This window comes from Pteronotus mesoamericanus, unplaced genomic scaffold (assembly GCF_021234165.1).
Source record: "Pteronotus mesoamericanus isolate MK-2021 breed Mesoamerican mustached bat unplaced genomic scaffold, CSHL_Meso_final contig_169, whole genome shotgun sequence".
NCBI lineage: Eukaryota > Metazoa > Chordata > Mammalia > Chiroptera > Mormoopidae > Pteronotus > Pteronotus mesoamericanus.
Window position 1 is genome coordinate 21,924,147 of NW_026555068.1, and position 71,620 is coordinate 21,995,766.

The 71,620-nt window shown below is 44.5% G+C and overlaps 2 protein-coding genes across 2 annotated transcripts; one reads left to right on the forward strand and one right to left on the reverse strand.

Annotated features, from left to right (window-relative positions):
• Positions 1-782: 782 nt before the first annotated feature.
• On the reverse strand, positions 783-35,326 carry TRAPPC11 (trafficking protein particle complex subunit 11). The gene is made up of 30 exons (XM_054566190.1): positions 35,175-35,326; positions 33,053-33,277; positions 30,903-31,072; positions 30,180-30,250; positions 29,289-29,403; positions 28,433-28,532; positions 27,912-27,985; positions 26,018-26,114; positions 24,187-24,320; positions 23,393-23,540; positions 21,227-21,320; positions 20,415-20,494; positions 20,233-20,311; positions 20,096-20,150; positions 19,609-19,754; positions 19,120-19,181; positions 18,638-18,770; positions 17,953-18,083; positions 15,083-15,238; positions 13,460-13,647; positions 13,195-13,343; positions 12,900-13,021; positions 12,299-12,418; positions 10,941-11,006; positions 10,675-10,831; positions 7,927-8,038; positions 7,100-7,191; positions 6,040-6,173; positions 4,664-4,831; positions 783-1,710 (listed from the first exon to the last, which is right to left on the reverse strand). Exons 2-30 carry the CDS (start codon positions 33,254-33,256, stop codon positions 1,666-1,668), a joined length of 3,402 nt encoding a protein of 1,133 aa, XP_054422165.1. The 5' UTR covers positions 33,257-33,277; positions 35,175-35,326; the 3' UTR covers positions 783-1,665.
• Positions 35,327-35,510: 184 nt separating this feature from the next.
• RWDD4 (RWD domain containing 4) lies at positions 35,511-46,374 on the forward strand. Its single transcript, XM_054565844.1, has 6 exons — positions 35,511-35,794; positions 37,870-37,950; positions 42,225-42,334; positions 42,425-42,572; positions 44,012-44,129; positions 46,268-46,374. The coding sequence occupies exons 1-6, from the start codon at positions 35,771-35,773 to the stop codon at positions 46,372-46,374; spliced, it is 588 nt and encodes a 195-aa protein (XP_054421819.1). The 5' UTR covers positions 35,511-35,770.
• Positions 46,375-71,620: the final 25,246 nt, after the last annotated feature.

Genomic DNA, 71,620 nt, shown 5'->3' on the forward strand with positions numbered 1-71,620 from the left:
CTTCTGTTCTCAGGTGTAAACGGGGGGAAAGGGAAGGTTTCTCGTCAATCTGATCTTTGCACTGTATGCATGCAGTTCTCCAGCTGCGGTGTCAGAGAACGGCACCGTCGGCTAAAACAAAAGGAAGGTGGTCCTGGAGCTCCTTGTCAGGAAACGTCCCAAACCAGCCCCCAGCAGGATGAAGCGCACACCTGTACTCAGTATCCTGCATGCGTTCACCCATCTCTGGTCACTAATGTCGCGGTAACTGCTTCTGACAACTGCAGTCATTGCCCTTTATTCACGTCGCCACTCGAAAACACAGACCGCCTCGCAGTACTCTTTACACCAGGAGCCAGGACCCTTTAGGTGGCTTTTCTGGGGTTTTAGGTCAAGACGGGAGCTTCTGAAAGGCGTCTGCTGGGACTGCACGAACCTCCCCGTGAGAAGTATGAACTTCCTTTTCCGCTTGCTGTGTTTTTCCTCAACAGTACTCTCTCTCTCACTGCAATGCCGATGAGGGAATTACAATTCGGGATTCTTAACAACTAATATCAACTCAGAGACTTTTAATATTCTGAGTGGGGACAGAACACGAGCCATGGAAGAAACGACTGAATTAAAACCAAAGACAAGACTCTTTCCTCCTAGGAAGGTGAAAAAATTCAGTCCTCCGCTCTCCACCACACCTCATACGTGTGTTCTTAGTGAAAGCGGTTTCACGGAATTGAAATCAAACAGGCTGAAAATAAATAAAAGATGTCTACAGGCACATCTGAATGAGAACGTGTTTATTTACATCCATATTTCTTTTTTACAACTCCTACACTCTTAAATAATAAAAATTTCCAGAAAATCAAGTGTTTTAAATTAAGATATTTAAACAAAGAAAATTTTCACAATATGACTTTTGTTTACATGAGTTTTCAAGAGTCTTAAATGGTTTTCAAACTGCACAACCGTAAGGACAAGGTTTTATTTAGAACTTGATTCTTTTTCAAAACCTTTCATTTAGGAAATTAGGCTGATAGGCCCTGGCAGTTCTACAGAGAAGGACCTGGATACGACACAGATCCAAACCTGCTCAGTACACAGCTCAGACTCTGGCTGGGAGCTGGACCCGCTGGTAATCACGTTTTGATGGTAAGCAAAGGCATGATTTAGGCGACTCAGACCGCTTCGACTACAACTTTCTGGAAGCTCTCTGGATCAGTCACACAACTGCTCTAAGTTCTTGGGTCCGAGTCAGGAGCACATGCCAAATTCATGACATTGGACGACCTCCAGTTTAGCCAGCTCGGGAGGGGACGCCGGGGGACTCAGGACGCTGCGGGGGCAGGCTCCAGTGCACTCCCCTCTCCCCGCCCGGCGCTCAATTTTCCTCTGAGATCACACATGCAAATCACTTACTTTTAAAAGAATGTACGATTCATAAAATGACTTCCAGCAATAACAGTGGTCTGCCAGCCTTTCGTGTGACACTGACAGACGTCAAATATCAGTGAAGCTGTAAGACAGGCTTTCGTAGTATTTTATGCACAAGTTCCTCTGAATAGTTGGCATAACAACCATTAAAAAATAGAACCGATTAACTTTTACCATGATCACAGCCACAGTTCAGCATGAAAATCTTCTAGAACGCGCAGCCCAACTGCTCTGCAGGCGTGGCCCGGGGCGTCCGGAATGTCACGCGGCGGCGATCGAGGCGTCGTCCCTGAGCCGACCCTGAGGCTTTAAAGTGGGAAAGCAAAGTGGTTCACAAAAGAACCTTGACCCCATGAGCTCTGTTCACTGCATAGGTTTTGAGATTCTTAGGACTATTCACAGTAATAGGACAAACATGTGCAAATATTGAAACAAAGCATATCTGCCTTTCTCCCCCAGCCGCCTCTGCACTAGAGCCTGCGGACGGCCCCTGTGCAGCTCGGTCCCTGTCGCCGCTCTCCCTGCAGACACCTCCACCTGCCCAGCCTGCCTCAGTCGCTGCCCCTCTCCCGGCCTGGTGCTGTCCAGCTACTGCCGAGGGCCGGTGAAAGGGAACCGGGGCACCGTCCCCACCTAGGTGGTACAGCAGTGCTCCCTCGCCCTCGCTCCCTCCTGCTCGGGCCGCCTGTGTCTCAAGCTGACGGACCAGTTCCCGGAGACTGGAGGTCTCCCAACACTCCGGCCTGAGAACGAGGGATTCCCTGTGAACGCGGGGCCGCCTGACAACCACCATGGCAACGGGCCCGGCAACAGGTTAAGACCAACGTTTCCCCTGCTCAAGGCCACTGACTGAAGGGATGCAAAACATCCCATCAGATGAGCACAGGCTAGGAATGAGTAAAAGGCGCCCTAACCGTCTTTAGGTGTAAAGTCTCCGACACGTGAGTAACACCCCAGAGTCAAGCAGCTAAGAAGAGAATTCCTGCAAAGGATTTCACTGTCACACAGCTGTCCATCGGTGGGCCTTGTGGGGCGGGCCCGAGCGGTGGGGTCCAGGGCGGAAAAGGAGCAGCGTCTCGACGTGCGTCGCCACCCAGAGCGCTCTGCTGGGCTCCGAGCCGAATGGCGGCGCAGGTGCCTGCGGGGAAGGGAGTGCCCGCGGGCCGCTGGGCTGCGGCGTGGTTGTGTGTGCCTGCACGTCCACACACATGCTCACAAGCATGCAAAGTAAGTAAATGGAGGATGCTCAGTTTTAGAAATGGAATAGCAGCTCAATCTGGTTAAATCCTCCCAAACACAGCTTTACAAACCGGCCAAAGAGGACTACATCGTGAAAACTGAAACCTTTTCAAAGGAAGAGCCCGGCCCCAGCCCTGCTCTGGGGCAGCCGTGCCCCAGAGACTGTGACCCCAGAAACGCTCCATATCGGCGCTGCCCAGTGGGGCGACCCAAGTCCACGGAGCTGCTCAGTACCTGAGGCGTGGCCAGTGCCAACAAGGGACCGACTTCTAAATCACATTACATTTTAATTAATGAATTCCATTCAGATCTCTGTAGGTGCACACGGCTAGTGGCTGCCCCACTGCAACGGCACAGCCTCGAGGTCAGCGACGCCTCAGGACACAGGAAGAGGGTGCCACTCGCACACTGGCCTTCGTGCGACAGCTAAAACAATGCCATGTCTCCCCAGCCGATGAAGGAGCAGGTTCTGAGGAATCCAGTCCGTTGTCCTGGCAGCAGTTAATGACCAGACGGAGGTGCTCATATTTTGAGAAAAGGTCATGGAGTTAGAAAAGGAAATGTTAATTATGTTAAAACGTGTGAATGTTTATTTTTCTGGAACCTTCCCTCGTAGATTTAAACACAGCCCGGAAGAGGTTTCCTTTAAAAGAAGAGCCTAAGCCAGAGCTGGCACGAGCCGGGCCGCGCCAGAGCCGCAGGGAAGGAGAGAGAGGCGCTGACAGAACCGTCCCCAGTCCTCGCCCCACATCACCAGCTTGGTGGCCCGGTCCGCACGCGCATGCACGCGTCCGCACTGACGAGGGCCGCGCTCCCGGGTCAGAAACAGTGCAAGGCAAGGCGCTTGGGCAGCTGGAAGGACGAGGACAGGGCCGCGCCCCCGCGCTCCCCGCACCAGGCAGGGCTCCTCCCCACGGCGCCCAGACAGGGCAGCGGCAGCGCGGAGCAGCAGTGGGACGTGGCTCAGAGCGCGGGCAGGCGGGATGGCTAAACAGCCACCGCCGTGTAGCACAGAGGGCTCATGGGAAATCTCTGCAACTCCCTCTCAATGTGGCTGTGAATCTAAAGCAGTTTAAAGCCACTGTTTAAACACAAGAGATCTAAAATAATGAGTCTGGCTTTTTTTCTTTTTTTAAACAATTTAAAGTTTGGAGTAAGATAGGAACTTGGAAGGGTTAATAAAATGATTTTTCTGCAGATACAAAAAAGTGTCTAAGTCTAGAAAGAGAAAAGCTAGAAGGATTATGAGAGACATATTAACAGAGACTAATTTATAACATTAAATCCCAGATAATATAAACGAGGGACAGTTTGCCCAAACGCGACAGACACAAAAAAGCAAACAGTCTGCAATGTGACTTGCCATTCCAAAACGGGGTATTACCTGAAAAGAAAGAAAGGGCACGCAGGAGTCACACGTGCTCATGAATGTCTGAGCTACCAGATGTGCACGGGAACCAGAACCGCGTGGAAGGACAGCCTGGGCTCGAGGTGCTGCCAGGCGTGATGTGGAGAAGCCTGAGAAACAGCTGCCTGCGGCCAGTTCACTCACACACACAACGACCATGGGCATATCCCTCACTACACATCCCCAGAAAAGGTCTCAGAGGAAAAATCGAAACATTTAACCGGAGTATAGTTTCCGCTACATGATCATTTTCAGAAAAGACCCAAATCCAGTGTCACACAGTTAAATGGAGAGAATTATGAAAGTTCAGGATTAAGAATTACTTACACACTAACTATAATTTAAAAACATATTTCACCAAAGCCAAAGAAAAAACATGTTTAAGGATACTATAAAGACAGATCATTACCTATGGGAACAAAAGTCTGTGGAATTAGACTGTACGAAACAGCAGTAACTTTATAGGAATGAATAGCAATATTGCCAAATTTTTACAATAGAAGTCAAAAGTATAATTGTTAATCTCAAATTATTGTTTACTGATATTTACATTTAAAAAAATCTTTTGTTTTCAAGCAGGAAATTTAGAAGCAGGAAATTTCTAAGCCTTACCTTTACAAAAATACTGGTAGGTATAAACCGCCTGAGCAGCTGGTTGGTGAAGTTAGGAAACCTAAGCAGGTTGATGCTGAGAGACGGCAGCTGCTGGTATCCGGCCATGAGTGGATAGAAATTGTATAACATTTCCTGTTCGGTGCCGGGTAGGATACGTAATCGAATCTAAATCATAAAAAGTTACAGATCATCAAATACACAGACTTGCAGTATCTATCTTGTTACCCCCAGATAATGTCCAAGTTACTGGACACCCATGTCTTTCTGGTGAAACATTCTCCCGCCTATTCCGTCTCCCACAGGTTCCAAAATGGAGGCCTGAGTTAGTGAGAGGCCAAGAGCACACAGATAATACATGTGTGAGAGATGTGTGCATGATTTCTGTCCTACCAACATACAAAAGGCAACTTGTACCAGCCTACAAATGAGAACGCTGGAAGGATCAACGTATTCTGTGTAGTAAGTAGATCAGGTAGATTTCATCATCACAAAATGTTACAGGATAATTTGTAGAAAGGTATCTTTGTAAACGTTATGTACCCATAAGACAAACTAGTTGTTTCTTATGTTTTCTTTTAGGGATTTTACCTTCATGGGAAGGTAAGTAATTCAGGGCGGGGAAAAGATGTTTGGAAATTCTTAACAACAATTTTGAAAAGAATACAAACTGGTAAGATGCTGGTATCCTACGTTATCTAATTATTTTTAAGTTAATACATGAAAAAGATCAAGATGCTCAAGAAAAGCTTACTCACTTGCAAATGAGTGCATACAGGTACATGACGTACCAAAGATAATATGTGCATGTGTGTACCAACAGATTAGAGCTAATATTATATTTGCTACGTAAGTTTAAATTAGTGTATGAACTTAGAATACACTTTGTGTATAGTTCTTTTTTGCATTTAACAACACACAAAGCACTCGGTATGTGCACAGCACAAATGACCCATCAGGGTACATACTTCTAGGCGTCACGACATGTTTGTTCCTCTAATTATGTCCTCATTAATAAAAAGTACTGGCTGACCACAACATCTCTGACAAATTTCACTGAGAGTTCAGAGGAGAATAGGCTTCTAATATAGGTAGTCATACTTCCAGGCCTCAAATTAAAAGCCAAAAAGACACACACACACAAACTCATTAGTAATAAAAGGGAAATCTAAGATTTTCAGGAAAAAGAACCTACATGTGTGATCTCAGTGCGAAAAGGTCTGCCTGCATATTCCACCTCTGTAATGAGTTGTACTTAATCCACAGAAGTGACTAAACATTCACAATCACCAAGACAAGAGGGACCGCAGACGGCCTCCCGGCTCCAAGCCGCACTGCCGGGTCTGCACATGCACCCAGTGAGACGCAGCCCCCACCTGCTTGAGACCGGAGAACATGAAGGCATCGCTGGGCTCCACGGAAACCTCCACGTCCTGAACTAAGTCAGTCTTGTTCTGCAGGTGATACTTGACAGGTAACGATTCCCTGACACGTCCAAATGACGGCAGGTCTGCGGAGAAAAGGACACAGTTCTCTTGGTTAAAAGAATAGCTCACCCTTTACAGGTTCTTTTTGTAAACAAATCTCATTCTACAAGATATGGGCTTATTTAATGATATTACTGCACTCTTGCTAAATAGGACATTTTTCTGGTTGCACGTTAGCCATGGGACTATGATAAAATAGGTTAAGAAGAATCTGAATCCCCTTCTAAAACTGACTTAGGGCGTTGGCTATCAGGAGCTGAATTATAGTTTAGGAGTAATTTTTAAAACCTACGAAAGGTTTCCCTGAGTATCAACCATGGTTCATAAAGGAATGATAAGACATTATGTGCCTCTTGATGGGAGCACAAGTACTCTTGCCCCAAACCTAAACCCGAATCTGACCATGCCTACAGACCTAACCACCAATTTATAGGGACAAAGAAACACTTCATCCAGACTGCAGCAGGCTCCACGGGAAAACGAGCGAGGAGGGCAGGGCTGACGGTCATGGGCGGAGGGGGCGACGGGGAGGGGAGGGGCCTGCCTACCGCTTTCAAAAATACCCGCCGCCACGCAGACGCCTTAGGACAAACGACAGAACATTCAGAACTAACTAGGAAAATGTCAGCACTGGAATGTGATAAATATTAAGACAATTTTCCTAATTTTTGAAGTCATGATAATGGTGTTACGAGCACGTTTAGAAACATAACCACTGCTCTCAAAGATACCCACGGGAGTGTTCACAGGTGCAATTATGCGTGGAAGTGCTTCGCGATAACGGGAGCAGGGGGTGTGCGGAGAAGCGCAGATAAAACAAGACCGGTCACAGTCTACTTCTGTCAATGTCGGGCGTTTCATATTAATAATAATAAAGGTTTTGTAAAGCCTTAGAAGCTAAACATTCTTCCCGGATCCCTTCCTTCAGATCAACCGCGAGTGCCGTTACCTGCGTTCACATGCAGAGGAATGTTCTCCACGATCACGTGTGGCAGGGTGATGACAGTGCTGACGACAGGAACGTCGTCCCCGGCGGAGGCCCTGCGGCGGGAGAGGGCGTCTTTCACACCCACAGGTTAAGGGGAGGTTGCTAGGTCAGGGACAGGAAGCTGCATGTTCCCCCACCGGTTTCACAGGAAACACACCTCACCCATTGCCTAAAACAACTTTGATGGGAGCACTGTGAAGCAGTAAGAGCTTTTAGGATCCGCTTTTGTTTTGAACACGTGCAATTAGCAGCGGTGAAACCCGAGGCTGCCGTCCGGGCCACAGCATTCAGCAGGGAAACACTCTCAGTGGAGGGGGAGGGAGGGATGCGGGGATTTAAACGGTGACACACACACTGTCACCCCGAGGACAGTCACGGAGGAGCCCCTGACGGCTCCCGGGCCGCACTACGCGGAGGCGACGGGTGCACAGCAAGCTGGCCGACGCCCTCGCAGTGTGACCACCTGCCGGCGCCTTGGGACTCGACGCAGACAGTCCTGACTGCAGGCAAGGGCCGCTTCTCGTAGGCGCATAATGCTCCCATCGCCACAGTTAGTTTGCCTCAAATTTCATCAGCATATACGTCAGGAATCGTGACAAAATGCAAATCAAAGTTTAATTATCCTAGTTAATCTTTTGTGTATTTGACGAGTGGTCAGTGATAGCACGTGACCTCTATCCCCTCTCCAGGACTGCCAGAAGCTCTCAATTATTAAATGGCAGTGACAAATAAGAAAGGCAATAGTATAGCACAGAGGTGACAAGCAGATAACGCTGAGAGAATTTTACCTCTTCCAGGAGACAACATAATGCCCAGTTGCTACTCCACCTTCGACATTCCCAGAGGACGGGCACCGAAGGCAGAAGCACTCGCTCGCGCTCTCGCCGGTCTGCAAGACAACTACAAGCGAGAGCCTCACCACCTCCCGCTCGGACGCGTCCGAGAGGGACGTCGACAGCGGAGCCGCACGCCGGGAAAAGGACACCGTGTCCCACGGCGGCGCCAGAGGCCCGGTGCCAGAGGCTCGGCCCCTGAGGCGGGGAGATGCTCCGTGACTTCTTCGAGGTCACAGGGCCCCGAGCCAGGGCTTTCTCTAACCTAGCGATGCTCCACTATAATAAAAGTGGGCGAGGCACCCGCACGCCTCTGACAGGCTCCTGCGAGGACCACTCAAAGGGGGTTCTAGAGTCCGAGTCGTGCCTTTTGGTCTTTGTTTTAATTTCTCCAAATTATTTCATGTCTCCAAAGAAAACATTTCACAATAGAAAAAACAAAAACAATGTAATTTTAGTTACCCCTTGAGGTACTCAAAGTGTTATTCCAGAAAACTACTTTCTCTGAATCCTTGTTGGTGTCACCACATGGAAATACATCATATATTGCCTCATTACTGCCTCATGTAGCTACTTCCCTCTCTCTTGTGCAAGGATGCACACCCCTTGCCAGTTTGATAGTAAATCTGATAGCTGGACAAACACTCCTCTAAACCCAGCCCGCTCTGCCCTTCGGCACGTCCCAGCCTGCAGCATCGGCCCCACGTTTAAAGGCGAGCTGGCAACAGTGCCTATGTAGTGCCAGCTTCTGCAAAGCTCTGAGCAAAGCCTCATAATAACAACAAAGTCTCTAAACGTTAAGTAACTGCTTTCATGGTTTTCCAATGGAGAAGACTGTGATAAATTAATGGTTACAATTATGGGTAGGTACTAGAAATGAAAAAGGAAAAAGAAAATTGGGTTAAACTTTACTTGAATTAATTATTTGTAAGTAATTTTTAAGGACTAGGAAATGACAATGTAATGCAGTAAGTAAAACCCTCATCTGTTCAAACCTCCAAGAACAGCTTTTCTAAAAACCTGGAGTGTTCATACTGAATTCCCCCAAAGTCCTCCCTAATTCTAAGAAGTTAACCCACCCGACCTCTAACTTTAACTGACATCAGGGTTACTGAGGGGCCTGGGAGAGCTGTGGTGTTTAATGTACCACACACGGTTCACCGTGCGTGAAGCGCTGGTGTCCCTGGAGGTGGCAGACAGGGCGACGCTGCCCCTCCCCAGAGACTCATATTGCATTCCCAGAACGTCTAACTGTTACCTCACGTGGCAAAAAGGACTTCACAGGTGTAAGGCAGGATCTTAAAATAGGTAGATGATACCGGATTAGCTAGTTGGGCCCAATGTAGCCTCGAGGGTTGTAAGGAAGAGACGGAGGAGAGGAGGAGATGGTGACCAACAGAAGCGGAGGTCACAGAAGGAGATGCAAGGATGCCACACAGCCGGCCAAGGACACAGCGGGGAGGGGCCACGAGCCGAGGACACCCAGTGGCCCCGGACGCTGCAGGGACGTCGGGAAGGGCTTCCCTGGAGCCTATGGAAACGTAGCCCTGCCAGCCCCTTGATCCAAGGACTGTCGACCGCAAGAATTTTAAGATAATAAAACCTGGCTTTTATTATCTTAAAAACTGGACAGTAATCATTACTTTAATAAACACTGATTAACAAGCATGAGGCTGGCAGAACAGAGAGGAGGCGGAAGTCACAGCGCCGGCTCTCGAGGGGCACATGGTGTAGCGGGGCGCCTGTCTGTGCCGACGCAGCGAGGGCGGGTGGGGAGTGCCCGTGAGAGCGGCGCGTCCTGGCACCCTGGGCGGGAGGGGGACGGGGGCTCGGCTCTGCTGGGGAGGAGAGGGTCCGAGCAGCATGATGGGCCCTGAGGGGCCAACGGGAGCTCAGCAGGCCAGGGAGGCAGGGGGACAGGGCTTTGAGGAGAAGCAGGAAGAGGTTCACAATCGGACGGGGCGCCTCTGCGGACTGACAACGTCTGGCCTGGCTGGGGCCTGCGAGGGGCCGAGGGCGGGGAAGCCGGTGTGGAAGTCGCTGCCACGGGGAGCGAGCCTGCCTGGCAAAGGTCTGGCGCGCTGCCAGGGAGTTTTTAAAGAAGGAACGATGAGTTCCAAACAGTTTTCTGAGGAATCCAACTCTGGAGCAGCAGGCAAGGTACACGAAGGGTGGGAATGGCCGGGAGGCGGTGAGTTGAGAAGCTATTTCCAAAGGCCAGCGGGGACCGGGCCAGGGAGGGTGGCAGCGAGAATGGAGGGAAGAAGCAGGACTCAAGAGATGCGCAGAAGGGAGAGCTGCCGCTTCGTGGGAAGTGACGTGTAGCCAAACCAATTCACCACAGGCTCAGGGGTGTAAACAGAGGTTAGGTTCCTGTGGCATCTCATCAACGTTGTAATGAAACAACACTGAACAAAAGAATGTTATTCGAGGACCTGCTGTATTGTTTTAAAGTATGTTTTCCAAAAAGCAACTTCCTTTGTGTAGCAAAAATCTGATTTTTTAAAATAAGGTATCCTCAAGCAAACTATAAATGACGCTAATCCCACCTTCATTCTCAATGCATTTGCTTTTGTGAGCATAAGTCTCAGGGCCCGTCCCTCACAAAGGCTGACTCTGCCACTGCCAGCCCACACGCGGGCACGCAGGCGTGCGCACACACAACCGTCTCCTGCGGCTGCCGTGGGACCGCCCCCTCCTCACCTTGGTCCGCCTGGGACTCCAGCTGATCCACGGACGTCATGGAAGGAGCGAGCTGGAGCTCGCTGGAGGCGATGGACAGGGCCCAGGGCGAGGCACTTAAAAGGTCTGTCATCAGCAGAAAGGGGATGTCAGCGTAGACCCTCTCCAGGTGCTCGAACTGTCGCAAATGAAGACAGAAGGTCTGTCAGGAGTGACAGATCCATTTCGTTTTTTTCTGTTAATTTCTAGAACCTAAATGATTGCCAGGATGCTGCACGGGGACATACCTTTGTAGAAACAAATTTAACGGCAACATCAAATGGAAAGACGGTTTCTATTGCTACAGTTTCATCCTGCAGGAAATGAAAAAGGCCCGGGCAATGGTTTTCTAAACCTTAACGATACATAAAGCTTTAAACACACACAGCATTCAAAGCAATCGACATAAATGCCCCCGCTTCCTATAGGAAGAAGCTACGACTTTCCCCTTAGATACCGGTCAAAATCCCCACAGAGAGACGAGGCTACTGTGTCTAAGTAACCCTTACGGTGTTACCTCCGCACTACCAAGCGCTTCCTTACACGCTACCTGTCTTGGGGTCCAGGGAACACGCGCAGGGCAGCACTGTCGCCAGGCTACAGCAGAAGGGCCAGAGGTTCACAGAGGTTTTAAGTGACTGGCCACAGGCCCCAAAGCCCACGGCGCCAAGCACGGAATCTGGGCCTTCTCAGTCACCTCGCCCCAGGATGAGGAAGTAACAAGGATGATAAGGGCTAGGTAACACGATAGCGCTGTAATCGCTACACCCAGATTACCTAATGCTCCTCAACGCAAGCAAACAGACGCCACTGTCACCGCCCTCGGAAGATGTCCTCACGTGGCTGGTAAGTGACAAAGGCAGAAACCTAACCAAGTCTGACCCTGGAGCGCAGCCTAAAGTGGCAGGCTACCTCTCCTCTCTAAAGCCTGCTCGAAGCCAGTGGAGTCATTAGATCTCTGGAAACGAACAACCCCCCCTGTTGGGTAGAAAACGCAGGCTGCGATGCCAGACAGGTCTGGATTCTAACCCTCGCGAGACCCACACCAGCCGTGAGGACCCTGGACACGGCGGTGCGACCGGGAAGCCGACGCGACCGCGCCAGGTCCGGCCCACAGCCCTCACCGGGCTGCCGCAGTAGTCAAATGGGGCGACGCACAGAAAGCCCTCCGCGGTCTGCCCAAAGCAGCATCACAGGCTCCAAGTTATTTCCTTTTTCAAGCTCTCGAGCTAGCTTTTTAGAAGTATAATATTACTGTATTATATACATCATATTATAATCGTTACATGCCAACTTACGAGTTTATCTAATGTGTGACTTTGGAAAGAGGCAGACAGGTTTAAAGTCTCAAGACGTGTTGGCGTGAGACCTCAAACCATTTGACTCTCTGTGAAAAGCCATGCCAGCCAAGTTCCTAATGTTGGAGCACTGCATGCCGTATCATATTGTTTATAATCAATATAAATGAGTAAAAAAATCAACAGATTTCAATAGAAATTTGTAATAGACTAGAAACCCCGAACTGCTTATTTTACAAGTAAACTAAAATAATGCAATAGGAATACTCCACAAAGGATGCCTCCTGAGGTGGCTATGAAAAAAATACCTTGTGACACTTGCAAACAATTTCTCTGTCTTCAATAGTTGTATTGATCAGGTAAGAAACATACACAAGAAACATTCTGGAACCCACTGTTCCACAGCGAACATACAACATTTTTTCCAGCTGTAAAAAAATAAGTGTTTTAATTTAATTACTAGTACAGAGTCCCACCTGCTGCATATTCTAGGACACTGTTCCCACCTGTATAACTGACCATACCAACTGGCTAGATTCTTGAGCACCTGTCACAGGCCGCTCCGGCCAGAGCACGTGAGTGGGGTCCTTATCACTGCATCTGTTTATCATCATCCCCAGCTTCCCAGGAATTCTTGTGTTTGGTGTGGAAACAAAGCTTACTGAGCGATTATTCAGTATTATTTAGTTACTTTTATCAGGCAGCTAATTCTCCATATTAGGGTCATTTGTTCTCAAATCCCCTGTATAAAAACTGCTTAAAACAGCTTGCACATTTAAACATAAAATGTGCCTTCGTTAAGCCGCTTGCTCAGTCTCAGGAAACGCCAGTCAAGCGCTCCGAAGCTCGCCGCACGCTTAGAACGACAGGCCAGCAGAGCCCCCCCGGCCCCCCGCAGCCGGAGCTCACCTGGCCCCCTGGCTGCAGGTCCCCGGCCGGGATGTCTGTGAGCAGCGCGGGGCAGGACTCGTCGCACACGTCTGTTCCGCGCAGGGTCACCTGCGTTTTCTGTGTCAGATTGGCATCCTGGCCTGAAAGCGTTCATACTGGTGTTTGAACATGCAGAGCTGAAACATCATTCTCACAAGCAATACTGCGTAAAGAGCGCCACGTCAGGACCGTGTTTCCACGGACTTCCCGGGGCCGACACCACCGCGGCTATTTTGTCGCGTTAACAAGGACCAAACCTGAAAGGGCCGTTTACCGGGTTTTAAACCAGCAGTGAGCTTCACGTCTCTGATCTGGCTCTTTTCGTGGGACTGAACAGTCACAACCAGACAATACATTTCATTCGTCAGGGCAGGAGGGTCGTGCCGCAGGTGGACCGAAATGTTCGGAACTCTGGAAATGATCCTTTGGGGGAAAACCGTAGCTAAGTGATCAGTCGTTTTAAACATCAAATTATTCAAACACAGAACTTATAAGAAACAAGAGGACCGTCCCCAACAGGCCTGGCCAGGCTGACTTACATCGTGCTTGCCTGGATCACGACGCCGTCCCAATGAGCCTCGCTGTCGGGGAGCCTGGGCCGTCTCTTGAAGGAGCGTGAGGCCTGCAAGGCCTCCTGGGACGAGGCCGCGTCTCCCCCTCCTCCCTGCCAGTTTAAAACCACGCACCTTCCCGTCTCGTGGCCCAGGACCAGATCCACGGAGGCGATCTAAAAGGAGGAGGTCTGTCAGGAATGTCTGCACGGCTCTTGTTTGTCGCCGACCACCCTCAACAAATCACGTCGTACGGCGCTGGCCCACGGAGTCCGCCGAGAAACCCGGGGTGTCACAGAACCGAACACCCCGGCTCTCATCCACCCTGTCTCTCAGCGGGGGCACTGGCAGTGGCACGCCGGGCTTCAACCTCCTTACCCTGAAGCAGAGATAAGAACCTGACCTGCAGCTCAGGCACCGGCTGTGAGGACCTCAGCCCTGGCACAGTGCCTGACCTAAGCGAGGCTCGACGAGGGGCTGCGGAGTGAAGTCCACGCCTGCCTGCAGAGCCGGCTGTACGCTCGTAACCGCGCTCCGCACATTTTCCCTGAAGACGTCTACTGGATTAGCAATGAAATTCTTTGCTACTTGAATAATTGTTCCTTTCAACTAAATCCATTAGCAAATTACCCAAATAGTATGAATTACGATTTACACCTGGTAGGCTTCCTTAGGTACCTTGTAAAAAATATGTAATTTAGTCAAAATCATGAAGGTTTTTTTAAAATGAGTAAGCAAAAAACTCTGGATGTTGGCTAATAATTCCACAGATTCTCAGTAACTTGTTACGGGAATATTGGCAGTACGGTCTTAGTTTCTATCTTAGAAAAATGGCCCGAGTTTGCCTGAGCCAACCACTCTCACTCAGGCCACAGAAAGCAGCCACGCAACGAGCGCTCACTACGTACTGGTCGCCACTCAGTTCCACCCACATCAATTCACTCGTTTAGTCCTCCTGAACTACTAAGAGGAAGATACTGCTTTTATCGCCATGTTATAGACGAATCAACTGAGACACACACAGGTCCGGGACCCGCCAGGGCCGCACGCTGGGGAGCTGGCGCTGACACCCACGTGGTCTGGCTCCGGAGCGCATGCTCAACAGAAAATTATTTCCATCATGTGTGTCTGAAAGGCGTTTTAATTACCTACATTACATGGATCCTCCAAATACATTCGCTCATTTTTTTCCTTCAAAAATACGCAATCAGCAATGTTCAGACATCGAAATGATAGAAATCTTTAGACTGAATTGTCATGCTATACAAAATATAATCGCTATACTGTATAAATTATACATTTTGTTTAAAATTCCTTAAGGGACTGTGCGACCATTAACACACTAAGGTCAGTCTTACGTACTGACAGGGAATGACGTCATACACACACACACACACACACACACACGTAAAAAGGCCACCTGCTGAACACTGTGCACAGTGCGTTCTCAGTGGAGGGAGCCTCCCAGACCATCACCGGTGGCTTCCCCTGGGAAATCCAGTGGTAGGTGTTCATTTTTTTCTTAGTCTCCTTCTATGTTATTTCAAAATTTTCTGACATACACATATACTTTTTTCATTTGAAATCTCTCAAATAAGTTTCATAACTAACCTCAATTTTCTTTCCCACATCTTCAGTTTTCGCAACGAATTTAAAGAAGAACTTCCTTGTTTTACCAGGAACTAAGCACATCTTCCCCTGAGTCCCGTCCTCTAAAACCTCGCTCGCTTTGGATGCCTCCTGGATCACACAGAACTGGTTGTAGTCCTGAAAGACAGGTTAGCAAGAGCCACAGCTGACACACATCACTGTCACACATTTTGCTGACACCAAACACCGCGTGAGTTGGAGCTCGTTAAGTTCACCTCCACTAAAACGGGAGCATTCTGAAGGGTTATGAAGAAATGCCAGTTTTTAATGCAATGGCGGCCCTTATCCACTCACTGCTGCCACAAGAAGAGAGAGGATTCCCTGCACACAAACCGATTTCTAAAAACGTTCAGCCCTCCCCTTCCTGGAGAGAGAAGCGAAGGTAACTACTCTTTGTTGCATCGGACACTGTCCTCTTTTCTCCAAGCAGCTTTCTTTCCCCTTGGCCTCTACGACACGACACGGCCTCGTGTTCCTCACCCTCCTGGACTGCAGCTCCCGCCAAAGGCCCTGCTTTCGTCCACGCGTCCCCTAACCTCAGGTCCCACACGCCTCAGCCCTGGGCTTTCAGGCTCTTTCCTTTTGATGGTGACGTCACTGCAATGCTCTGCGTCTCCCTATTCCGCACCTCTGTGCTACCACCTCCGTCATGAATACCTCTAACTCTACCCTAAAATTATCTGTCCTCGTGGAGGTATTTACCGAATGATCGCACAGACACAAGCGAGAGCACAGCTGTGAGAAGCACCGTGCTGGGCTGCGGAGGCTGACCGGGTCAGTGGTCGCGAGGGGCAGGGCGGTGTCCCTGAGGAAGTGGGGCTTCCGGGGATAAAAGGAGGAAATAAGCAGACAGAGAGCGGAGGGAAGCCTGTCCACGCAGGTGAAACACGTACTAATGCTCCCGTCCAGTGCTGCGCGACCTCCCTTATGTTTGAAATCTGTGACCCAGAGAAGCAGAGCTCACAGATGCCGAGTAGAACAGCAGTCACCGAGGGGTGGGGGGCGCGGGGAGGTGCTGGTGGAAGGGCACAGACCAACAGTCCCAGGATGAGGAAGCTCGGGGCTCTGCCACACAGTATGGCGGCTGTAAGCAACGACACTGTTTCGTATCACTGAAAGTCGCTGAGGGAGTGGATTCCTATGTCCTCACCCCACCTGCACACAAGGCCATCACGCGAGGCGATGGGTGTTAACTAACCCTGTTGGGGTCCTCATTCTGTAATACGTACGGGTACCAAACCATCATGTTGTGCACTTTACACTCACACAGTGTTGTACATCCTATCTCAATTAAGCTGTAAAAATTAATTAATTAAAAGGTAAATAAGGTATGTTCAGGTCCTTCACAAAAGACCTGCCCTCTACTCTCCCTGTCCCCGCCCCGTGTCCCCCACGCGCACTCGGCAGCCCAGGCCTGGTGGCGTGCCTCCGGCCCCCTTTCCCTCCGCCTCCGGCCCCCCATCCCGAGCCTCGGACACGATGCCGCGCACGTCAGGGCCGGTGTCCTTGGCACCTGGGTCCATATCAACAGCCTCCGGGTCGTTTCCGCAATATTTCTTTCCCTCTATTTTGCTACTGGAATAAAATTCCTTAAAGCTTTTGATTTAAAACTCTCAAACTAATTAGAAGGAATCCTTGGGTAATGATCTCAAGTTGAATAAAACACCCTAATCTTCAAGTGACCGAAGTTCATAAAAAAAAAAAACCCAAAAACCTATTAGAACAGCTGATACTCTTGACCTCCATCCAATAAATAAATGGACAGATAGAACACAAATGAATGAGTGAACCGTACAAGACTTCTATTTAGTAGCCTATTTCCGCTTAACTCTCCCAGCTCCTTCCGACCGCCACCTGAGCCCCACGCGCCCACAGACAGAGCAGGCCCCTCCGCTTCCCCACCGCCAAGCACGTCCTCCACGCTCGCTTTTAACACCCATTGTGATTTCACCTCCAGCCTTCAACCTGCCTCCCTTTTCTTCAGCGTGCCTACTGTAGCTGCACTCCCAGCCTGCAGCACACAGTTTAGTCCTCCTCGCCTGCCCCGGCAACCTGTGAGTCGGTCCTGGTCCCCCCCGCCAAAATGCTCGTATTTCAGTGGGGTTCACACACACTCCGTGTTTTCGGGCTCGGCACGATACTGGGAATGCCGTAACTCTCAAAAAGTGCTGGTCGGTCAGAGGCTCACCGGGCTTCCTGGGGGACCAGGAGGTAATTCTCTATCCAGGGAGCCTGTAACTGAAACAGCTGGAACATAACCAGGACTTTACTAGACTGTACCACACGGCAGAAGTCTGCTCAAATACAGGAAGCATGGTATGACCGCAATTCCGCAGAAAACATCGTTTGCATGTGTGTGCCAAAAATGTCTGGACTATTCAAGAAGTTAGTAGTGATGAGCTCTGAGGGGTGGAAGTGGAGGAGAACACATTCACATACTCTTCACTTCCGTCTATCCCACCTCGATTTCTTCAATATCAAACATGTAGCAGGTTAGTAATGAAAAACTAACATCACTGATAGATCGTGAAACAAATGATTCGAAAATTATACTATTCTGAATATCTCATTTGAAATTCAAGTTATATATTACAAAAATGCATAGACAAAGTGCTTAGAGTTTACAAGCATGGGACGAAAAACAAAAATAGTAGGAAAAATATAAAATTTGAATTACTGACACAGAAGTTGAGCACTATAAATACATCAATTTTTAATTTGTTACTACCAAATCATTAAGACCTAAAACTTACAAGGCTCATTTTCTCTGATTTGACTCAAGCTGGAACAAGACACATACATGGTGAAGACACATTAAAGGGCACCCTTACCTGATTGTTAAAGCTGACACAGAGCTTAGAAAACCTGATAGGATGTGGACAATCTGCCTTCAGATAAACGTCAAACTGCACAGGAACGTCCACGTGAAAACTCGGGGCGTGAAACTTGGCTTTGCATTGCACTAGAGATAAAACAAAGCAGGCGGAGTCACACCCGGCTCACACTCTAGACCCTGCACCCTCCTCTGACCCGCATCTCCTCTGCAGAGTGGATCCACCTGCAGTGGGTATTCTTACTGACTTCTGCACTGGAAGCATATCAGCAGACACACTCATAGCTCACTTTTTAAAAGCAAACCAAATTTAAATGACCTACAGTGGCTCCTGAAATGTAACTGACACAAAGCTTTAAAGGAAGAAGAATCATTTTGTTACTTTTCATTTATTTCAAAATACCTGCCCTAAACAGGAAAACATAACTGTTTTAAATAACAGTCTTTTCAAATGTGTTTTCACATAACCTCTGAACTACAAACCAACCAAGTAAATTTAAGACATAAACTATTTAAAATTTTGATCATCAGTGGAGAAAAAGAAAAAAGTCAGCGTCCCTATTAAAATGACTAGACTTTGAAAGTTCTTTCTTTGACTTTCATAATTATTGCTCTGCATCTATTCATTCTGCAGTGATAAGGAAGACATCCCTGCAATACCAGTGCAGACGCTGGCTACCCACCAAATGGCACGAAGTCCTGGACTCCTATTGTGAAAACATTGCTGCCGGCCAGAGAGACCCGGTCCGCCCACAGCTTCTGAGCGGTTTTCACAGCCAAGACGTCACAGTCAGGTTCGGGGTCAGGGCTTTCATTCTGCACCAAAACAGGGGTAAAAAGCCGTTCAGCTAATTGTAACTGATATGTATGAAAAGATATAGCTCTAAGTACACACAGCCCTAGAACTTATTTTACAGAAAGCATTCCAGCCTGGGCCGGTGTGGCTCAGTTGGTTGGGGGACATGACAAACCAAAAGGCTGCCAGTTCGATTCCCACTCAGGGCACACGCCTGGGTTGTGGATTCAGTACCCATTTGGGGTGCATGCAAGGCGGCAACCAGTAAATGTTTCTCACATCAATGTTTCCCTCCTTCTCTTTTCTTCTTTCCCCCCCTCTAGAATCAATTAAAAAAAAAATTAAAAAGAAAAAAAAATTTCAACCTACCATTAAAACATTTATGAGGTTCTTTTCTATCCGAGATTTCTGGTCATCTTTCAGAGTTGAAGCTAATATGAAGGAAGAGGGAAAAGAAGTAGAACTGTAAGACAGGAAGTGAGTCCACTACCCCCATTTACGGAACTAAAATACTGTATATCTCTGCTTAGCACAATTCCAGAAAATTGTCGGAGAGCGCAGCTTCCTTAAAGGTCAGCCCCAACACTGTATATACTTCCATTTGAGTCTATGTGAAAAATTATTTTATGCCATGTTTTAAAAAGGCAGAAGAATTTTGTTTTTCTCAACTACAAGAAGAGCCTCAACTACTCTAAGTTCCACGAAAGGTATGAATCCCATCACATCGCAAAGTGACTTGCACGCAGTAAAAGTACCACCAAACATTTGAGACAATTATTCTTCCAATTTTAAGAAGCTTTTTAAAGTTGCTAAACGATCTTAAAAATTCAGAATTTTACAGGAAGAACACCCAGTTACCTCTCCCCAGGAGTTCCAGGGAGTAAGTAATGTAATCCTTCAGCTGGGCCATGAGGTAGGAGCACTTCAGAGCGGTCGTCAGGATCGACGTGAGGAGAGTCCACCACCCTTCACTCCGGTAATCACACATGACGTAGTCCAGCAACCTGCAGGACGGCAGAAGGCGAGACGGGCTGAAACGGCTTCCCACGAAGGGCTGAAGAGTTCTGGAGGAAAATGAAGTGCTTCCCTCGTTTTATAGAAACTTCAGAAAAGCCTCCTAAAACAGTTTAACAGGTATTTTCATGTTTAGCTACATGTGAGGTTTCCTAAGACTTTGAAAATGATTGTATTAGTAGATGGTACTTGAAAAAGTATCTCAGCAATGGAGTTTAATAAAAGTAGAAAAATATATGGAAATAATAAATTCTTCAGTACAAATTTTCATTCTAATTTTTCTATAAGAAAATCAGAATACTTGTAAAAATAAACAGTAACTATGACTCACTTCAAAGCTTTGGTATAATCCTTTGCATAGTAATACTCCTCTCCCATCTGAACCACTATAAAGGAAAAAAGATTTAATGTATACAATTTAAAATTATTCACAACTGGATGAAATTGTGGCCTGTTATGAATACGTACTTAGATGACTTTTCATTCTTGGACACTTATACTTCTTAAATTGCGCAACAGCATTGCTCAGAAGAGTTATTATTATTTCCTGTTAGAAAAGATAAAGTGTGAAATGTTCCAGTAAAAATAATCTCATGTTTTCCTTGAATAGTGTAAAAAACAGTTGGCACTGGGGAGAAAAAACAACTTACAGAGTGAACAACATTTCTCTCCATCAGCTGAATGGCAAGAATTCCCACCTTCTCTTTTTCAGGATCAGAAAGATCAAAACCTATATCAGATAAGACACAACCCATTTTAGACAGCTCATTTAACATAAATCCTTCACATGAACGCTGGAGTATACACTCCTTGAATCCTTTGGTATGATGTATTTAAAATTCCTAAACATTCTAGAATTTTAAAGACTCTAGGAGACAGCTTTATTAGCATGGTAATTCTCTGTGACCTCTGTTTTAAAAAGAATATCACTGAGCTCGACAGTCTTTTGCCAGGTGAAGCCAACCACCTGGAGAATAAAACCAACATCATTCTCACAGACTGCACTTCCTGGAGAGCAGAGTAAGTAATTTCTCAACACTTGCTACAGAAAATGCCCAAATTAAATAAGTATGTATAAGATACAAAAGATGCAGAGAAATCATTTGTAAGATGAAACAAACTAATGCTATTTCAAATGTCAACAAAATCAATAAAATTAACTGGAATTAAAATATTTAAATAGACCAGAGTGGCTTATTGTGTCACTTAAGACATCCAAATATTACTATTTTTATTGTATCCACATCTTCAATTTTAAGTTATTCTGAGATGCAGTGATACAAACAAAACACTGTAAAAACTTGAAAATCTTTTTAAAAACACGTTTACCAAGCACACATTTCCACGTGCACATAACTGGGTGGGCCTGAGGCAGCCACGCCCGCAGGACAGCTAGGACAGCAGGCCAGCAGCGGCTGGCGGTTGGGGCTGGGAGCAACGGGCAGAGGGAGAGGCTGCTCACTTAGTATTCCTTGTCGCCATGACCTCTGTCCATAAAAGTCAAGGGCGCCTGTTTGCGTCTCCAGGGGGTCAGGGCTGGGGTACGGGACGGAGGCCTGTGAATGAAAACACAGCCCGAGTAAGAGCTGATGTAATCCGCCACAAGCCAGCTTGCCCTCAATTCCGGCAGAATAAAAAGGTATTCATATAGACAAATACCAAGCACATTCAAACACCAAAGATGTGACTCTTTTACCACAAATTAAATTCTCACAGTACTTAAACCAAAATGTTGCATTTGATGTTCAGGTGGTCCCAGAACAATTAAATTGAGTAAATCGTCCTGATTCTGACAAATAAGGGCAAGGGACAGGAAATCCTCGAATAACGTCACGTCACTATGACACTGATGATGAAATGCTGTAGGGACTTAACTCTGGTTCGATCAGTTCACCTACAGAAAAGCTGGTTTCATGACACATCACTCAGCTTAAAGTCGTAGACTCTATCAACAATGTTAAATGAGGACTTACCATAATTTCTTTACATTATCTTTTGACCTTTGCTGTAATAAACTGGTAAAAATATTACAAATTATAACTGTTCATTCCATATGTATAAGAGCTTTTTGTGCAAATGAAAAGAATGCTATAAGGAATTTTAAAAAGATACTATTTTCCTTGTGTATCAGTTGTGCTTAAGTCCTGGTATTGGTAGGGGAGGGATACTTTTGGCACCAGAATTTACAAATTTATACTGCTTTATTTTTCTTCTCCATAATTTTTCTCCTCTGAAACCAAACTGTAATATAAGCACATTGTTGAAAACTGCAGAATACATCCAAAAGAATAAGGATAAAAACTGAAATTACTTGTCAACCTACTGCCACTGTTAACAGTATATAGATGATTCTTCCAGATTTTGTATACATTTATTCATCCTATCAGCTGGCATAATTTTTCACCCTGCTTTTTTCATTTGTATGTAACCTGTTCATTTCACCATACCATTAAATGTTCTTCTAACACATGATTTTTCATGGCTGCCTGCTGTTCCACATTTTAATAAACTCCCCACAGTCGTTCATCTTGCTGTTTCTATTTTACGTTACAATTAGTCAATCTGTCAGAACAACTTTATAAATAAATCTCAGTACTTATCTCAGGATCTCTCTGCTTTAGATTTCCTGAAAATGAAATTCTGGTTCAAAAGATATGCGTGATTTTGAGGCTTCTCAAATTATTATTTCACAGAAATATTATTTTATGTCCCAGCCTATGATATTTTTTAATGCTCATTTCCTCATGTCCTTATAAAACCTAATTTTAAAATCTTTTGAAATACTGCATTCAAATTACAATATCCCAAACTTTTACAATATAAAACATGCAATAAAGTTATGTCATAATCAAATAATATGGTAGAAAATAGTCTAGTTATGTTACCATTTAAGAAAAAATCCATATATTAAAGTACTAATGTGCTCACTGTTTTTGAAACAGTTTTTTAAGTAGTACTGTTGATAATAGTCACCTATCTTCAGAGAAGAAAACTGTAAATTTTAAGTGGAAATAGACTGATATAACTATATGAACAAAAGTGAATTTATACAACACACCATGTTCTTATTTTAAAGGTGCTTACGGGGAAACTGGTTTCTAAATATAATTATCAAAAAGAAAGGCAAAATGAAACATCAAGTTTAAGAAACTATGCAATTAACATTATGTCTCAAACAGATTATTAAGAGTTTTCCATAGAGAAAATCCTCAGGAAGAGAAAGAAGTCCAAAGGCTATTTTCTTTGGCGAGCCAAAACAAAGCCCAAGCCTTCAAATTTCTACAGATGTGATCGCAAAAACAAAATACTGGATTTACAGTGTGGCATGGACTAAACTGTGGCTTTTATTTCAATGTAATTTTCTCTTGTCTAACTCACTAGCTCATTGACCATCATAACAGTCCTTCAAAGAAAAGCTTCTGCTGAAGTCACAGGTGAAAACTGAGCCCTCAGGTAAAAATGGAGTACTCGGGCTAAAACTGAAAATAATTGTAATTCCTGAAAATAAAAAAACTGATCATATTCAAAGGCTTGGCAAAAATTACCCACACCCATTAGCTTTCTCTTCTTTCGAGAGAGAAGGACTCGCTCTCCTAAGTGCCAAGTCCTGCGGGGGCCGGCCACTTGCCTCGTGCTCACAGAGGGTTTTCGCGAGCTGCTTCCGCTCCTGGGCGTAGTAGGCAGCCTGCTGGTAATAGAAGCCAGGGTTCTGGGTCTGAATGGCTGTCAGCCCTAATTTAATAGCTTCATCGAACAAATCTCCAAAGGCCTGGAATCTAAAAAGGAAAAAAAAATCGAGAAATTAAAAAAAGAATGAAAAAGAAAAAAAAAAGCTTACTTCTGTAATTATTCATCCTGGAACCATGACCTCAGAGACTGTATTAAAGTAATGCAACTGGTAAACTGTAAATCAGCGGGATTCCTTGTGTGGATACTCATACGCACGAATTAACTGTGAGTAACAGACAGAGTCTGTATCTAAGGCAACCGCAGGGCTGGCAAGCCTTCATAAATATCCGCCCAAACCAAATGTCAAAATAGTCCCCTCCACGCCAATACAGCTATGTTTCTGGGAACGATTTCATTTTAGCAAGTTTTAAACACCGGTCTCAAACACCAAGTTCCAGACCAGCAGGCAATTTTTGTTCTCTGCTATATTCTCAGGACCTAGAAACATGGGAGAAACTCAATAACTATACACTGAATGAAAGAGATAGTGCCATAAATGAACTGATTCCCATTAAGGAACGGTATGAATCAATATTTACTATTACTGGAAACATACAAGATCATTAAAAACCTACTTATTGACTAATAACTTAGTTAAATTTAGAACCAAAGTCTATGCTGTTTCCATCCCTCCAAATCCTAAGTGTTTTTTTTTTTTTTTTGAACATTCTAAAAGTACAATGTGAAACTTACTGTTTAGACATCCACGCAGCATGCTCGAAAGACAGCTCTGCACTGCCGATTTTTTTCTTGCACAAGTCGATGTGTTTTCGGAACTGAGCGATTGCATCCAATGGGGTGTTGTGTTGAAAACACAGCCTACAGATCTGCAAAATGTAAAATCAACCCCAAAAGAAAAAAGAAAATCAAAGTCAAAAGGCTTATATTCACTTAAAAATGTGTCAACTCTGAGACTGACTTAGGAAAGAATACGGAGCTTCCTTCTCTAATGTTCTCTGCAACAGCACTGATTTCCTCTGGCAGCATGGTTATGCTAAACCAGGGGACATCCCTCTGATAAGTCTTAAGTACTACGTGCTAACCGACTGCGCCACTGGAGCTCCCCGCTTTGATAAATGAAATAGAATTATTCGGCATTGTACTGAGTCTACTCTATACTTCAGAAAAAGCCTTTTAATAGTATAAAACAGAATAAAAAAAATATATACCCAATGAAGAACATAAAAGGGCAAAAATATCCCCAACAGATAACTAAAAAAGGACAGGTTAACTTTCAGCTCTACAATTGTCAGGAAGCTAAAGATTTTCTGCAGCACACTAGAACACAGTAACTTCCATGTCAAAAAAGGATTACAAAAATTCTTAACAACCTTTGGTTGGGGATTCTATTTCAAGACAGCAGTAATCTATATGTATGCAGGGTAAAAGGGAAAACAGAAGAAACAAGGCCTAAATTTCTTTCCGTACAGTTATTACCAGTTTTATTTTTCTAAGTACAAATACCTGAGATGTCAAGCCTCTCACCTGTCCCTGTCCCTGAGCCACCTGTCCGCCTTCCCAGCGGCAGTAGGCACCCAAAATGCTTTCATGACCCGGTCCGCGCACACGAGTGTGCGTGTGCGTTCGTATATAAACTATTATTTTTATACAGGTAGCATCTCACTAAATATGCTGCTTTGTGCCTGATTTTTCATCCAGCAAATATATCTTGGATCTCATTCCATTTCAACAGGGGAGTTGCCTCATTCTTAAATGTTGTATAATAGTCCACTGGAGTTATAATTTATGTCAACCAGTCACTTATTTCCAGGTGGTTTCCAATCTTTTCATATCACAGGATATAATAAATACCCTCATATGTGTGATTTGCAAGTCTTAGCACACATGTCAGATAAATTTCCTGAAATGGATTTTCTAGATCAAAGGGAACATCTATCGACTTTAAATTTGTAGTCATTGCAAAAATAGTCTCTATAGAGGCTGGACAAATTTCCACTTACAGAAACGAAGAATTAAAGTGTCCACCTGCCCTCACATCACCAACCCAGTGCCAGCCTTTTTTAAAATACTGAGCGTGGAATGATTAAAGGCAAAATGAATAGCCCTCACTTGCCTTCTGGGGGCATCTCTTCCTTCCATATATAATCGTGAAATACATAAATAATAAGTATAAAAGTGAAGGTGAAGAGATACACTTTTCCGGTGGCTGTGCCATTAACCAAAGAAGCCTTACACTGTTCTGACATGTTGCATCTTTTAAAATTCAACAACTGGCAACCTTCCTCCCACTCCTTCCTGCTCCAATCTAAAACCAAAGACCCCGTGTCGGGGGCTTTACAAAAGTAAACCTGCTCTAAGTGAGAAGTCTGACCCCCAGAAACATAAAACCAAGCTTTATGATGAGGCTGCCAAGCACCAGGGCCCCACTATGGAGCAGGCATAAAAGAGGAGCGCAATCAAAGAAATACTTTTCAGAGCACGTATTTAATTTTGGTTTTCAAATTGTAAAAAAAATTCTGATCATTAAAAACAAATTTTCCTTATTTGGAATTATAACAATTACCTTGTAGTTTATAAATCCTGCCATTGTCTTAATTTCCAGAATATTAGTTTCATGGGCTCTCAATTCATGTACAAGATTATAGGCAGTCCTGTAATTCCTAATAGAAACATGAGGAAGGTGGTTAATTATGCTATAAATTAATTTTAGTAAGAGTCCTAAGAATGAAATTAAAAATAACAGAAACAATGTTGACAACATTTCTTACCCCTGAACAGCTCAATAACATACATGAGGGGGGACCAAAAAAACCCCAGAATTTACTCGTAAAAAACTGTGTATTTATTCTTACATGTTTGAACTGCAGTCACTTCTAAGTCCTCTCCATTTGATGCAATACACCTATCATGGCATTTTTTTCCACGGCTCGAAACAGTTTCTGAACTCATCGATTCTGTTACCTTTTTGTGCTTCTGCCGCTTTTTGTTTTACCTTCCTCATCGGCAAAATGTTTCTCTCTGAGGGCTTTTTTCATCCAGGGAATTAAAAAAGTTACTCTGGTCGAAATCAGGTGAATAGGGAGGGTGGGACACAGGGGTCATGCCGTTTTGGGTCAAAAACTGCTCAACACTCAGGACACAGTGTGGGCAGGTGTGCTCATAAATCACCCATCATGAAATGCGCAAACGTGTTCACAGGGTCGTCAAAAAGAATTCACCGAAGCCGAACGCAGCCTCTTACACCACCCCCAGCTGGCGCACTGACGCTGACGGGTTCCCACAACACGCACCTAGCAGGGGAAGCCTGCACTCCACGGGGCCCGCCCTCCAGAAAATAACCCCGTTTGGGAGGGGGGGCCCTTCATGTGCATTAATTTTTGATTTCCTGAGAAGGACTATATTGATTAATGTGCAAAAAGATTCAATGGCTTTTCACTAAGAACAGTACATTACATACAAATTGTTCTGTCATTAACACCTGTCAATAACTGACAGAAAATAAGTTGGAAAACGAAAGTAAAGTGAACAGTTAGTTGTCCCAAGTTACATTTAAAAATTAGCAGTCGGTTAAAAAATAGTATTTCTTAAAGGCATCAACACAAGCTTCTCAAGCAAAGAGAAACTGTGTTAGGAAAGAAGGTATCATCATACAGCACAGGTCAATGGCTTTTAAACCCAGTGTCTCCACAAGTGAAGTGGCCATCACTGGTCCTGTCTCAGGCTGGAGAGGAGACCCATCCTCCGGGCGGTATTTTTATTTATTCCCCGATTTTCCTCCCTGGACACTTAGCCTGTCCCAATGTTAGGATATATCGCTGTCTTTTATCCCTTTGTTACACTGCCATTGGATTCTTCAAAACCTAAGATAAAGCTAGAAAGAGATTGTGTTTTATCAAATAGTGGCAAAGGAATAAAATGCTTAACCACTGACAGCGCATGTGCAACTGCTCGGCAACGCTCCAAGCAGAGCCTCTGAATGAATAACAACACTACTGACAGGCGCTGTAAACTAAAAACCAATTTAATTAAACATAAAATCACAGCTGAAATGAATAAATGCACTACACACCTTCAATTCCCTCTGATTTAGATAATGTGTAATGTATATTTAACTTTGGAAATCACTCTTAACACAAGCATTTTACTGAATATACAAGTAAGAAGCAGAAAGTGGGAAAATTTTAACATTATGTGCCTTTAGATCATGACATTTAATTAGAGCAGACCGGAAAGCCTTGTAACACTATAAAATTTACTTTCGATTATGGAATTTTTTAAAGCTAAAGATACTATATTACATTCATCTCTAGACAAACTAAAGTAAACATGACACATCTGCATCTAAACCAATATTTAAAATTAATTAGTTTGGTTGCGATTCAGAAATGGCCATTCATATATGTCATTGTTAATATAAGGGTAAGAGAAATTTAGTTTGACAACTATCAGAGACTTACTTCAGTGCATTTTGTGTATCTTGTTTCAACTCACTGAAGAAAGCTATTTTGAACTGATGTCTAACAAATAAAAGCTAAAAAGAAATAGAAAAAGTCATTATTGCACATATTCTTAAAAATATAAAAATTTTAGTAAATTTTATTGAGAGAAGACATAAAAATATAAGAAAAATATTCAAAATTAAATTTCAGTAATTATTCCAACAAGTAAGTATAGTTAGCAAGGCTATAAAAATCTATTTTTAAGAACTTCAAGGGCAAAGAACACAAAAATTAGCTTTTCAATGCTTTAAAAAAATTTTTTAAAAGTAGGTGAAAGAGGGCATGGGGGGGTAAATGGTAACGGAAACAATACAATTAAAAATAATGTAAAAATAAAGACAACAAATAAATAAATGTACCAAAGCCACTTAAAAACATCAAAGTAGTAAAGACATTCACCGCCTCCCCTTCATGAGTCAGCAGCGAACAATCTGCCCAGAACGTTTCTAGCGCTTCCTTCTATAGGAGCGAACACGTACCTGGTGTGTTGTTTTATTCAAAAACTCTTTATGAGATTTCACTCTTCTAATCTCAGTGTAGTAATAAGTCTGTGCATGTTCATAAAAGGCGTTTTCTAATCTGTTTTAAAAAAATAAAAACAAATATTAAAACACTGAAGTTACTTTAAACTAAACTAACAATCATATTTGTAAGGAATGAAAGTAAAATTCTGACAGAAGTAATATCTAGTTTACCTCATGAGTAAGATAAAAAGTGAAGCAAAACATAACCTGAATTTCTAGATTTAAAAAATCGAAAAGTAAAACTCCAGCAAAGCCATTTAAAATTATGTGCAATCCAAAATGTGATAAAAATAACATTTTATAATTTCTAAAAATTAGGTACATTCTAAGATTATTTCCACCTTTATTATTTTATAATTTTAAAAGAAGTTTAAAAGAAACATATCCAATACTCGATTAGATTTCACTCCTTTTTATGATTTTAGTATTTAGGGTTTAAAGAGTAAGAAAACTAATGGGAAAAGGACCAAAATGGGAACAGGCCAATGAGGTGCAGTAACACTGAGTCAAATCCTGCCCCACTCCTTGACTTGGCGACTGCCCGGGGACAAAGAACATCTGGCTGGAGGTGGCTGAACAGCTCGAGCTCCTTCGGGACAGGAAGCTCGTCTCAGAAGCACCTGCCGGGCTCAGGCTCGGCTGGAGAGGGAGTGCAATTCATAGTCTCAAACAGGTGGAACTTCACGGGGTTTTCTCCATTTGAATTTTTCCCATGAGCACGTGATTTCTTTTAATAAATGGGTCTACTCTACCAGTTTCCCAATGCCTAACGAAAAATCTAAAAAAAAAAAATTTCAGGACCTTTCTTTACCTTATGATATAACCCACAAGGTGGTCGGTGTGGGGCAGCACGAACAAAGACTTTCCCGAGAGTTCGCAGGCGTTACACAGAGCGGCAGCCCGTTCTGAAGCAATAACATCTTCTCCTGTTGACGAGGCCCATTAAGATGAAGAGAGAACATAGTTAGTGTGCTCTTCACAATGGGCGCTTCCCCACATCTACCACTCCAATGACTCGACACCCAGACCGCTTCCCCCACGCCAGCAGGGCGCCTGGCCCCGCGACTGCTCTGGCCCTCGGTGGGGGGGGGCACAGCGCACGTCTGTTGGGAAGGCCCTGTGGGGCTGCCTCCCGGGCCAAGGTGGGCTGCGCGACACCGGCAGCCTGCCGCGCGCCTGCTCCTAAAAACGGGAGCCCTAGGTCCTAACAGTGGGTCTAGGACGCGGCAAGTTTCCACGCAGACACAAAAACTAGTGTGGCCTCGCCATGTCTGAGAAGGTAGAAGAAACAAGCATGTGAAACGCAGGCATTTTCTAACGAGAAATTGGAAATCCCACTGCATTTTTCTTGGCCCTACGGCGAATTAAGAAAAAAAGTGTTACATTAGGAATATAATCTCAAATAGATCTCAGATACGTAAACAACGTTTTTTAAACACCAACGAGGGGCTGTTTTGTCGATGATACATGCCTACATCGGGGGACGAGCACAACCGGGGAGGAGGAATTAGAAAGGTTTGCACTCTTGGATATTTTTCTTTTACAATAAGCATTTACACATGCATTATTTGTACTTTTTAAAGCTAACACACTATATTTACCATAACTGAATGCATAAAAGATTTCACTATCAAAAATTATTCTTCCTAGTAACAAGAATCGGAGCTATAAAGCAATTAACCATTTATTAACTTTTTGATACCTGGAGGCAAAGGGGTTTTCTTCTGAATCAGAACCACTGCAACTTTCGTGTTTCTCCCTTGTAAACTTTGCCTGCATTGGAAAAATAATATTAAACAGTGAAATTGTTTTTTAAAAAAATATATTCTTTACCTAAAATATAAGTTTGATAATTCAAAGAAAAATAAATTTCAACTAAAAAACTCCCCAAATTAGAGAAAATCTTTTCTTGCATGCAAAGAAACACATATGCCACAATGATTTAAATTACAAAAATAGAATCTCACATCAAGCTCCTAATCCTTACAAAAGTCTGTTTTGAAGGCATGTTTTATACTTTCACATAAAAGTTATAATACAATACCTTTATAGTGAGACATTACAAGTACTCATTCAAAAGAACCATACTGAAATTGAAATGGGGATACAGCAAAAGAATCATGAGACTCAAGAAAGAGCAAATTACTGTTATCTTCCAAAAGGTATTCTACATGCAAGAAAAAGCATTTGGAAACTCAGACCAGTCGTCTCCTCATTTCTTCATTCTGCTTAGCATTACGTAAGTTAATAGGAAAGCTTATTCCTATTAGCTTATTCCTGCCTGGAACTGAACACGTTTTGCTGGAGGCCAGCGATCCCCGAAGGGACCCCCGCCGTCTCAACAGCATCCCGCTGCCTGCGCTCGACGTCAGTCGGCCGCAGGCACGGACCGCCCGGGCCGGCGTGACAGGCGGGAAGGCCAGACCTGACTATCTCCACTCTGGTGGCGCACTCCGACTGCTTCTCCTTCCACTGAGGCTCGTCCCAGTCCAGCTCGTAGAACACGACCACCAGGGCCGGCACCAGGTTCAGGTGCTTGTTCATCCAGCCCGTCTTGAGGATCCCTCTGGGAATGTACCACTCGTACGACGTTCTCTGCAAGTGAGGGCAGGAGTGGGAGAGTTACCCGGGGACCGCGGCGGCAGGTGCGCCTGGCCTGCAGCCCCGGGCCCTCTGGGGCGTCATCGCACGCGGTGCGCACACGGGCCATTCTCAGGAGAGGAAATCCCAGCTCGCAGAGATCAAAGAAGAGCTAGAATCTCAACCCCAGAACTGCGACAATTTCCACTTAAAGAATGACCAAAGCCAAACGTTTCTAATGATGTCAGGGTTCTCAAATACCCTGGAAGCAAAGAGCCCTCTTTCAGGTAAATTCGACTTCCATTCCTCACTATTCCAGTTTCTGTTCTTGTAAAAGCTGCTCAAATAAACTATTATTTAAAACCCAACATGGCTTCATTTGTTTCAAGACATACAGCTAGGATGGCATTTCTCCTTACCCGTGTGCGTATGCGGGGGCGGGGGGGGGGAATGAGGGGCAATTCTTAAACACAGAAGCCTAAGACGCCTGACGCGGTCCCTCGGGGTCAGCACCAAGTGCCGGGTCGTGGGAAGGAATGCGGCAGATGTGGGTATGAGCCCAGGAGAACTCAGCTGGAATTTCGAATTACTTCCCAAGCACGCGCCCTGACTCGGACTACTTCCAGCTCGGGGTGGTCTGATGCCTACTTCAGGTGAGGAATGCCCGGCACAGTAAGGAAGCCTGACACAAAAACACTTGGAGACTCAGGGAAGAGCCGGGAAAAGGAAAATACAAAGATCCTGAACTGGAAAATTAACTGAGGAGAAAAGGTGAGTTATACCAGGCCACTGGCCTTTCTCGACACACACACCACATTAAAAAAATAAATAAATAAAAGTACAAGGGCCAGGGGCGCTGTTACTTGCACAATTTCAGCGAGAGTTCCATTTTTATGGCTCGGTATATGAAACCATGTCTTCAGTGTGTGGATCTCAAACACATAACAAAAGAATCAACTGGTGACCACTGGTGACCAAAGGCATTGGTCTCGCCCTCCCAGAGTTTACCTAAGGAGGCCTGGCATTTACATTTTTAATAAACAGCCCAAGTGACGATGACATACTTGGTCCGGAGGCCACACCGTCAGAAACACTACCATAAGGGGAAAAAAAGTCGGGGGTTTTAGGGGAGGATATTTGCCTTGTTAACTGACTCGTAGATCAATCTAAGATTACAGTAAATAACCAATCAATATCCATAACTTTCTTTAAAAAGTAAATTGACATGCTAGGTGCTATATATATATTAGCTGCAATTATTAATACTACATAATTATGGTTATTATTTTTCTAGGTAAATAAGAGTCTCTACTACGATGCTCACTCTAAAAGTCAGTTCTGAACTCAATACCTTTCCTCATTCCACAGTGAATAAGTGGTTTTAGTTTATGCAGAACTCCCCAAGGACAGACAGCTTGTCTTATTTAAATTTCTATCACCAGCCTCCTGCATAGTTCCAGGTAGCTCACACAAAGCAAGTGCTCAAAGAATGTGTGGGAAACTGAACCCGACTGTGAAGACCATGGATTCTATGGTGAAACTGGAATGGGGAGCGTGAAACGTTCCTTTTAGGAGGCCTTTATGGAGACCTAGCTTTTTTTAAACAAATGAAAAAAGGAAAACGTAGGCTCATAGCATAAAAAGCTTAATAATTATAAAGTAAATATCCCTCTGGGGGTATTTACTAGTATACTGGGCAGCACAGCTCTAAATTACTGTAGTTCTGTCCCCAAAATTCAAAGAACTACTATTAAACATACCTGTAGTGTCTTACAAACATGAAAAAGCCCAGGGTTTCTACACGCATCACTGTAACCATCACCTGGGTAAGCTCAGGGGTTTTCCAGCACGGACGAGAGGAACCACACACAAGCACACCACACACACACACCACCCACACACAAACACACCACACACACACACAAACACACCACACACACACACACATGCGGAAAGAGGGAGAGAAGAGCCCGCATGTAATCACAACGTCATTACCTTGGGTCTGCATTTGGGATACTCATGGTCACCTGGTAGCACCTTGAAAGAAATTGGTACCCGATCAGCCCTCCGATTGGCACAGAAAGCATCCCAGACAGTTCGATGGACAGCGTTATAAACCACATCCAGGCCAGTCAGGGTAACAAAAGCCATAGGCCGACAACATAGCTCCACAGGGAAGTCCCACTGTGTGGGGCTCATGTTCAAGGCGTTATGAAAAATCTGAAATACAAATGTTGATAGTCATAACTGATTTTTAAAAGTCCATATACATTTCTAATATATAAATCTCCACCATTTAAGAAACATTACAGCCCTGGCTGGGTGGCTTGGTGGATTGAGCATCAGCCTGCGAATCAAAAGTTCGCTGGTTCAATTCCCAGTCAGGGCACAGGTCTGGGTTGTGGACCAGTCTACAGTTGGCGGCGTGCAAGAGGCAACAACTGATGTATCTCTCACACATTGCTGTTTTTCTCCCTTTCTCCCTCTATTCCCCTCTCTTTAAAAGTAAATAAATAAAATCTTTTAAAATATAAATAAAATAATTCTAAATTTTAAAAAAGTAGTTTTTAAAAGAAACATTACAAAAGCAAAAGACTTTGAAGTGTCTGCAAACTGTCGAGCAAATAAAAAAAGATCGAAAGTTTTTGAAAACTTTAACTCCTATACGGACCTACGGAAATGTAGTAACTATTGGTATTGCATTTTTAAAAAACCTTTCATATTACAAAGGTAGTCAACTAAGACAAATCAGCATTTTCAGTAACATCTCATAAAGCACACAGAACTTTGGGATGAGCAGACCAAGAAAGCAAGAACATCATCAAGTTAAAATAGGTCTCATGACTTACTTCAGCTATAAAGAAAATAATGATAATTATTGATTTAGATATACTATAAAGTTTAACAATCTGTAATTTCTCTGTAGTTGCTAACACCTAATTTCTGAATTCCTGAGATACTATTAAAGTAACATGCTAATTATCTAAATAGAGTCAACCCTCCACATCCATGGGATCCACATGTGCAGGTTCAACCCTGCTGTGCAGTCTATGTGCATTTTCTACAGTCACACTAAAAAAATAGAAAGAGGTGGAATTAATTTTACTAATATTCAATTTAACCAATATATCCAAAATATTATCGTTTCAACATTAATATAAACATTATTAACAAGGTATTTTACTTTTTTGTACTAAGTTTTCAAAATCTAGAGTGCACTGTACACTCACAACACGTCCCAATTCAAACGCTCGATCGCCACACATGGCTACTGGCTACCGGCTGCCGGCTACCATACTGGACAGCGCAGCTCTAAATTACTGTAGCTCCGTCCCCAAAATTCAAATATTCTGGCCACCTTCTACCTTAAAAGCTTTAGCCCTTGAGATGGGTCATGCTTATTCTGCAGCAAGGAAATGAGAATGGCAAAGGCCAGGTACAGAGGTTGTCAGGATCTCAATGACAGCCCATAGGAGGAATTCCTTCATCTCCTGGAAGAAGCCAATGACGTGGAAGCAGGGAATGAACGCCCTGGATAAGACACCATGCAGTGCAAGGGAAGTGCTCGGAAGCTGGCATGGAAGGTAAAAACGACGACTCGTGCAAAGGATGACACAATGCAAAGACAGGCGGCCTACTCAGGGTGGAGATAAATTTATGTGGTCACTATTTTTTAATAATAGAGGTTCAGGGTGGAGGACAAGGCTAGTAGGGTAAGATTCACAGACGTTCACCTACAAGATGACCAACACAGGAACGACAGTTTGAGCCCTGGATGATAGAAAATAAAAGGTGATGTCGAAGATGTGAAGCAACAACCGATTTAAGAAAAGGTACCGTTCCAGGGTCGCAAAATTCTGCCCTGGTGGCGCCAGTCAGAAAAGGCGGAGAAATAACGCTGCACTCCTAGAAACGGACTCTATCTTCGCCCCAATCCCCGCCCCCCTTAAACCTGAAAGCCCTAGAAATAGGTGCTTCGGGGCTCAAAGTGCCCAAATTGTAGCCGCTGACGCCGTGGGAAAACGCAGGCCTCCAAAATATGCATTGTTAATTAAGAGCTAGCTCCCTCCCTCGGCGGAGTCGGCTGGCCACGCAGGTCTCCGGGCTCCAGACTCACCCAGGCCGCGCCCACTGGGCCCGCTGCAGCAGTGACCGGTCGCCCCCAGCCGGGGGAGGACGAGGGGAAGCAGGCAGGGGTGTCGACAAACGCCGGCGGCCCTTTCCTGCGGCCACAGCCTCAGAGCCGGTTCCAGCAAACAAGACTTCCCTGTGCCCACCTGGCAGACACAGGAAGTGCTTTCTGGGCCTGAGTGACAGCGCTCTACACCAATCGCTACCCCAGAACCTGACCCTGCTCCACAAAACGTAGGGAAGTCGCTCCGTTTCCTAGAGGAGCAGGAGGTGGGGCCAATTGGAGAAGCGAGAAGGAAGAGGAGGCGGAGCCTCTGGCGTTACTGCCCTGCTGTCTCTCCCTGGACGCGCCAGCGCCCCGCCACCTGCGGCCGGGGGCTCAGTGCCCACAGCCCTTCGGTAGGCGGCTTTGCTCTGCCCAAGGGTCAGAGGTGCGCGTGACTGTCGTCTAGGGTGCGAAGGGTGTACCAATCGCAGCCGTGGGCGCAGAACCGGGACGCCCCGCCCTCGGGGCCACTGCTCGCGCCTTCTCGTCGTAGTCGCGAACGCCGTCCGCCCGGGAGGCGCCCTGCGACCCGCGCGATGAGTGCCAACGAGGACCAGGAGGTGAGTCCCAGGGCTGCACGCCCTGTCCCCGCGCAGGGGCGGTGCCCATCCCCGAGGAGGGGCTGCTGTCCCCCAGCCCAGATGAGACCCGGCGCTCAGACCCGTGGCCCCGCACGTGCCCTCGATCCTACAGCGGACAGAGCCTGGCTGGGGTGCCCCACGTTGACCGGTGTCCTGCGAGCAGAGACCAGGCGTGCGTCCCTTTCTATCTCCTCACCTTCCGCAGTTCTCAGTTTTGTCGGCGGGGGGTCGCCCCAGGTCTCTTTAATAGCAAGGAGGAATGTCCTTGGTCGACGACCCGGTGAACTTGGCAGACCTTAAGTCCCGTGTGTTATTTGGAGCTTGTGAACTGAGTTATTTTATTATAATCTGGTCACCTTTAAATTCTAAGTCTGTTAGCATGTAGGGAGAGTTAACTGAGTTAGTTAAATCTTTGATGGAGGACAATAATGACACTAGTGTCCCCTGGCTCTGGCCATATTGTTTGGTGAAATTACTTATCCCTCTGATGCTTCCTATCCAGTGGATACGAAGTCTATTTTGAGCATACACAGAGTTGAAGGGGATGCTACCTGTCCTCTCAAGAGGAACCTTCTAACATAATGTGGATGGATGAAGGGAAGGTCTACAAAGGTAAAGCGATTGCCCAGGGCTGCGCAGTGGTAGGATCAAGACTAGAATCCGCGTCTCCTAGGTAACTAGTTCAATACTCATTTAGACTATATTGCTTGAAATTTAGCACTTTTACAGGGTAGATATAATAGAATCTCTGGACTATCAGTTACCTTTAAAGGACCACAAATTTCCACAAGCAAGTTGATATCTCCATCCATTCTGAAATATTCTCGACAGGTGAGTTTCTAAGCTAAGACATGACCAGTTCTTACTGGGACACATGGAGCGTGTACTATAATGTTAGATTGTTTTTCAAGGACTGTTTGAATTCTTTTTCTGCCAACAGCACTATTCACTATTCCATCAAATTGTCATTGACAAAATTGGCAAGCCTGCCTTCAATTTTTGTTCTTGTCCAGGTCATTAATTAAAATGTAGGAAAGCATTAAGGACAGAAGAAGTAGCACTGTATTTTGAGTAAGTTTGTTTCAATGTAAGCTCAATTGCTCTTGAATCCAGTTTGAGTTTCTGTAAAGGTAACCAGAGAAACCCGAGGAGCCTTACCGGAACCCAAGTTGATGCTTTCGCGCCTTTCCCTAAGTTACCCCCTCTAAGAAGGGTTCTTTACATGCATCTTGTTTTCTACATGCCTGTTAGGCCTTAGGAACTACCCATTACTCTCCCAGGTCCTCACAGGCACTTTCCTTAATAATCTGTTCTAAACTTTTGTCTGCATAGATCAAATCCACCCATCTTTAGTTTGTAGAATTCATGACATGCATTTTTTTGAAAACTAAAATACCTACCCAAGTGTGCAGTCTTTCCCTGGCTTCTCTTCGCAAGGGCTCACCAGTAATTGCAAGAGCGCTTGAGTCTTCTCATCTGTAGGCCCACAATGTTCTAGGAAATATTTCAGGCAAGGGTTTCTAGTTACATTTTCTCTTACAGTCCTTTTCTAGATCTTTGTGGCCTTTTTCTGTCATTTTTTTTTCAAGTTTTGTTTCATTTTTTGGGAAGTATTACAAATGCAGTATATGTAAATAATGTTCTTTCATGTTCTTTCTACCCCAGGCCACTCTTCAGCAGAGTGATAAAGGGCACACGCCCTGAGCTGCTTTAAACCAAATCTTATCCCCTCCACCCCTACTCCCCCCACCCCTCACCCCTGCCGTGGGAAGGAGAAAATAGTGAGATTTTCTTCACAGGATTGATGTGAGAATAAAGTGACATAATACACTGTAAATGCTTAGCAGTGCCTGGCACATAGTTTTAAAAGTAAGTATATTGGTATTAGTATTATTGTGATGTCTTACTCTATCCACGTATATAGGAAACATCTCAGGCCCTATAATTTAGTCAAGCTTTACGTAGTTGAGTGGGCTTGAATCAGAAACTAAAGCCCCTCTATTTCTAATCCATGTATTCCCCTAAACAAAACTCATTTGATTCATTTCTTTCAGATGGAACTGGAAGCATTACGCTCTATATATGAAGGAGACGAAAGTTTCCGGGAATTAAGTCCAGTTTCATTCCAGTATAGGGTAAGACACGGCACGAGCAGGGCTCCATGGCTGCGAAAGACTAAAGGTTGCTAAAGATGCTGGTTTTGTGTTTTAATTCAGTGGTTTGAATATATGTCTGTTTTTTCTGAAGCATTTAAAGGAAGACACATCACTGCGGCATCAATTTTTTTAACTTTTTAAAATATAATTCAGAAACTTTTAAAAAAGGTAAACTTGTTTCTATTGTACCAGATTTATAGTGTTATAAAATAAACCTTTAATGATAGGGTTTTACCCTGTCATCTGAAAGATAACTTTTCTCACTCAAAACTTCCCAAGTTCTTATAGCTGGTATTGATAAATATTAGGATTAAAATCCAGGTCTTTATTCTGACTCTATTACTCTTTTTACTACCCTATGATATAGTTAAGAAAAGTTGGTAATTTCTTAATTCAGTATGATTAATATGTCTGAATATTTTTTGTATATGTGAAATGTTGATTTCTCTCTATCATTGAAGTTGCTCATTGCCCAGTTTTTATCATGAAACAGTACCACTATTTTATTTTGTAAACAAAAGATATAAACCATTTGTCCCAATGATTATAAGTAATAGTGGTATCGGTAGAAAAGTTTTTTTGTAAAAGATATGTGGTTATTGACATTGTCACTATTTAAAATAAGTTGTATGAAAAAAGGTCCTCATACATGTTTTTTATAGAACTATCACAGGAAGTCACTTTTTTTAAAGATCTTATTTATTTTTAGAGAGAGGGGAAGGGAGGGAGAAAAAGAGGGAGAGAAACATCAGTGTTTGAGAGAGAGATCGATCGGTTGCCTCTTGCATGCCCCCAACTGGACACCTGGCCCGCGATGCAGGCATGTGCCCTGACTGGGAATCGAACCAGCGACCCTTCAGTTCACAGGCCAGCACTCAATCCACTGAGCCTCTCCACCAGGGCAGGAAGTCACTTCTTTATAGTTGCTCCCTCAGGATACTTCCCTCTCTGCTCAGCGCTCCTCAGTTCTTCTTGAAGCTCAACGCCATCTCCATGTAGATGACAACAAAGGGACGTGTAATGATCGAAGTTACTAATGGAGTGAGGTCCTAGGCCCTTCTCTCTGACGCTGACTGCCGCCGCGGACTCCCCAGCCGCTGCTGCCTGGCCTTAGCAAATGGGAGGCTGAGCTCCCCCGCGCTGCCCCGAGTGTCGGTGTTAACAGCAGTTGTGTACTGAGCAGAGGAGGCAGGACGTTGTAGGACATGTGTGTCCCGCAGGACAGACACTCTGACGTGACCTAGAGGGTGCATTTTAGGGGAGTGAAGCTGAGGTTCAGAGAAGGTGTGTTGGGAGTCCGAGTACCTGGGGTGCAGTCCTGGCTGCGTCCTCATCGGACCCTCGGTTCCTGTGCAGACAGGCTAGTAGCCCCCTAAGCGAGCCCCCGCTTTCAGCGCTTCCTGCACTTCCGGCCCAGGCAGCACCATCAGCCCCCACGACTGCCACTGCGGGTTGGTCTCTAAACACCTGGGTAGCTGCCTCGCGCCTTTGTCCATGAACTTCCCTTCCTGGGTTCCTCTGGTCTGCAGAGTGAGGGTGACACTCCTTCGCCTGACAGTCAGTCTGCAAAACCCTATTGTTTGCCTCAGGCTGCCCCCAAACTCCCGGCCACTGCCGTCCCTCCCGCACAATGGCCTGTTAAATACAGCCCCGGTGTTTGTGTCGGCGCCCTTAGACACATTGGACACATCGGACACATCGTTTGCTCTTCCCCTCCCCCTCCCCCATCAGCCATCCTCCTCCTCCTTTAATACCTAACTCCTCTGCGACATATTTGGGCCATGTCTTCTCTCTCTCCTGTAACTTCAAAGCAGAACTGACCATTGCGCGTTTCTTCCTACTCTGTTCTGCCGCTTGTGAAGTTTTAGTCGTCCTGCATTTCAGTGATTTATCGAACATCTGCCTCCCTAGAAGACAGGGGTGGTCCTGTCTCTGTCTTTGTTAATCCTGGTACCTGGCACAGTGTGAGGAGGGCAGTTATTTTCTACATGCACCTCGAGGAAGGACTTACTGATTGTACAGAGCAAGTAATTTTTGTTACCTTTTAATCATCTCTATATTTAAAATAGAAGCATACGGGTCTTTAGCTTAAGCAATTACATCATCATTGCAGACACAAAAATGCAGGCACAAACCGATGACAGCCATTATGCAGGTAGTCAAATTATTTGGGTGTATCAGCAGATGCCTGAGTGTAGCTGACATCGTTTCCAAGCCCCATCTTACTGGTGTGTGTGATTGAGGGTGCGGGATGGAAATAAAAAGTTAGTCATCAGAAAATCAAGGTGAATCCAGTAACAGTTTCAGGTGAAAAGAATTTAATTTTATTGTTGTTTGAATATTTCAAAAAGCAGCACATCTACTAAAAACATTACAGAAGAGATTAGCATAGCCCTGTACAAGAATGAGATACCGATTCATGAATCATCCCGTAGTTTTATTAGAAAATCACCGTGTTGCAACCACCAATGTGATGATTGTGTCAGACAGTCATTAGAATCATTAATGGGTGCTAAAACCTTTGGGTGAAAAGTTGTTGAGAAACAAGGTATACACATAGATTTATAGCATCACCTCCCTGATTACTTCTTAATTACAAAATGAAAAAGATACCTTTGCCTTGGAGAGATCTGGAGACTATTACCTGAACCAGGTGATCAAACAAGGTAGCACAAGTGATGATTCTGAAGCTCTTACATGCCTCTTACATCTGCTCTGGGAAATATTCCACATCACCTCGGAATTGTCCTTACCGAAGCCATTTAATCTGGATCTGAACAGAGGAAATCATCAGACAGTCCTGATGTGGGGACCTTATACAGGAAAACTAGCCTAGACTCTTTTTGTCCTAAAAGACATTTAAAGTCAGGAGAGGGCTAGAGACTGTGCTAAATTAAGGCAGAATAAAGAGATTGGACAACCATATGTAATCCCTAGTCCTCAGTGGTGTATGGCTTTGCAGTTTGGGGAGGACACTCTGGATATGATTGGGGAACATTTAATATGGATTATGAGTTAGATCATATTTTTTTGTCAGTGTTAAATATCTTGGGTGTCATAATGGTATCATGGTTATAAAGGACAATATCGCTATTGTTTGTATACTTTGCCTATACATATCTGAGAACGTTTTCATGGTGTCTGCTGTTTACTTTCAAATGGTTCAACAAAAACCAAAGAAAAAAAGCCTCACACAACATTTGGGGTTGGGGGTGAATCTGTAGTAGAGAAGAAGAAAGAGAAAGTAGAGTAAAATAAGATACATTTAGTAAATAAGATACACATCAGCGAGTGCTTATTTTTTTTACTCAATTTCTCTATAAGATTAAAATTTTTCAAAATAAAACGTTAGGGAGAATAAAAGAAACAGAAAGGACATCTTTAAATTACTCAAGTGAAGAGGGTCCAAAAGTACAAACTTTCAATTATAAATAAATCGAGGAGGGAGGGAAGGTACAGCCTGGCGACTGTAGTTAATAATATTTCATCATGTATTCGGAAGTCACTGAGAGTAGATCTTAGCTATTTTCCTCACAAGGAAAAAAAAGTGTGTCTATGTATGGTGGCAGACATTCACTAGACTTATTATGGTGATCATTTCACAGTGTATACAAATATTGAATCATTGTTATACACCTGAGCTAATACAATATTATATGTCAAGTGTACCTGAATTAAAAATAAATAAAATGAAAAAAATGATTCAGGAGTTGCTGTTTAGCTGAAGGTATCATTGTACTTTTCCTCATCTCTGTGCCTTTTCCTTTTTTCTCTAAATTTTACATTTCATTTTCAAGTCTCTTGGAACGACGCTCGTAGCAGTTTACTTGTTCTTAATGCTCCTTATGATGTAGCTGTAGGAAGACCCAAGGCAAAGACACGGTGTTTTAAGTCTGTGGATTATTACTTTCGTCCATTCTCTTCTTGTCCCCCACGGTTCATGCTTACCCTCAGAGAGCTTTGAGGAAACAAAAGCTGTGTGTAGAAGGCACAGTCCTGGCGCTGGAAGAAGCTGGAGGGCCGGTCTGCGAGACAGGCCGAGGACAGCCGAGGACAGCGGCCGAAGCTGGGAAACCGGCGAGGACTGCGCTGCTGCGCTCGCCCCGCCGGCCCTCAGCCCGTGCCCGGAGCTTCTCACGCTTGCATCCCTGACCGATCATGAGCACCAGGAAGAGTTCCTCATTTTAAAGATCAGAATGTAATATCCTGTCTTGGATCACTTTTTACAAGCCTAAGGTTTCCCTTTTTTTCAGATAGGTGAGAATGGCGATCCCAAAGCCTTCCTGATAGAGATTTCCTGGACAGAAACGTATCCCCAGACGCCTCCCATCATATCTATGAACGCTTTTTTTAACAACACCATGTGAGTGATGTTTTGTTCTTGTTGGCTTTTGTTTGTTTTTAACATTCTCTTTTGCTTTCCTCTTAGCAATGTGTTTCTTGTGCATTATAGATCCTCCGCTGTAAAGCAGAGCATTTTGGCCAAGTTACAGGAGGCCGTGGAAGTGAACCTGGGCACCGCCATGACCTACACACTGTTCGAGTACGCCAAGGACCACAGGGAGCAGTTCATGGAGAACCACCGTCCCGCCGCGTCCGCGGTGAGCGCGTCTGCGCTCTTGCCAGATTGCTTGTTGCTTTGATTTTATTGTTAGTAATTAATTTTGACTAGTTATTATCTTTTAAAATTTAGAAGAGGACTTTGTATTAGAGTCAAGTGAGTTGCATCGGGAGTACATAAGAACAATGAATGTAAGATTTCTTAGCTTCCATGTAACTTTAAAAATTAAATTATGCTCTCCAGATTTTACCCCTTCTATAAGACTAGAACCCTTCATCTGCCACCAAAACAAATGTTGTAGAAACAATAGTTTTTCAAGGTTATTTGATCTATTCATAAAGCTCAGAGGAGATTTTTTGCGTAGAGCCAAAATATATATGAGATTTTATGAGGATTATTTGCTTGTAAATAGTCTTGCCACTGTTCAGTTTGAAGGTATTCCAGCTTAAGGAGACTTACTAAATAAAAAAAGTGTACATTTTCTAGATTTATTTTAGGAAATAATAATCTTTTCCGACCTTGTGTGCATTAGTCCCCTTTGCACCATGTTCTGCACTAAAAGTTTTTCAGAGATCGGTATGAATTGAGCTTATCTTGTGGATTAAGCTGTAAGCTTTGGACAGCAAAGGCCATGCCTTGTACTTGAGCAGTTCTGGCTCCCACCTCCGCAGCGGAGTGTAGAACAGTTGGAGAAGCAGTGCAGGTGGCAGCCAAGGTCCAGGACTGGAGGCCAGGCTGTCTGGGTTCAAACTCTCAGCACCCCTCGCTGGGTGACTTTGGGCAGGTTCCTTGACCTCTCTGTGCTCAGTTTCTTCCCCTGTAAAATGGCAGTTATGATAGTATCTACCTTATAAGATTGTAGTAAGGATCAAATGAGTATAAACATATAACATTCTTAACAATATTTGCACCTAGTAAGCATTTTAAATTTTGTCATAAACTCAGACTGCATGAACTGGGATACAGGGGTGGGCAAGAGGAGGTTTACAGTTGTGAGTACACAAAAAACAAGTTTATTCTTGTATTATTATTTATTGTATTTGTATTACAACTGTCAACCTACCTTTGCCCACCCCGCATTTTAAAGATTTCCTTCATTTCCTCAGGGAACCAGGGTAGTTAAGTAGACACATGTGATTTTTCTAACGACTTATTTAAACTTCCAAATAATAGCAAATGAACTAAATTGTAACATTGCCTAGGAACTTGAGAGCACCGGCATATGCTGGTATCAGAGCGTTGTTCTGAGGGACCTCCTGTGACAATTGTGCTAATACGGTGTCCTTCAGCGTGAACTTCGAGAGGAGTGAAAGGAAACTGGTGTGCTAAGGTCGCCAGAGCGTATGAGTGAAGCTGACACACAGGATTCTTTTACTTCACAAATCTCAGTGTCTTCAGCTCATTTCAGGATGTAGCCATATTTTGTGAAATTCTACCAGCTTTAAGGCATAGGCCTATGAATTATTTCTTCTCTCCTAGACATCCATGAGCAATATCATCTCAGCTGAAACTCCAACTATGGCCCCATCAAGTAAGAAAAAAGACAAAAAAGAACAACTTTCCAAAGCCCAGAAACGTAAACTGGCAGATAAAACAGGTTTGTGTTTGTTTTTTTTCTTTTATAACACAAATAAAGGTGTTGCCTTTTAGTGCGGTATGGGTGCTTAAAGAGGGTGTTTAGAAGATTAGTCTGTACTCTTAATTCTTGGCACATTTGGATCAGAGACTGTGTTCGGCCGCAGATGTCTACGGCAAACATTTCCTGCCTCCCCACTGGGGCTGAGCATCTGAGGCGACGGTGGATGAGCTTGGACTAGCGCACAGATGTGTGTCCTGCTGGACCCTCTCTGACACGTGTGGGATTTTCCTGTTTGTTTACCACTAAAGCAGATACATGATTATTGGAAGTTTTTTGAAATACAGCTTTCCTATGAAATGAAGTCTAGTATACCATTAGAACTTAGCACAATAAATATTTTTAATGTTTTTGTCTATAGTTGACTTAGTCAACAACAGTAAAACCTGAGAATAGAACTCCTGTGTGTCTTAAGCCAGAGTCATCTGGTATAGACCTTGAGGAGAGAGTTTTAAACTGCAGCTCCTATCACCAACAGTGTTTTATCTCTTTATTTAACCTGAAAATCTGCAGATTGGTATCAGTCTAGAAACGTTTTCCACAGTTCAAGAAAGTGAGGACGTTACCACGTGTGCCTGTATACATTTATATACATATACACAGTGTCTGTGCGTAGCAGCTTACGTCTGTGTGTGTGTGTCATTGGTGTGAGTTTACAAGCTGCCCTCAGTTGGGAAGAACTGATCTTCTATTCTGGTGCAGACCTTTAACGATGTCCTTTGTTTAATGAATTGTAGGTCATTGTTTGGTTGTCTATGTTTTGTTTAGTGTCTGGCAGAGTAAAAAGATAGCAACCCTGTATTGGCCCTCAAGATACATTTGTGAGATAAAACTGCGGGGAGTCCATCGCAGCAGCGCCAAAGCAGCGCTGAAGTGCAGCAGCAGCAACCGAAACCGGGGATTGTTAGCTGCTGCTGTCTGCTTTCTGGAATTTCGGTTCATCGCTTTTCGGGGTGTTTAGCATCTGTCAGTTAGTTCATGATCTGTTGCTTCCATACGTAATGGCCTATGATCACTCCCTCTTATTACTGGCTCCCCACCTCCAGGTCCTTGCTGACGCCCACCCGGAAGTCGTATCTTCCTGCCATGTAGGTACAGGTATAGGAGTCTGTAGCATGGAGCTTGCATTCTAAACCGAACTGTGGGTTGGTTTAAGTTGCCAGGATCGGTGATCTGCCTTCGTGCCCCTCGTAACCGCAGTCGGGCGCTCAGACGCTTCCTGGCACGGCGGAGGAAGTTGCCGTTAGCACCCGGGAGTGAGCTCCAGTCACACTGCTGCTCTTCCGTGAGAATCACGGAGTTAGTTGGTTTCCCTTACTGCAGAATTAATGTACGTGTTTCAAAGACAGATTTTGAAAGTTTTATAAAATGAGACATACGGATATATCAAGCATAAAGGAAATCAAGCCATTTTAATTGAAAAATGTTTAGGTTGTATGTATTTATTAAACTATCCTTTGTATTTGAATATTCTATTCAAAGAATGAAATTACTTCGTAAATTATAAATTCCTGTATAAGCGTTGAGCTTATTTTCAAGCACTCCCAGCAGATTAAAGCTCTACTTTAAAAATATAAGGTTAATTCATGAGTATTTTTATCAGAGGAATAAATAAATACGGTGGCCAGGCCTCGTCTCGCTCTCGAAGCCAAGCGTTTGTTTGTGAGGCCCCTTGTCCCGAGCCGCACTCCTGCAGTGAGACAGGAGCCGTGGAACAGTGAGCCAGCCCAGCCTGGCACTTCAATGAGCGGGACCCTGCGTGGAGCAGCAGAATCTCGTGCAAGTGCGCGAGGCTGGGAGCCGATTCCTTTCTCTCCCGGGCGTCACCTGCTCACCTCCATGCTTTGCCCTTGAAACCATCGTCTTGAATGAAACAGGAACGTCAGAGGGTACACCTGAAATACTGGGCGCATAGGCCTCGGAACACTGTGCTTCCAGTCACAGGGATGATACGTTCGTTTTGCAGCTTCGCAAATTGTAACTTAAATTTGTATCTGTTTGTGGTGCAGGATAGTATAAAAATTGTATTAATTAGAATACTAATTAATTTAAAAATTACTGATTGGTCTTAAAAATGCAGTTGCTATTTTCCGTTCTAGATCACAAAGGCGAACGTCCGCGAGGGTGGAACTGGGTTGACGTGGTGAAGGTACGTACTATTTCTGTTCTGGCCTCAGGGCTCCGTAGGACTGTCACCGTCAAGTAACGAACATTTTATCTTTCATTTTCTCCCCCTCAATGTCCGGGTTTCACTGGGATGCCTGTTGCCTGTTTCACACTCAGCATGTAAGTATCTGTAACTGCAATAAAGTATGACTGTTTTTGTAAGTACATCATAAGAATGGACATGCTTAACTAGGGCTCTAAATCAGTGACACTGTGGAACATGAAGAAACAAGTCACAGAAAGAAATGCTTCGACTTCCTGGTAGAGATTAAGGATTTTATTTAGGTCTGGCCCAAGTTGTAATTTCCCGTCATTATCAAGAAAGCTTTTCTGTTTTTGTTGTTTAAAATTGTTTACTTTCCATTTTGAATTTTTCTGCTGACTACGGTCACTATTTTTCTTGCACAAGTTGTAGCTTCAAATGTTTTAAACTATACCTAACACAGTGAGTTAATTGTCTTTGTAGGACTCATGAAATGAGTTTTGCACGCCGATTAGTACCAGTACTGTCAGAAGTAATTAATATGATCCAAGGAGAGCTAAAGATTAGGATTTTTGTGAGGACCTACACATGTGGGTCATTTACAAGCATGGTGTTCTTAGAGTTTATTTTGAAGTCAGCTGTTTGGGCCATGGGATGCCTTTTCTATGAGAACTGTTTAACCTTTGTGTTTCTAGAATCTAGTACAAAAATCTAGTACTGCCTGGGGGTAGGAGGCCATGGGCTACCGCTGGGCTAAAGAAACAGCACCCCTCGCCTTCTAGGCAGGAGGCCGGCTGTCCACGGCGTGTCTCTGGGTGCGTCCGCTCTGGCGTGCCCTCATCTACCCCAGCGCCTCCGCGATGCTTGATGAAGGTCCCACGTTGTCCTAGGTGGCCCGTGGGTGTCTCACCAGCGGAGTCTGGATTTCCCCCTTTGTTCTGTTGGGGTTATATTTGCAGAAAACACCATTTCAAGTATAGTTCAATGCGGTGACAGCTGGAGGTGGTATAAGTGGTGGAACCTTGTTGTTTCTTGTCCCAGTGGCTACAAATGTTTACTTTCGATATGAAGTGAAAATAATGAATTCAATCTGATAGTTTAAACTTGCTGAATATTTCTTCCATCTTCTTTTGTAGTTGAGCAAAACTGGCTCTAAAGATGATGAATAGCGCTCGGAACTGAAACAAGGGAAGAGCGTCCTTCAAAAGTAACTGGGTTCACAGTCGTTCATTACCCTTTTCTGGTATTGAGGTGGCTTTTTATAAAACAATTTTTTGTATGATTCTTACATAAAAATAGTTTAAGCTGAAAGTTCATGAAGAGATTTGGTTGTATTAAATTATTTTCACAAACTTGTCTTAATAAAAGGTGAAAATGTTACTGTTTAGTATCCTTTGGAAGCCTTTTGAGCTTCGTCAATGGACAAATACAGAGGATAATAAGTAATGTTAATTTATATGATCTTATTCTAGTGGATGTGATAATTTCTTTTTTTTTTAAAGTATGAAGCCCTTTTCAAAAATCTGCCCCAGGGGAACAGAATTTGAAGGAACATTTATTCCACAGCACAGTCCTTGTTCACAGGCTTCTTGTCCTGAGTGTTCATCTCTTTCTGGTCATTACTGAGGCATGAATTGCTTCAGAGGAATTTAAGTGCTGGCCTTTGAGCTTTACACATAATATTCTTCATAGTTCCTCTTTTATTTTTCAAGGGTGAACAGCTTCTCTTTACTAAGTGAATGTTTGCTTACACTTTTCTCTTGGTTTTGGTCACGATGTTTGATCACGAAAACTCTCCATGGCACGTAGACCAGGAGAACAGAAAAACACATCTGTCAAGTGCACCAGAAAACGTCTGAGCAGAAGGGCCAGCTCCTCTGGAAAACATTTCTCTTCACTGCATATGCCAAGATGGGCGTGAAAGATGCCTTAATATTTAACTTTTATATTGTTGGAGATGATGGTTTTAATAAATTTCTATTTATCTGCTACTGTGTATTTTTAGTTTGGTAACTGAGGTCTCCTAAATGATTTGACATGAACCTGCATTTCAAGTTTTGCTTCTTTTCAAGTATTCAGATGTATTTCTCAACCCACGCATCTTTGTAATGATAGAGGTACTACAAATGCCGACCGGTGGTCCCTGCTTGATTTTTTTTAAGTCATTAATCGAGGAAGCTCTCGGCGCAGTGTTACCCGGCAGCGGGCTGATATCTTTATGCGATTTACAGTGATTCTCTACCTGCTCCCCAGCTTTCGAAACACTCAGAATTTCTGCTGTGATGTCTGGAAGCGGGGTGGGTGGCTGCTCAGTTCTACCTGTGCAGCTGGAAGTTAGCTCGGCCCAAGAGCCGTGTGAGTTGTATTCGTGGTCTTTACTGGGTTAACATTGTCTTCAGTTAAATTACTTGAATTATAAGTATAATTACAGTGAAGAAGTTTAACCTCATTTTTAAAAGCTGAATCACATTTTACTTCTTAAAATAGCGATAGAAACATTAACATTCGGACCACTGAAATATGCCGACGTTTTGTGTGGGGGTTGCGTATGTAGTTTTTGTTCTGTTGATCTGTTGCTTTTTTTTTTTTTTTTAAAGAAACAAACTGCTACATCTGCTAGTGGAAGAAAACGCTCTGTTTTTCTCTGAAGAGTCTGAAGTTACTCAGGCTTATCATGGTTCATAGATTACAAAGAATAATGCTAGGAAAATGCCAATGAACTATTTTTACTCTTTTTCTATGAAATGACAGATTCTGGGGGAGATGGTGGCGGCAGGGCCTCTTGCTACCTTCTGTAGTAAATCGATTGAGCATTCCCTTCTCTCCTCAGCATCGCCATCGCTGTTAACACTCCCAAGTATATTTTCTCAAACTCTGATTACTTAAAATTGTGTGGAATGACATAATTAATAAGCAATAAAATCCGAATTACAATGAGTTGCATACGTTTTATTTCAAATGACTCGGGGAAGAATTATTGATTTTACTGTGTTTAACCTGCATAGGTGTGATATAGCACATAGCCTCCTACCAGAAACTGTTCACACTGTTCGGATTAAAAAATATGAGCTGACAACAAGGTAAGGAATACCCAGTCTAAAAAATTAAAGTTGGGACCTAGAGGTTAAGGACAGCTTCTGTTTTCAAGCTTCAGGGGTCCCAGGAGGCAGGAGGTGAAGTCCAAGGTGAGGAGTCTTGGTCTGTCTGTCTCGGTCTCTCTCTCTCTCTCTCTCTCTTTCTCTCTCTCTCTCTCTCTCTCTCATACACACACACACCCCCACCCCATAAGGCTGAGAAGTACCCCCAGTACTCTCCTGAACACTTATAACATGTCACCTCTGACTTGGACTTCAGGCTAAATCCCTTCCCATGTGGGACATCTGAAAAAAAACAAAACCAAACCAGGATTTTAGTTTGAAGGGGTACCAAGCATGTAATGCCTCTTGGCATTGTGAAAATGACCACAAATTCACTCTGGAAAAACCTAGCGTCTGGAGAGGCCCCGGCTACAGAGTCCATGGGATGTGCATTCGCAGTCAAAACGCACAGTGCACAGAAGCAAGACGCCGTGAGCCTGGCGAGGAGAAACGTAGGGGGTAAGAGCCTCAGGGATGTCTCGCTATTACACAGACAAGCATTCAGAGAGAATGGAGTAAGGAGCAAAACCCCTGAAATTATCAAGTAGATTTGGAAAAGAACCCAACAGAGCTTCTCAAAAGGAAAAATAAAGACAATGAATTAAAGTTACAAATGAAGTATCGTTACAGTGTATCAATATCCTGGGGAATAAAATCGCATTTCGGATTTTCTCTTTTTGATTATAGCAGCATCTCAGTCATTCTGTGTCATTTCCTCACAGGCCCCAGGATTTTATTTTTCTAGCAATTTTATTTATTTTCAGAGGGGAAAGGAGGGAGGGTCGGTTGCCTCTCACACGCCCTGACTGGGGACCGAAGCTGCAACCCAGGCATGTGCCCTGGCAGGGATTCAAACCAGCAACCTTCTGCTTTGCAGGATGAGGCACCCACCAACTGAGCCACACTGGTCAGGGGGCACAGGCCCCAACATTTTAGACTGGTTGTGTGATTCGAGCCTTCATGAAGTCCTGCCTGAGGCTACAGATGTGTCCCCTGCCCCAGCTGGACCTTGTCTGTTCTCAATCATGACAGAATAACAGGGAAATCATATATGTATGATCTGAAGTGCATGTCAGACTACAGTATGTGATCCATTAGTGAACAGATCATCGAGGGACTTGACCAGCAGTTTTTTTAGTGGAACAAAAGAGAATTTAACAGGAAATACCAGTGTATTCTGCCTGTGGTCAGGGTATTTTTGTGTGTGTATGGGTGCTGTGTGAAATTGTTATCTTCAGTAACAGTGAAAAAGGGGTTTGAAAGCGATTAGTCAGGGCACACAAGATGGAACAAATTTTGTATGAAGACATTTTTTTTTAAATACAACATGCTGTTCAAAATGTCAAGAACATTACTCATTGATTTTGCATTTTTCCTGGATACAGTTCAGTAAAGCTACATTGCATAGTATAACAGGAGAGGAATGAATGAGACGTTTGATTTAGAGTAAGATCCTTCAACAACTACATTTGTAATAATGGAAATCCTTGCCTGGCAGTTTGTGCTAATATGAAGAACTGATGAGAACATATAAAGCAAATGCCTGAATAAGTAATTTCAATAGCTTTAGTATCTTACTGATAAAAACCAAAAATAAGAAAATTAATTCAATTATTCCACCATTTCTAGAAGAATAATTAGTTTCTTCCTGGGTTTCTTGTAGAAATCTAGCTTCCAAGTTAAATTGTCATAATCGACAGATGGCGGCGATAAAATAGGAAACATTCTCACCCCTGCGCATTTCTCCCTATTTTACTGCTGGTGTCTGGGAAGTTTTAGAAGATCTTTCATGTTTCTCTGAGACCTCCTGGAGCTAGCATGTCCTTTTCTGGGGCTTCCGCAAAGATTTGGCCTGTTGGGGCGCTATCGATATTTTAGGAACAAGCCAACGCGGTGCCCAGCTCTGTCTCCTTTGGTAACAGAAGAGAATGCAACCTATGAACAGAAGAAACTGTTTGTGGGGAAGGGGAACGCTGATGAAAGCATTTTTGCTTCATAATTCAGTGCTTAGAAACTAACCTTGAAAGGTTTAATATTAGGACAGCTTTCCAGGTACAGACAGAGATAAGGATCAAGGCTTTCTTTTAACAGGTGGAATTACAGAGGATGAGCCCTCTTGTGTGTGGGCAGAATGAAGACTTCGCTCCTGCGACAAGGTGAAACTGGACCCTTGCCTCTGCTGAGGGCCGTAGGTGTCCTGAAGCCCTGTCACCTCATTTGTGAAGGGACATGCTGGGATTTGGGCCCCTGTCTCCTGGGACAACAACCCATCAGAAGGCTCAGCGGAAGCCAAGTCTGTATGAACGTCTACATTCCTTTTACTGTGTCTTTTGTGTTGTTAATTAAAACCACTTTTTTTCAAATTCTACCCAATAGTGTGGTATTTTTTAAACACAAAAGTGAAAGAAATTAAAAACTGTTGAAACCTTTTCCTCCATTGTTCTATTTCTCTAAAGATCACTAAATCTTGAGTGTGTCAGTTTGCCATTTCACTTGATAAATGCTGATTGTACCAACTAAATATTCCTGATAGTTTTACACTGATGGATGTTAGGTGTTCAGAATCTTCGTGGTAACTGAGAAATCATGGAGTTTGGCTATAACAATGTCCGGCCATCTGCTGAAAGAAAAACTTAACTCCCACTGCATGCTGACAAATGCCATCTGTTAAATTTTCCCATTGGTTACTGTATTTTTTTTTTTTGTATGTCAATGTTTTAAATTTCTTATTACTTTTTTATATTTTATCAGAGTCTAACATATAGGTAGTTTTAGATGTCAAATAGTTCTATGAGGCTTTTAATGTAGAAAGATCATTTTCTCCACCATGCTCCTCCCCCTCATCCCTACCCCCACAAAGGTAACTGTTTGCAGCAGTGTTCGGCTTGAACTGGCCAGAAGCCCTTGGGTCCGTGTCTGCTGCTGCCTATGGCCTCGGCCCCTGACCCCACCGTGTTCCCGCCTGGTGGCCTTGGTGCGGGCTCTGGCCTCCGCCTCGGACTGTCTCCCAGATGGTCAGAGCGTTCACTCACTCGCCTTCAGACCTTCACTCCAGAAACAGACCTCCATGCATATGGGAAGTTGATGTATGATAGCTCTGCAGAAAACGGGACGTCTTCGATACATGGTGTAAGGACACCTGGACATGGCGACCTGGGAGGACAAAGGGGAAAGCATCCCTGCCTCACACTTTGCGTCATGGTCACCTCCGGACAGATGAAGAGAAAAGGAAGTGCTGGGGTTGATTAAGTGTGTAAGTTCAGGATGAGACAGCCTTCCTCGACTCAAGCCATAGAAAAACGGCGAAGCTTGGTGATACTAAAAAAATATATATGTATGTGCACTAAAAAAAGTCCATAAATCAAAACAAACATTTTTTCTTGAAAACAAATTTAATTTTTGAGAGAAAAATTACCTTCAATAAGCATATTCTATATATAAAGCTCTTGGAAATTATAAGAAAAAGAACAACTTAATAGAAAAATGAGCTAAGTATGTGACAGTTTCAGAAAAGGAAATGTGACTTAAAGAGATGTTCCCTCGTAAGATAAATTAAAACGGTGATAAGATTCTCTTTTTCTCTCATGAGATTGACAACGACTGAAAAGTTTGGTAACACCATTTATTTTTAAAGGTGTGAGGAAACTCGTTCTCCTACAAAGTTTTTGAGTGTGAAATTGATACAATCTTTGTGACAATTTAGCAATGCCTGTCAAAATCACACAGGCGTTTGGTCCAGAAATTCGCTTCTCGGAATCATTCCCAGTTTGACGTTGCTGGTGTGGGAACCGCCCGCCAGCCCGGGTACGGTCCTGCCTCATTACATACTCAGCACCAGTGAGTATGTTTAGGCGTTTCCTGAGCGAAAGGCACCAGATGGGACTGGGGACCAATTTAGAGGCTGTGTGGTTGATGAAAAGAGCATTGGCATCAGAATCAAGCGAACGCGCTGGAATGTATGGCCTACCACATTATTTGTGTGAATTTAAGAAAATGATTTTTCTTGGCCCCAAGTACTTCAACTATAAAATGGGGAGCTGCTGGGAAAGGCAGACCCCCATGGGGTTCGAGGACCCGCATGTCCTTGCCGAGATGCCCACCTGCCAGGCCTCCCCGGCCCCCGCCCCTGCACTGGGGGGTCACCCGCACCCCCCAGCGCCACAGCGGGACTGCCGGGCACCCTGCTCGCCCCAGAGGCGGGAGGCCGGCTGGTTAGCTCTCGCCGTGCTGGGTGCTGAGCCCTCGGCTGGGTTCAGCCACAGCGCACCCCACCACGGTAGCCCCCCCTTATCCGCGGTTTCCATTTCCAGGGTGTCAGTGACCTGCTGTCAACTGTGGCCCGAAAATCTTAAATGGGAAATTCCAGAAATACACAAGTCATACCTTTTAAATTGCCTGAAGTTCCGAGGCGTGTGGTGCGATTTCATGCCCCGCTCCTCGCGGCCCGGGCGGGAACCCTCCCTTCGCCCAGCGTCCCCGCACTGCAGACGCTCCCCGCCCGTTGGTCGCTCCGTAGCCGCCGCCTCTGTGACAGGGTCACCTGTTGCAGCATCGCAGTGCCTGTGTTCAAGTCGCCCTGACTTTATTGTTACAATTGTTCTTTAATATTATTGTTACTCTCTTACTGTGCCTAATTTATCAATTAAACTATATCATAGGTATGCATGTATAGGGAAAAACATCGTGTGTGGAGGATTCGGTACTCTCTGCGGTTTCAGGCATTCACGGGGGGCCTTGGCACATCCCGTGGGATGCTGGCCTGTCACACTGAGCGGCTGCCACGTGTTGTGCTGAGAGCGATGTGCCGTCTCACTCTGGTCCACGGAGGCCCGTTTGTTTCCAGCAGCCATGGAGCCACGAGAAGTTGATCGGCTCCCTTCCTCTGTGATCTCTTTTGGAGCTTTGTCACTTGCCATTCTCTGCGAGGTTGGGGTTCTTCCCCCGACAGGAATGCGAGTACCTCGGATTACAAGGTTGTCGGGAAGATTAGAGAAAAGGTTTGTCAAGAGCCTAATACTGTAATGGGTACAGAGGAGGCAATGACTGGTACTTGTTTTTAAAATAAATACCTTTGTCACCTTTGTTTTTCAAATCAGAGGTCCTTGACTATCAATATGAACTGTTTCCCAGTTTATAATCTTGGCTAGCATATCACTCCACTATATAGAGAACTGAAATAAAGAACAATGCATTTCTAAACCTCTATTTGTCAAATTGGTCCTCAAACCTGATAGTGGGTATAAATTCGATTTAGTGTGCTTTTAGCAGTGTTTTTTTAAATGAACAGAACAGAGTAGGATAGACCAGAACACAATAGTGTATGGTCTAGAGTAGATACTGTTCCCTGAAACACGTTCAGCTTGTTCTAGAACCAGCGTGGGTTTTGTGTACTGGGTCGCAATGTAAAATGTACTGTGGGTTGTACTTCTTTAAAAATTGAAAGTCACTTTTCTAAATCCTAAATCACAGCTTGGCTTAAGCGTGCATTAGGGTTTCAGTCGAATCCGATCAAATAATCTCGTGTTTCACTGGAACGCCGCTTAGAGGAGAGCAAGGGGGCGGGGAGAAGTGGGAGTGAACTCTAACGAGTCGGCCGCCCAGAGCGCCTGCTTTCCCCTCACCCCCACCCCCTGAACGACTCCTAGAGAGTTCGGTTTGAGAGATTACAAGAAACAAATTGGACCACTTTCGTCATCAGCGAATGGAGTCTTGCTTTAAAACTTTAGTTTTCTTCTAATTTAGAGCAGAATTGTGCCTTTTATGTAGGCCTCCTGTTTCTTTAATAAAACTGCAGCATTAGGTTGTTGCCCGCTGTTTCCCACTCTGCGTCGTTTTAACCATCCCGTGCTTTATGCCAGAGCCCCTACTTTAAGGCGGGGTTGAGCCAGTGATTGAAAACCAAATAGACTACATTTGGGCACCCAAATGTTGCGATTCTTTAAGCAAAAAGAGAATGTCATTCTGAAGTAAGTAATCATGAGTGTGAAATGTCTCTATCTTTCTAACTTTCACCCTGAAATGATTCCCCTTTTGCAGAGTCAGTGATTTAATCATTGAAAGCCATGCTGAGTGATGGTGTTTGAGCAGGAAAAGCCTGTCGGGCACCTGCGCTTAGACAGTCGGCCCAGGTCTGGCCGCAGAGTGACCCTGGGACCTGCGTCAGCGTCGGGCAACACGGGCTCTAATCCCTCTTCCTTAGGCCACGGGGCCAAGGCTCTGCCCAGCACTATGACTAACTTCCCTCCCCAGCGAGGGCTCTGCTCTTTTGATCTTCATTGATTAACTGCACAGGATTTGGTTCGTGCAAGGATTCAGGGATGTCCAACCTGCGACCCACGGGCCTCATGCGTCCCAGGATGGCTGTGAATGCGACCCAACACAAAATCATAACTTTTCTTAAAACATGGTGAGATTTTTTTGTGATTACATGCCACAGTGTATTTGACGTGTGACCCAAGACCACTCTTCTTCTTCCAGTGTGGCCCAGAGAGGCCAAAAGGTTGGGCATCCCTAGTACAGCTTAGATCAGGAAGAGGACACCTGGGCGCTGCAGTAACAAAGACAAGCTAAGTCAACTACAAAGAGTGAGAACTGGGAAACCTACTTAAAAAGTAGTCACGGAAAACATCCCTAACCTGGAGAAGGAAATAGACATACAAGCCCAGGAAGTGCATAGAGTCCCAAACAAAATGAACCCAAACAGGCCCACACCAAATGTAAAAATGCCAAAGGTTAAAGACATAAAGAGAATCTTAAAAGCAGCCACAGAAAGGGGGGGAGGAGTGAGAACTGTATTCCCGCCTCCCTCTGGTGCCCCTCCCCCGTCTCCCTCCTCTGTCCCACAGACACCCAGAGCCCACAGCTGCTGCGAAGTCAGCATCATGCTCGGGTATCCCTCCCAGACTAGGAAAACAAAAGCCTTTCTTTGACGCCCGCGCCTGTCTTCTTACCTGCACATCAGTGTGTCTCCTTCGTGCCTGGGCCATATCGAGGGCTCGCCCAGTGCGAGGCCCCTCCATCTCCACACGGGATGGAAGCAAGGACTGTTCCTGTTCTACAGCAGATCTGTTCATTCTAGATCACCTCTCACTTGCCCAGGTCAACAGGCCTTGCCAGCGTTGCAAACCGATGGCATTTTGGTGCCTCTGAATACCTGCCATGTCCCTGTACAGGGTGCTCACTGTGTGGTGCTGACAAGCAAGCGCCTGCCCCGATTCAAAAGGGACACATTAGCATACACAGTGGGACTCAGACAGGCCAGGGTCCTGCTCTCCGCTGGGCACACAGGGATCCTGTGGGCGAGCTCTGACCTCCCTGGCTTCTGCTCGTCCACTGAAGGCCGGGTGTCGAAGCCCCTGGGGGTCCAAGTCAGGGCTTCCTTCTCTGAAATTCCTTTGTTTTTTGATCTGTATTCCTCAGGAGATCCCTTCAGCTTGGCATTGAGCCACCAGGCCAGATGGCCATGTGTCTGGCTGACAGCTTCCAGAAGATGTGTGTCACAAATAGCATCAGCCTCTATAGAAGGGGGACAGAGACACACCGGGGAGTCTGGAGGAGTGGGGGGCAGCCTGCTCCTTCCGCCCTGTGCAGTTGGCTGCTCCGCATCCCGTCACCTCCATCTGCGATGTCCACCCAGCACCCGTGTCCCTCCACCTTCCCCAAAGCAGGGCTCGAGAACAAGGCCCTCCAAGGGTCCTTAGTCCCTGCAATCAAAACACCACATACGTCCAGTATCCTTTCTTCAAGCCACCATAACCCTAATGACACGGAAAATCTGGGACTGCAAAAAACGGAAGTGCAGAGATGTGACACCCACGTGCTGGCCCTACTGGGAGCCAATAGCCTACCATGGGATTTGGCGGGAAGCAGAAAGATGCTCTTGCTTTCTGGCCGAAAGCCAAGAGGCTTCCAGGTTCGAACCTGCTGCTGTGTGTCACCGTGTGATAAAAGGAGAGTCAGATTGTAACAGGGCATGAACGTTTACAATCTCCAGGGGCCAGGCAGTCGCCAAGGAGAATGAAAGCGCTAAGGAAGGACAGGGTCCCCGCATCTGGGGTGCCGTTGCTGCCGTGGAAGCTGGAAGGCGGGAGATCACAAGAGCTTTAAAGAAAAGCCAAAACTCTGTATTTTTCTATAGGCTCTCCTGGATTTAAACATGAATAATTAAAATATTTTTAAAACAGGACCAATAAACCTAGCCATGTGCTTGGCCTCTGGGCCACGGTTTGTGACCTGGCAAAGCAGGGCCATTGTGTGCGTTTGTCCTCACACAAGGGCATCACACGTGAATTGCCGGGAAGGAGAAAGAGCCTTTCCTGGTTCGTCTTCCAAAAGCAGGGTCCCCTTTCCCTAATTTGCATGAAGGACGTGTATGTATCCGCTGTGACCCTGTGGCTTAGGTAAACCGCATAATTCCTAATGGGAAAGCTGCCGTGGGGTTTACCTGGACACAGGACACAGGTGACAAAAGGAGTCTCCCCAGGTGGTCAGCCTCTGTTCGTGTGTTGATTCCTATGGTTCTGAACATAGCTTTGTTTATATCTGTGCAAGCTTTGCTGTTGAAACAAAAACAGGAATAATGGGTTTCATTACGATTGTTTCTTTTATTTTTATTTTGAAGTAATTTTAGATCTGCAGACTAATGGCAAAAATAATACAAAGAAATTACTTCGACTCTTCACCTACATTCTCCAAATGGGGCTTTCATTTATTACATTTTATCACAATCATATCATCTTGCTCTCTCTCTCCTACACCCCTCAGTCTCTGTCTTTCTCTCTCTCTCCTTAGAGATACATACAAATATACATATTTTGGGCCCATAGGAGACGTATGTCCTTTCAGAAGTTAGAAGTCCCTCCTAACATCTTCAGCATGGATTTTCAAGGACAAGGGTAGTCTCTTCTATTACTACAGTGCAGTGATCAAAACCAGGAAATTAACATCAACACAGTACTATTAGATAATACACAGAGTCTTTCAGATTCCATCTATTTTCTCAAGTTTCCTCTGCAGCAAACAAAAACAAAAGACAATGTTTTCAGCTCCAGGAGCCAGGCCAGGCTCACGCCTGCACTTTGGTATCATGCCTCTTTTGCTCTTTGGTCTGAAACACTTCCATAGTTTCTCTCTGCCCTGATGTTTTCTAACAGTATGGGCCAAATATCTATAGAAAGTCCCTCAGTTTTGGTTTGTGCAGTGTTTCCTCATGATTAGTCAGGGCCATGGATTTTGGCAGGAACATCTCAGAAGTAGAATTGTGTCCTTGGGGTGTGCCATCCGGTGGCATTTGATACCGTCTCTCCCATTCCTCGTGGTGTCAACTTAGAACCCTCGATTAAAGCAGTGCCTACCAGCTTTCGTCACTATGAAGTTACTATATTTTTACCTTTACAAGTAATAAATATTTAGTAAGGAGATCCCTGGATATTATGCAAATATTTTGTTCTAGATCCAGCTTGCACCCATAGTTTCGACTGCTGATTCTTGCAGAATCAACTGTGACTGCAGAGACAGCCAAGTGGCGACATTCTGATTCTGTCACTCCTTCCGCGTTGACGCCTTGGCGCCCTGCAGTGTGGCACGCTCCCCCACATTTCTACTTCAATCAGCATGGACTCGTTTCCACGCTGGATTTGGTCTATAATCCATTTTATCATTACATATTCTGCTCTTCTATTTCTCCCCTTTCTGGCCAGTGAATACCCCACCACACTGGCACCTGTGTCCTTTTGAAAGGGCCCTGTCACACTTGAGCACTTCTTTACATTCTGGCACAGCGACGCTCATGAGGTTATTTCTGAATGAGCTTTGAACAAGATCCCAAAATGTGGTTCCATGGAAGCAGTTCCGGAGAGAGCAGGATGCTGTGATCCAAAAACACTATAGCTTGATCCACGGCTAAAACTCCAAGAAACCGTAGGAATGGATACTCTTTCACCAACCTTTTGTAAATAGAGCTTTTCCTAAACAGCTTTTTTGATAAGATTTGGACATCGCACAATTTAAGATTCTTTATCCCGGCAAAGGTCAGCAGCGTGGTTCAGTATAACTTCCTGTGATGATGGAAATGTTCTACATCTGTGTCATCCAAGAAGGCAGCCACTTGCCACATGCGGATATTGAGCCCTTGAGATGTGGCTAGTGTGCCTGAGAACCTAAATTCTTAATTTAAATTCATCTAATTTTTACTGACGCCACCGCCCATGTCGAGTGGCTGCCACACTGGACACACAGACGTAGAGGGAAGGTTTCCCATGACATTGACAGAGGATGGATTTAAATATACTAGAAGAGAAATGATGGCATGCCGCCTTCAATGATTAAACGTTAAAGAATTTTTGGAGTTACCGAACTCAAATCCTGGGAGTAGTGGTATTTAGGCATCGCTGAAAGAGTAGACTGCGTCATCACTGAGACCACCCCTCAGTTGTACCCTCACGGCATCAGCCTCTGGGGTATTTATCCCTCTGTTCTGTCCTGCAGGAGCCGCACCTGCAGGTCGTCTAAGTTGTTTCAAATCAGCAACACCTGGGGGCAGTGATGGCGGGAAGGAGGCAAAACAAAAGTCTTATTTTATGTTCCTCCTACTATCCAAATTTTACTTAAGTATGCTTTATTTACGTTTCTTATGAATTGTCTATATATTTTGTGGAAAGGCAGTGTTGTGTGTTCCTGAAGTCCTGCGTCGCCTGGCAAGAGTCCGACTGGTACCAGAGCGTCCCCTCCCCCGGCAGGAGGGGCTGTGCTCAAAGGCAACTTCCCACAAGGTCAACAGCCACTGGGGACAGGCAGGCCAGACAACTAAGTCCCGTGCAGCTGTCATCGAAGCTCAGACTGCCTGATGCCCACGCAGGCATTGCGTCCCAGTTGGCAAGGCCGCTCTTGTGCTTGCTCTGTAAACAGGGGAAGCCACGGAGTCAGGGCAGGGGACTCGAGTCGTCCCCTGGGAGCCTAGACCCGTATTAGTGCAACTTGCGCGACCCAAGTGTCCCTCTTTCTACGGAGCACTGAGACCAGAGACCGGTGTCTGCTCAAACTCGGCTCATGGGCTCCAGCTGGTACCGAAACACTCACAGGGCTGCAAAGACACATTTTAAGAGAAATAACCTATATTGCCCCAAATAGCTGACATCAAGGAAAACCATCAAAGAAAATCAATATATAATTATGGAAAAGAGAATGCAGTTGACTGAGATCTGCAGATTAGATGGCAGGAAGAGTTTGCTGGAAATTCCCTGATGAGGGGCAGTAGTTTGCTTAGGGAGGAGCACGGCCTTGTTTGTAGGCGTTGCGCACTAGAGGGTTCTGGGCGATGGGGTGGCCCACGAGCGACTCACTGTCACATGGTTCAGGAGAGCTTCTTCCACTAGTCCTGAAACTCTTCCATGTGTTTGAGATTATTTTAAGATCAACAACAAAAGGAGTGTGTTCAATCAAGAGGAAGCCGCCCCCCTCCATGGAGGTGCCCTCCCTGGTCATGCACTCACGCTTCCCTTCTGCGTTAGAAATGTTTGCTTACCCCAACCTGCGTTTCCTTTCCTTCCTTCCCAACAGAACCCTGGGCGTGGGCAGCGGGAGACCTGGGTGCGGCCCGACTCCCGGGCGGCAGGGTGGGCGTGGGGCTTGGTCTGGGCTGAGGATCAGCCGGAAAGTTTTTGCTTTTGTGATACCTTTCTTCTTAGCTGAGATGGGGCTGGTGGAGGTGCTCCCATCTTGTGATGATAAGGCAACCAGCCGTGGGGACAAAAGCCAGGGCTTTAAGGACCGCAGGGCACACCTATGCATGGAAAAGGCCAGGGTCCCTGAAGGGCCCGGCTCTGGACTGCTTCTCCGTGTCCCGTGTCATTTCTGGGTGAGCCACTGTGGCCAAGTTTCCAGTTATCTGCAGCTGAAGCACTTCTAACTAATGTGCCTTCTCTATGCATTTACATAAGTATATAGATGCACACATGTGTTTGCATGGATGTCTGTTCGCATGTAGGCTAGTGTATTTTAAAAATAAAGGTGGGTTATACTATCCATACCATTCTGCATTTTCCTTTTTAATTCTTTATTTGACAATATACCTGAAGGCTCTTCCTATGTCTGTCCTTTTGAACATAGTATAAGTAAGGCCCCGGGTCTCCATTCATTTCCCTATTGAGTGTTTCTAATTATTAGCCATTGCAAGCAATGTTGCACAGAATATTCTTGGATGTGTGTCTTCCTGCGTGTGTCCGTGTTTCTGTAGGGAAGTCCAAGGACAAGAATTGCTGTGTCAGAGACTATGTACATGTGACATTTTGCTAGATGCTGGCGAATGGCCACCTCAAGACTGTATGTACCTTTAAAGTTCTCCCAACAGAGTTTAGAGCCTGTCCACCCATACATGTAAGCAGAACAGAGTAAGCTTTTAAATAAGTAAAATGTGGCATATTGTTGTCATTCTCATTTGCCTTTCCCTGACTCCTGATGAATTTTCATGCCCTCACAGGTCACTCGTATTTCTTTGGACCATCAGTGTCTGTTACACATATTCCTACTGGACTGTTCATGCTTCCCCTATTGGCTTGCAGGAGGTTTTTACATGCTAAGTGGCAGAAAAACCTACAAGCAGTTTTTCTATCGTGCAAACAGTCTTGAAACGAGCGTCTGTACTCGCTGCTGTGGATCAGAAGCTTGCAGGGCCTCGGGCTGCCTGCCTTTGGGAGGTCGGCTCCTCTCCCCACGGCCCCCTCGCCTGCCCGTGCTGAGCGGCGGGCCCCTCTGCCGTGGTTTCTTCACAAATCTGATGCCATTTTTTTTTACAACATGCCGGAAATCTCCTCCCCCGACCAAATTCTGATTCACAGATGACACCTTTTCTTTTCCATTTCCGTGGTGGATTTATTCTTTTAAGAGTGTGTTGTGTATCAAGGAGCGGGGCTAAAGACAAATACAGCTGCATCATCTGTCAAAGGAAGGTCACACTGCATTTGCCCCCATCGCTCCGGTCATTGTCAAGGGCAACTTTTTGAATAATGTAGTCAAAGAGCACAGTGTTGCCTCCAAAGGAAAGTAGTTCAAATACCAAGAGGAGCTGGTGGAAATTTGTGGGTTTTTCAGGAAAGAAGGAAGAGAAAAGTCATTTGTTCCAAAAGGTTAAAGCAATTATATGCTCAAGTGGTTAATAATAGACTAATAAATTATTAAAGAAATGTTTCTCCCAGTTGTTTTTAATTAAATGTGAACATGCCTGGGCTGCTGATAGATGATCCAAAGCTTTAATCTCCAAATGACGGTGCATTTGACATCAGGATTAGAATATCAGAAATTCGAACGAATGCACATGATTGGGAGTCTGTGCAGGAATTCAGGAAATGACTTGAGGAGGGTAATTCACCCTCTGGAGTCTTTATATCTCGATCTTAGAAAGAATTTATTTGAACATATAAACATATTAATATTTTCAAAAAGGAGGTCCTTATGATAGCTCTGAAAGTAATTACTAATAGAAACACAGCTTCTATGTCAATTTTGAGACGAGAAGACCAAGGTTTATGTACTTTACTTAGGATTTTTCTCCTTCATCAGTAGGCAGTAGGAACCCCGTAACTAAAGCTCACCAAGCCTCTGGAAAAAGATAGCGTTGGATGGCCACTTCGGGGTACATTTTGAGCTATGGAAATGTTGATTGAAATGTTTATTTTTCCTTCAAATTGGGAGGCAGAATAAGCTGTAGTGCTGTCGAGGGGCCAGAGGTAGATGGCAGATGCGTGGTCTACCCAGCATCCTTTTCACTGGGACCTTTCTCTCCCTCTGTTCCAGGTGACTCCAGTGAGGCTGTCGCTCATGGGGACCTTCTTTCCCTGGTGCAAGATGGCCAATCAGAATGCCCACCTCCCTTGATATAGTGATTAGCCCAGGAGTGATCCCAGGACCTAAGCGGACTCCTGAGCTTGGTGTGGGACTGATATAGACCCTGGGGAAGGGGGCCCTCACTCTCCTTTCGGATGCTGAGTCCGTTGTCTCTGTGTGTGGTGTTGAATGTGCCCTCCCACCCTGCAAATTCACGTTCATCAGGGAATGGGTATGATGGCGCGAGGCACTAGGGAGAAGGCCTGGCAGATTGGCAAGATGAAAGAACATTACAAAAACAGCCCCCGCCTCACCACCGTGCCCTCGGCGCCCAGCACCGTGTGCCTCACGGACAGTCCATAAACCTTTGTTAAAGAACCAGTGAGACTCCAAGCTGTAAATTATTATGATCAGATTGGTGATATTTCTTGATACTGACAGTATTTTTTAGTTATGAAAAGGAAGATGGAAGATAAAAGAGGCAGCTTTTTATTCTATAACTTTTTTAGTTTTTCCTATGAAGATTGCTTCTTTTTAAAATCGAAATCTAAGGGCCATTTCTCACCACCCCTGTCTTAGTCCATTTGGGCTGATATAGCAAAAGTATCATAAACTTATCAACACAGGAATTTATTTCTCACAGCTCTGGAAGCTGGAAGTCCAAGATCACAGCGGTGACAGATTTGGTGTCTCATGGGAACCCGCTTCTTCATAGATGGCCCTTCTCACCGTTCACATGGCAAAAGGGGTAACGGGTCTGTTTTTGGCCTCTTTTATAGGAGCACTAATCACTCCCAAAGTCCCTACCTCCACATATCATCACCCTGGGAGTTAGGGCTTAAAGATGTGAATCTGGCAGGAAGACATTCAGACCATAGCAAATACTCCTTCACTTTCTGTTCTTTTCCTCTCCTTAGGAGTTCTTAGGACAGCTTTTGTTTCATTGGTTGGTTGGTTTTTGTATTTGTTTTTTGTTTTTATTTGTTTGTTTGCTGCGTGTATGTACTGTGTGTAGTCTTTCGGTTTGAGTTCTCTGGTTGTTCAAAATGACCTATGTTGCAGAAACACCAGAGGGAGCTAACATTAATAAACTGAGGCCGCTGCTGTCGTCATCCACGCTTCTCAGGCACAAAATACTCGAAAGCCGGTCACATCAGCTTTCTACTCCACTAGAGACAGGGTTTGAGTGGCAGTAGGAGAGTCGTAGTCATTAAAATAAGGTGCTAGAGCCAAAGCACTTATCCAGCAACACATTCCAGAGGGGGCACGCAGGAGCAGCGCTCTAAATTCTAGGCCTGCCAATCCACACACTAAACCTCACTCCCCTGGGAGAGGACTTAGGCTCAGAAGTCTCTGTGGCATGCTGTGTCACCTCCAACAATTACAGGCCTCCTTGGAAGTGGTCAGGTTAGGAGGAAACTTCTGGACCACCACCAATCTTTTTTCACTATATCATATAGTCCATTTATGTGTAATGTAATTACTGAGGTATTTGGGTTTAAATGTACCTTTCAATTATCCCATCTGTTTCAAATGTTTTTTGTGATGGTTAATTTTATATGTCAACATGACTGGGTTCCCAGGTATTTGGTCAAACATTATTTTGGGTGTTTATGCAACGGTATGTTGGATGAGAGTAACATTTTAATTGGTAGAGTAAAGCAGATTGCCCTCCATAGTGTGTTGGGCCTCATCTAATCAGCCGAAGGCCCAGATTGACCGAAAAGACCAACTGTCCCCTGAGTAAGAGAGAAGTATCCGGCAGACTGCCTCCGGGCTTCGTCTGAACCATTAGCTCGCCTGAGTCTCCAGGCTGCTGGTTCACACTGCAGACTGACATGAGCCAGTCTCCATTATCTTGTGAGCCAATTCTGTATAATAAATCTCTTTCTATATATCTACATCTTATGCCTTCAGTTTCTCTGGAAAACCCTGACTAATAAATTTTTTTTCTCTCTCTTTTCATTGTTTATCATTTCTACCCTCTTTTATTCTCTACTTGTTTGGAGGTTATTTCTGTATTTTAGTGATTACCCAAGAAATTAGAAGATACATAACTAAATTTTCAAGGGCTAAAGTTTATGAATCTCTTACTTCCAGATCATACTTTTTAATCTTTTTTAATGCTTTAAATTATAAGGCTTTATTTGTCCCCTGTCTACTTATATTATTGTTATTGTGTGTTTTAGTTCTCTGTTGCTGTTTTTTAACTTCTCAAGAAATGTTCATTTGGATTTCCCCACCATGGTAGAAGTTTTGATGCCACTGCTTCCCAGACCGTGGCAAAATTGCTCCTCCCCACCTCCTTGAAATTAGATGTGATCATGTGTCTTGCTTTGGCCAATGAAATGTGAGTATTAGTAAACTGTCACTTTTTAGGGGAAATCATTGAGGGCCACTCTGCATGTTGCCAATTTTTTTTCTTTCTCCTGTGGCAACCAGTGCCATCCCAAAAGGTAGAGCCCACATTCCAGATGTTGGCTACCCCATCAGCCTCCATCCCTGCGAGGAGGCTAAGTGAAGCAGAGCCTCCAGCCAACTCACACGGACGTGGGGAATGTGCGGGAGTGAACCTGTGTCATTTCAGCTACGGAGTATTAGAGATTCTCTGTCCTTTTTGCTGCGCTGCTATATTACATCATACTCTATCACAACTGATAAGCCTGCATTTTTATCATTTTCTTTGTTTGCTCTTCATTCCTTTTTACATCTCAGCCCTTTCCTCTGCCTTTACTTTTCTTCTGCTTAAAACACATCCTTTCAAATTCCCTTTAGGGTAGAACTGTCGGTGGTGAACGCTCAGTTTTGGTTTGTCGAAAAGTTATTGTATTCTCATCGTTTAAAAATGTTTTCACTAGATATAAGAATTCTATATTCGCAAATATTTTCTTTCAGCAAAATACAGTTATCGCTGCACCGTCCTCTGGTTTCTGTTGTTGCTGTGTATGTCAACTGGAATGAAGCCACTCCTTTTAAGGGAATCTGTCTTTTTTTCTCTGAGTTATTTCCAATATGATTGGTGTTCCTCATTCTCACTGCATCATGTCTGGGAGGCGCATTTCTTCGTATCTTCCTTGAGATGTATCGGGCTTCCTAAGACCATGGTTCAGCCTTCAGCATTTGAGCTGACCGAGGAGGTCTGGTGCTGTGGCGCATGCCCTTTGGCCCCTACACTGGGTCATGCGCTAAAATTACCTCCTCAGCTCTCCTACTGGTGGGTGCACCATGTCATTCCCCGATTTTGAGGTTGACTGCATGAGCTGTTACTGTCTACTTTATTAGTCTTCCTAGTCTACTTACTAGTTCATAGTCCACCTCGTTCCAGAAGGAATGTAGTTGAAGTCGCATGGTAAGCTTCTGCTGTAGTAGGGGTAAAGCCTCAGAGTTCTGATTTTCTATTTACTGATCAAGACACTAACCTAACTGAAGACAGTGCATGAGCCTTTTTTTCTTGCTAAGCCTGAGAGAGTTCTCAGTGTTCCTTATCAGAGTCATACCTACTTATACCAAACGGGTCACTGCATTTGCTCTTATTAATATGCTGAAAATATTTGCTTCCGACAGCTGTTATTTTGCATAACTGAATACTAATCCTAGACACCATCTGGCATGTCAGAGCAAAGGGGACTGTGACTGTTTGGATTTCCCTTTGGAGTTAATTTCACAGTTTTTAAAAATCTAGTTTTGTTTTTTTCCATGAGCATTTTAGGGAAAAATAATTAAACAATTATCTTCTGAGTGATAAAATTACTACAAATTAAGAAACTGTTATGAACATGATTTACAAATAATTATGTGGCAGGAGTGTGAAAAGTGCAGAACTAATGGAACAAAATTAATTAGAGCTACTGAGGGATTATGTTGTTTTTTATGTTTTGGTCCCTTGAGGACAGGCTGTCGGAAGACGCTTTACAACACTGAGAACTATGATTCAGAAAGAAATCTGAGGCACTCTCACAAACGTGTGTGGCAAATGTGTTGAGTTGTATTGCCAGTGGCAGGTGACTGTAGGTAACATCAGAACCTTCAGAAAAGCCGAGCTAGCCTAATACAAGACGTTAGAACTATGGACATGAACCTGAAGTTCGGGCAAATGTGATGTCTAAACCAGAGCTTCCTTTTAGGGAATTGATGTCAGAAAAATAACAAAGTAAGACCTCTGAAAATTATTTCTTCTACAAAAATGACGAAAATACTGGTTTTAAAATGTCAGAACATAGTCTTTTCATCAAAAGGTGCTAGAACAACTGGACATCCTCATGCAAAAAAAAAAAAAAAATGAGTCTAGACAGAGACCTTACAGCCTTCACAAAAATTAATTCAAAATGGATCACAGACCTACCTGTAAAATGTGAAACTATAAAACTCCTAAAATAAGAGAAAGTTTAAATGACCTTGAGCACGCCTGTGACTTTTTAGATGCAACACCAAAGGCACCATTCATGAAAGATATGATAGGCTGGCCTTCATTATAGGTAAATACTTCTGCTCTCTGAAAGGAGATGTCAAGAGAATGAGAAGACAAGCCATACTCTAGGAGTAAATATTTGCAAGACATATGTGATTCATGGCTGTTATCCAAAATATATAAAGCACTCTTAAAACTCAATAATAAGAATACAAAAACACCTATTAAAATGGGCCAAAGACCTTGATACCTCGCTGAAGAAGATATCCAGATGGCACTTAGCAATAAAAAGATGTTCCACAACATATGTCACCAGTGAAATGCAAACTGAAACAACAATGCAATGTTTCTTTTTACTCTGGCCACCTTCCAAATTTTATCTCCATCTTTGGTTTTTAGCCATTTGACGCTAAAATGCCTAAGTGATTTCTCCTTCTCCAGCTTGGGGTTCCCTGAGTTTCTTGAATCTGTGATTTGTTCTCATTCCCTAATCTTGTGAAATTCTCAAGAATTATCTCTTCAAATATTTCTTTAGTCCTTTCTGGAATGTAAGGTTCACATGTGTTATATTGTCTGATGTTATCCCACAGCTCTTGGTTGACCTGGACTTTCTAAAAATTACTAATTTTTCCTTTATGTTTTAGTTTGGACAATTTCTATGAATTTGTCTTCACATTCATAGATTGTTTCCTCATTCCTTCCTAATCTGCTGATAAGCTCATTATAAGAATTCTTCATCTCTAATGTCATGGTTGTTTATTTACAGAATTTCCATTTTGCTCTTTGTGATAGTTTCTATCTCTTTGCTAAAATTTCCCATTTGTTAATGCATGTTGTCCACATTTTCCACTAAGTCCATTGACATGTTTATCATATTTACTTTAAGGACCTTGCTAGATAGTTCCAACATCTAGGCCATGGATGTATTTTTAAAAAAAAATAATTTTATGTCTTAACAGGTTGCTTTCTCTTGCTTTTTTGCGTCTCATAGATTTTTTAACCAGCTTTTAAAAGATTGACAATTTTTTTGAAAGAGAAGTTTAGGTTCACAGCAAAGTTGAGCAGAAAGCAAAGAGATTTCCCATACACCCCCGTCCCCACACATGCACAGCCTTCTCCATTGTCAACATCCTGTACTTGTGGAAACAATGTAGATTTTCTTGTCTCTGCAGCTCACACCGGGTATTTAATGCTGGTTGTGTCATTGCTCACGTCGCGGCTGCTGGCGAACGCTGGCTGCCAGGGATTCTCTCAAACGCTGTTACTGTGCTTCCTGGATGAGGACCACAAATGCAAGTCTTCTCCAGAATATTCCGGAGAATGTCAACAACGATGTGTTTTCTGGTCAGGTTAGCTTTCCTATTTGAAATGTTATAGCTTAAAGAGAGAACACCACCACATTATCCAAACACATCTTCTCTTGTACTCTTGAGAATGTAGTATCTACGTTGTTACTGTTGACCTCTTTGAATGTTGTTTGCACCTCCACCTTCCAGGCATGGCCACCAGCAGGGAGGGTAGAGGGGCCATGGGTAGGAAGAGTGGTCCAATTCATCCAAGGAATGTCCTTTCTCTGGCCTGACGGGCAGCGAGTGGATTGGGGGCAAGGGAGGATGATGTCAGAAGCTCGGCCGGGTTGGAAGGATTTACTGGCACTGCAGAGGGGATGGGCGTGGCCACCTCTGGAAGACTGCCCGACCTGTGTCCCGCAGGAGCCTGTGGAGGAGGCGGGGGGACCGTGCTGGGTGACCGCAGGGTGGGGGGAGGGGTGGGGCATGGGGAGAGGATGCCTGCCACCACCTGAAATGGCCCATAGGGGCTGTTGGTGGGAGGTGCCACCGCGGTGGGCAATGGGCTCTCGAAAGCCAGGGCTGGCTTCCTGCGTTTGTGACTTGGTTTCGTATGAACGGAATCATAGATCTGTGGTCTAGGCTGACTAGCTTCTCTCACTTAGCAGGTGGTTTAATGCTCTGCTGTTGCAATTCTTAGTAACTTTATCTTTGAACTTGTGTTTTGTAAGTGAACTCCTAGGGGACAATGGCTAAGCATGTGAACCGCAGAGCCCAGGCACTGAGCACTTGGCTGCATGGCCGGGCACACACACGTCTGCCCAGGGGACAGTCTCGGCACCATGGAGTGGCCAGCTGGCCTGGCCGGGACCTGGGCACTGATGGGTTGCGATGACAGTGGCAGCAGCTGCAGCCTTGGGCAGTGCCAAGGCCTGGGGTGAAGCGGCCACCCCTATGTCCCCAGAGTGCACCCAGGCGGTGTCTGCACAAACACGAACCCTGACGCCCAAGTACCAGGCCGGAATTGCGCATGCTCGGCCAGACCGGAACTGTGCATGCTCCAGCAGTAAAGTCCATCAGTAAATCGTTTCAGAGGAAAAATCATTGATGTGTGCACTGCATTGAAGCACACTAGGAAGTTACTAGAATTCTCAGAGTTTCGGATCTCCAGTTAAAACTGCTGGAATATTGCAAAGCAAATATTCGTGGGCTGGGAAATTAAATTTAAAGGCCATTGCATTCAACAGAAAATAGCACTACTTTCCTAAGAAGCTTCACATGAACCAATTATGAATGAGGAAAAAAAATTTTAATTAAATTTTCCTTGTCATTGGAGTTACAATTATAGAATACATAAACAACTGTTTTAAGTTATATAAAAAAAATCATGAAGCCACTTTTAAAACTTCCACCTAACTTAGAGGAAATGCCAGGAAAACCTTAAATGCCAGTGTGAAAATTTTAAATTTTAAGTGTAATCCCTAGCCTGCATCTCGGCAGCCTGAGACTCCACGCACACCGCCCTCAGCAGAGCCGGAGCTGGGCAGCCGTTGGAAGGGGCAGCTCTGGAGGATGCGTCCAGTTGGGGATCGTCCTGACGTTCCTGTCCGTTGAGGACACCCTCGTTGCGCCCAGACTTAGCTGCAGCATCCCGGACAGGCTTGCCACAGTGGGTCAGAGCCCTTCAGAACCTGCTTAGCCCACTGTGTCACATCGGCCAGAGACTGTTAGAAGCAGGGACAGCCGAGGTCAGAGGAGAGCGCCCCTCACCCGGGACACCGGGTTAAAACGCTATGCGTTCTCTGGATTATTTTCTGTATCCCAGTTCATAGCGAGCCCTGCAGGTAAACTGCACCTCAAGTAGGAGTTAGACACTCATGCAGAAGGTCTAAAACAAACAACCAAGATAAATGTGTGGTTATGTATAAGCTACTGTTTTTTCTTATATACACCTTCTGTTTTGGGTGTTCACCAGCTGAGGAACAGATAAATGCAATGTCTCTATCCATACTATGGAACATCATTCATTTGGCAACAAAAATAATTGTATTGACACATGCCACTGCTGGATGAACCTTGGAAACATTATGCTCAGTGAAAGAAATGAGACACAAAAGACCACATAGTGCATGGTTCTATTCCTGTGAAATGTCCAGAACAGGGAAATCCATACAGACAGGAAGTAGATTGATGGTCACGTGAGGCTTGAGTGGAGGTGGGGAGTGGGGAGAAAGGGAGGGACATCTAATGGGTACAAGGTTCCTCTTAGAAGGGACGAAGACATTTTGAAGTCAAATCGTCACAATGGCTGCAAAGAATCTTGAATTGTAGACTTTAAATGGATGGACTGTATGATACGTGAATCACAGTCAAGATATAAAATTTTTTATTTTATTTTAAAGGCTCGATGGATTGCTAAAATTACAATTTTACTTTAAAAATCAAAACAGTCTCCCTTCAGGACTGGGTCATTTAGATCAATAACTTCCTGCATAGGCAGGGTTCATAGTACTGAGCGGGACAATTAAAAAGGGCAAAGTTATAAATAGCCCGTTCGCTCCTCCTGCTCTGTAACTTGACTCCCGCTCTTCCCTGACATCTCGGCACAGCCAGAAGCCAGCGTCTCGTGAAAGCTCTTACGACACGACACG

Excerpts from the sequence above, each read along its gene's own strand:
- TRAPPC11 (XM_054566190.1), bottom strand. The coding sequence starts at position 33,256 with ATGAGCCCCACACAGTGGGACTTCCCTGTGGAGCTATGTTGTCGGCCT. Across the intron at positions 21,321-23,392 it reads AAACCCTCTGTGAGCACGAG|GCCTCCGTCCCGTACCCCAG; the intron begins GCAAGTGGCCGG and ends TTTCATTCACAG. Across the intron at positions 18,771-19,119 it reads ACCTCATAAATGTTTTAATG|AATGAAAGCCCTGACCCCGA; the intron begins GTAGGTTGAAAT and ends GTTTTGGTGCAG.
- RWDD4 (XM_054565844.1), top strand. The coding sequence starts at position 35,771 with ATGAGTGCCAACGAGGACCAGGAG. Across the intron at positions 37,951-42,224 it reads CAGTTTCATTCCAGTATAGG|ATAGGTGAGAATGGCGATCC; the intron begins GTAAGACACGGC and ends CCTTTTTTTCAG. Across the intron at positions 42,573-44,011 it reads ACCGTCCCGCCGCGTCCGCG|ACATCCATGAGCAATATCAT; the intron begins GTGAGCGCGTCT and ends CTTCTCTCCTAG.